The sequence below is a fragment of the Lampetra fluviatilis genome, chromosome 47 (genome assembly GCF_964198595.1).
Source record: "Lampetra fluviatilis chromosome 47, kcLamFluv1.1, whole genome shotgun sequence".
NCBI lineage: Eukaryota > Metazoa > Chordata > Hyperoartia > Petromyzontiformes > Petromyzontidae > Lampetra > Lampetra fluviatilis.
In genome coordinates this window covers 10,017,388-10,089,476 of record NC_136321.1, presented here as the reverse complement: position 1 = coordinate 10,089,476, position 72,089 = coordinate 10,017,388, and the positions used below count along the sequence as shown (strand labels likewise).

The window sequence follows — 72,089 nt, the reverse complement described above, 5'->3', positions numbered from 1 at the left end:
GCTGCCTGGTGTCCACGCCCAACGGCAAGATAAGCGGAGCAGCCTCGAAGCGGCAGGAAAGCGTCGCCGTTCGTGTTGACGCTCGAGATGTGGCGGCGACAGGGCCAGGCGGTGCTGCGTCTCGCATTGTCCGCCTACTTGCAGCGGTTCGTGGCTCGGGGACACCGGCGGCAGCCCTGGTTAATACCGCGCGGTGTGTTAACCGTGAATGCCCCGCTCCTGAGATGAATCCAGTTCCCCAGGGAGGCTTCTCCCAGTAGCAGCAGCAGCAGCAGCCCGTGGAGTGAAACGACGGACGTCGTGCCGGAACGACCGTCGGCACAACCAGAACACACACGGCAGTCATCAATGCAGAATTCTCCGGCTTTAATATTGGTAGTATTATTTCCCTTCTACGTGACTACCGAAAGGACCAAGAAAATGCACCACTTGTGATAATGAAAGTAAGATTTTTCTCAAGTAACAAATTGCAAATCTTTCCAAGGGGGTGGGGGGGGCGAGCGTGGGGGAGCTTAGTTTGAAAAAAGTTACCGATTTGTTGTCCTTCTGGGAAATAAGCATCGTCTGGGTGTCAAGCGTGTAACGGAGGTGGGGTGGGGGGTCCCGCCCGCGCCACCACCTGCCCGCTCACCCTTCGGTTCTGCCACTGACGTGGAACAAAAACAACCTCGTGGTCAGTTGCGCTAAAGAACACGCCGAGGAGGATGCGCGTCGCCAGGTCGCCAGTGTCGCCACAGCGGGGGAGATGGGGGGAGGGTGCGCGGCTTCGTGGGGGGGCGCACACGACGGGGGTTGTTGCGCCACTCCGCTGTGGACAACACGCGCTGGGTGAAGCGGCCCGGACTCGTCTCGCTGACGGCTCCCCCCACTCCCCACGCGGCCACGCTCGTGTCTCACGGGGAGGTTACCGTCCGCCGCCACCACTTCTGTTCGTTAGCCAATATACACAAACAGTTATCAGAAATTGATTTGTTTATATCATGCGCGTCAGGCCCCATGGTGTCAAAGTGCAGTCTCCAACTCGTATTATTGTTATTATTCGCTCCGTCTCTCTGCCCTCTCTGTGCTCCGAACAAGAACCGTTGTCCGAAATGTCACCAAATAGATATCACTTTATTTTAGGCCAGATACGCACACAGTTATTATTGACGAACGTGCTGAGGTTTATATATATATCACTGCACTTTGCCTTGTTATTTATCTTCTGGTTGTCTTCCCATCACACAGAGGGCATCTCTTGCCGAGCGGGCAGAGTGACCTCATCCCGTGTCGGTGTCACACACATCCGGTGAATATTTAACGTCACTACTTCTGAATTCTTTTCAAGGGCTTATCGCGTCTCATGAACGCCCCGCAGAAAGAAATGTTCATTTGGTCACAATACCCAAAGCGATTCTACCAACTTATTTGTTGCCGATTGCGCAATTTGTGAGTTTGGAAATCATGTGACGGGTGTCTTTTTTTTGTCTGTCAGGTGGTGTGGCCGCTCCGATAATGAAGCCGGTGCCTTCTGGGTGGTGCTTGCAACACCTGCTTACCAGTCACGCAACTTGACTCCCAGGACAAGATCCAGGCATAAAATCCATGAAATCTGGCCCTTTTGCCAAGTAAAAAAACCTCGCATATATAATAGGTGGAAATTGGTCATGAGATTTGTTCTTCAACTTACCCACCGTGACCGTAAACGATGACAATCGGCGCGTTGCTAAATGCACACGTGACAATTGCACTAATTTGGCCACGTCGGCAGGTGGTGGGCCTTGAACGCCAAAAATTCGGCCAGATCATTATGGGGCCTCCCCCACCCCCCAAAAAAATCTAACGATGAATTATTGCCTCGTAAACATGCAATGTTGGACCAACGTTGGCTTGTGGTTGGAACCGTTGGACCAACGTTCCACGTTTACTGACAATATTTGCTGTGGAAACCTTCCCACGTGTTAAAATACATGACACATGTTTTCCACTGCCGGAATTGTGTTCGTATTTTGAATGACCTGGGGTCAATCTCGCAACCGGTGCTCAATCAGGTCCACACACTGTTTGGGGAAATTATCTTGGCAAGTCCATCCCACCGTATTCGTGTCCTCATGAGCACCGCGGTAAAATTGTAACGTTGAGGCCAACGTTGGGTCAACGTTCGTTCCAACCTTGGCCCGATGTTGGCACGTTGACTGGGACTGCGGCGGTGTGTGCTCGTGCTGTGAAGACTGCACGTGCGATCAGTGCCGTAAGGGCCTTACTCGGATTCACGTTTCTTGTCCTTGAGATTGCGAAAAAGCGATTTCCTGATGAAAGGAGCATTGCTGCGGTGCTCATCTCCTGTTTCTAAGCTCCGCTGAGCCAGCGCTGGAAACTCCACATTACTATGGCGATACTGCCTATTCTATCAACTCCGAAGGGGACGAGTGACTGAGTCAACCCTCCCAACTCGCATTTGAATTCACAACCTTCCGAATGGATCGCTCGATTCAAGAGCAATCTGATTACAAACTAAACACACGGGATTCCAGGGATTCCAGGGATTCCACACGGGATTACAGATACGCTCCCTGGTTTAGGTATCCAATCAGAGGAACACAGAAAGTGTGCTACGTGTGTGCTGTCGAGTATTTGGGGGCCTGTATGTGGGTTTCGGTACTAGTGTTGTGTGTGCATGTTGGGGAGCGGTAGTCCAGTGGTTAGTGCACTGTGCTACGAAACTAACGACCCGAGTTCGATTTCCACTCACGATCATATTACAGTGCTGAATATTTGACCCAGTCATGGGCCTCCCCTAGGTTGACTCAGCCTCAAACGAGCACCTGGTGGCATGTGTAAACATCAGCACTCGAGAGACAAAGGCGGCCGGGCATGGTGTTGGCCACATCAGGGCCTCGTGTGCTTGCTAACAGCACTTGCCCGAACAGTCTGCTCAAGGCTATATGGGGGATCTTTATATTTGTGTGTGCACGTGTAATTGCAGCGGCCTTATCGCTGAGCACACATGAACAGTGCTTAGATTCCATTTAGGAAATTGCTTAACTTGAAAATTATCTTGCCATTCAGACAAACGTCGAGAAGACAATTTATTTGGTGAAACTGCTGCTGCAGTGTCGCAGAAGCACAATAAACTAACTCGAAACATTTAGCCAAGAACGCCGTGGCCTTAAACGGAACGGCATACAAAGGATTCTGTCTGTTACTCCCTAGCTACTAATGGTGTAACTATTCATGCCGATTTAAAGAGTGCCCCACGGTGTCAGGTGCAGTCTCAAACTCTGATTAGCAGTGGTAGTAGGATCCACTCTTTTGCTCTGGCATCCCTCTCGGTGTGTTCTGAAGAAGCAAGGACATTTCCGCAGCCACGTTTCAAACTAAAGACCTTTGTCAACAAACACCGGTGCCTTGAACTTCGTACCCTACGTAGCCAACCGCGCTAAACGGAGGCGGACAACAGACAAATTAAGCACAAAAAGCGGTTTAAAAAGAAATGAGTTTTCAATCTAGATTTAAATGTGCACAGCTCCAGTGACTTCCTATATATCTGAAGGAAGAGCGGTCCAGACGGCCGCAGAAGCGTATCAATATATAACTGGTGTGAGGTTTTGAATTGGCCCTTCTTTATATGTCGCCAACCCCACTAATCGGAGGTGCGTGGGAAGGACAACAAACTGCACGCAACCTACTTTACAAGTTGCACATCTCCGGTGGCTTCCTATATCGGAAGGAAGACGGCCGCCGAAGCGTGTAAATTACTACATCAACATGTAGGTGTGGCGTGCCGGGAATGGGGCCCTTCTTTATATAGCGCGTGTCATCTGCAATGAAAAACAACGGCACGAAATGTCGGCGAGGATCAAATCGTGATACCGTCACCCGCGTCCGACATTGAAACCCCCGTGACCCACAGCTTGGGGGGGGGGCGTTTTGCTGTCCCCCGCGGTTGAGAGCGAGCTGTGGCGTTGGCTGTCTGCAGGGATTTGGTGACGATCGCGGTCACAAGCCGACACGTCACAAGCACACGTCGCACACCGCCACCTGATTGCAAAACGCGAGTTCGCAAAGTGTACAAAGAGAAAGATCCCCGTGTAGCCTGAACAGACTGTAGGGGCAAGTGCTGTTAGCGAGCACCTATGAAAGCCGGCACGGCACACGAGGGGGTGGGTGGCCAGCACCACGCCCGGCCGCCTTTGTCTCCCCTCATTTGAGGCTGAGTCGACCTAGAGGAGGACTAGGACCGGTTCAGATAATCGTCACCGGTGTTGGCCGTGAGCGGGAATCGAACCCGGGTCGCCAGGTTCGTAGCGCAGCGTAGCGCTAACCGCTACACGACCGCTAGTGTACGCGCGCACACACAGACAGCTCTGGCTGTCCGCCTGATGATGATGGTTGTTGTTTGTAATTAACGGCGAAACGTCGCGGTGTCCGAATTGTAAGTGGTGTGGTGGGTTTACTCTGCAGCACAAAAACCGGTGTGCTGCACTGGTAACGAATTGCCACGTTTTGTTTACCTGACGAACATTTGCCAATTGGCTGTGTTGGGTGGGTGCGTGTTTAACGACACATTTATATTGACGCGATCTAACCGCAAAAACCTCGATTATGAAATATTGGTCGCGAAAGCCTACGTGTTAAACCGACATACACACACCTTTCCACTGGTTGCCTTTGCCTTAGTGACGCAACTCATGGTTATAAACGTCTCCGACATCTGCAAGAGCATTCTATTTTCAACACGAGCACGTACACACAGAGAGAGAGAGAGAAACTAAATATTTACCGTTCACATCCACGACGATTGCATAATACGCCCGTCACTGAGAATGCGTGATGGTGCAAGTGGCCAGAGCCGTACCTCGGGTACGGCCAATGGGAGGGGGGGCGACGTCCCCACGCCCCTCCCCTGTGGACAGCCCTGCATGTGGCCAAGGACAATCCTACTCGTAGGGGGCTAATATAACAACAATTAAATTGTGTCATGCGGCATCACATCCTAGGATTCCAAATGCGCAGTGCCCTGAGAAGCAGGAAAGAGAACCACAGAACCAGGGGCAACCGACCACGCGGAAGAGGGAAGGCCACTTTAACGAGACGGGGTCTCCAGCGCCGACTTGGCTAATGCTGCACGTGGCCTGTGCTCCAGCAATGCGGAGGGAGCAGCAACAGCAGCAGCAACAGCAGCAGCAGCAACGAGGGATCGCGCACAGAAGTTGCCAAGACTCCTTTCTTCCCTTGCACGACGACGAGGAGGAGGAGGAGCGCTCGCACCCGCCTCGCGCGCCCGAGGGGGTTGATCTTCTTCTCGTCAGTCGATGTCGAGGGTCGTACAGCGCGGCCCAGTGGCTTGGCGCCCGGTCGACCGCGTGCGCCCGCGGCTGCCTCGAGCTGCCCCCCCCCCGGGGCCCGTGGCTCCGTCTCTCCGAGGCGTTGTCCTCGCTCCCCCAGAGCCGCAGGGTGAAGTCATCGCGTGTCAAGTTGAACACGTGGCAGGCTTTCGCGACCAATACTATTCATAATAAAGGTTGTGGGGTTAGATCGGGTAAGTATAAATGCGTCGTGACCCTCCACCACTCGACACAGCCAGGAAGGTTTGTCATGTATACAACGCGCCAATTAGTTTACTACTTCAGCCCAGCGGTGTGTTGGAGAGTAAATCCACAACATTTACAATTTGAGTAGTACGACGTTTCGCTGGTAATCACAACCAGCATCATCGGGCGATTTGCCAGAATAGTGAAGCGACACGCGATCGGACGCAAAACCCTTTATTACGAATGACGTGTATAGTGATCACGGGCTGTGGAGGTGCGGGCGGTCAGCCTGCTTGCTGTACCTCTATCTGCTGGTCAACTCATGACCAATTGATTGCTACTTATGACCAATTGATCTGGGGTCATGGGGTCAATGGCCCCCCACCCCGACCCCATTCCCTACCCTCAACTTGAGAACCCACAAACAGCATTTTGTTGCTATTTATATATTTATATTTTGATGAACGCCGGGCCCTATTCTCGAAGTTTGAAATTTCCTCACCGCCCTTCATAGAACAAACAAATCAACAAAACACAAACCAAAAAACATTCCGCACGTATTTATCAATTTGTTTCGGTTTACGCATTTTAGCGATGCGTCAATTTATTTGTCACCTCAATCACACAATATGTTACTATATTATTAAAACAATCGATATTATTAAAACAAAAAAGAACAGCTATCGGCTTACGTGAGCCGACGGGTCCAATAAAGTTCACAAAAAGCGCAACGACTTTAGGCGCGTCCACTCAGCCCGCCTGGACACCACCGACTCACAGCACCAGCAGCTAACAACAAGGCGCGTAGGGACAGCGACTCACAAGCACCAGCACCACCCAACAAGGCGCGTGGTGACAGCGACTCACACAGCACCAGCACCAACAAGGCGCGTGGTGACAGCGACTCACACAGCACCACCCAACAAGGCGCGTGGGGACAGCGACTCACACAGCACCAGCACCACCCAACAAGGCGCGTAGGGACAGCGACTCACAAGCACCAGCACCAACAAGGCGCGTGGGGACAGCGACTCACACAGCACCAGCACCACCCAACAAGGCGCGTGGTGACAGTGACTCACACAGCACCAGCACCAACAAGGCGCGTGGTGACAGCGACTCACAAGCACCAGCACCAACAAGGCGCGTGGTGACAGCGACTCACAAGCACCAGCACCACCCAACAAGGCGCGTGGTGACAGCGACTCACAAGCACCAGCACCACCCAACAAGGCGCGTGGTGACAGTGACTCACAAGCACCAGCACCACCCAACAAGGCGCGTGGTGACAGCGACTCACAAGCACCAGCACCAACAAGGCGCGTGGTGACAGCGACTCACAAGCACCAGCACCAACAAGGCGCGTGATGACAGCGACTCACAAGCACCAGCACCAACAAGGCGCGTGGTGACAGCGACTCACAAGCACCAGCACCAACAAGGCGCGTGGTGACAGCGACTCACAAGCACCAACAAGGCGCGTGGTGACAGCGACTCACAAGCACCAGCACCAACAAGGCGCGTGGTGACAGCGACTCACAAGCACCAGCACCAACAAGGCGCGTGGTGACAGCGACTCACAAGCACCAGCACCAACAAGGCGCGTGGTGACAGTGACTCACAAGCACCAGCACCAACAAGGCGCGTGGTGACAGCGACTCACAAGCACCAGCACCAACAAGGCGCGTGGTGACAGCGACTCACAAGCACCAACAAGGCGCGTGGTGACAGCGACTCACAAGCACCAGCACCAACAAGGCGCGTGGTGACAGCGACTCACAAGCACCAGCACCAACAAGGCGCGTGGTGACAGCGACTCACAAGCACCAGCACCAACAAGGCGCGTGGTGACAGTGACTCACAAGCACCAGCACCAACAAGGCGCGTGATGACAGCGACTCACAAGCACCAGCACCAACAAGGCGCGTGGTGACAGCGACTCACAAGCACCAGCACCAACAAGGCGCGTGGTGACAGCGACTCACAAGCACCAGCACCAACAAGGCGCGTGATGACAGCGACTCACAAGCACCAGCACCAACAAGGCGCGTGGTGACAGCGACTCACAAGCACCAGCACCAACAAGGCGCGTGGTGACAGCGACTCACACAGCACCAGCACCAACAAGGCGCGTGGTGACAGTGACTCACAAGCACCAGCACCAACAAGGCGCGTGGTGACAGCGACTCACAAGCACCAGCACCAACAAGGCGCGTGGTGACAGTGACTCACACAGCGCCAGCACCAACAAGGCGCGTGATGACAGCGACTCACACAGCACCAGCACCAACAAGGCGCGTGATGACAGCGACTCACACAGCACCAGCACCAACAAGGCGCGTGGTGACAGTGACTCACACAGCACCAGCACCAACAAGGCGCGTGATGACAGCGACTCACACAGCACCAGCACCAACAAGGCGCGTGATGACAGCGACTCACACAGCACCAGCACCAACAAGGCGCGTGGTGACAGTGACTCACACAGCACCACCCAACAAGGCGCGTGGTGACAGTGACTCACACAGCACCACCCAACAAGGCGCATGGGGACAGCGACTCACAGCACCGAGAGGCGTCGCTCGCTCCCCCAGGGTGTGCACGTGTCCGCTGGGGGTGCGAGACGTGGCCAGATTTGCATTTTAAGGTAAATCATCGAAAGCACAAATTAAGCAGGGGCACGTACGTACAACTTACTTTGTCATCCAGCCTTGTTATTTATTAACATTGCACATTTTTGTAACGCTTGAGAAGCGAAGGGGTGCGAGGCTGCAGCCAAGGTGAAGCACGGCTCGTCTCGAGCCATTTCTGGCCAAAAAAGCGTGGACTGCGGCGTCGTGAGAAGACGAGCAGCTGCGATGGCGCACTCGGACCACGAGTGCCATCCATCGCTGACACGCACCAATCACGCGGGAGTACGCTCGTGCAAACAAGTTAGACACGCCGGCTTTCGCGATCAGTATTATTCATAATAAAGGGTCTTTGGGGTAGCTTGCGTTATTTATGTGTGGCAACCCTCCTCCACCCGACACGGACAATCAGTAAAAAATGTGTCACGTTGACAAAAGATAAATTGTTCACGACTTCAGCCCACCGGTATGTTGAAGAGTGGAGCCACAACATTTACAATTTGAGTAGTACGACGTTTCGCTGGCAATTACATCCAGCATCTTCGGGCGATTTGCCAGACTAATGAAGCTCCGAGTCTTAAATCGTGCAGGATGGCGTCATCGTCAATGAACCGTATCAGGATTCGAGATCAGAGGCGGTTGTGTGGGGGTGGTCGTTTATGCAATTATGTAATAGATCAGTAAACAGCCACTTAGCATGTGACTCACCTGTAAGGAATTGGAATATGTGTTGTGTATTACTTAATAATACGCTTCCAGGCTGCGCTAACTAATCAATTGAAATTGAGAAGAATTCAAATAATTTCAATCTCTGTGATAGCTAGAGATTCAGCGCAGCCTGCAAGTGCATCATTAAGTAACAATGTGCTGCCTTCGGCCAGGAAAGTCACAAAGGAGTTGCACACGAACGACGCATTCACGCAAGCACCCGATGCTCCGTTTTGAAGTTTTAAAATGAAACATCTTTGAATTGTATTATGTTTTGAATTAGATTATTGTATTTCTTCATTATAAGCTCATATCATTTTACATCTGGAAGACTTAATTGAAAACGACATTTCGTGTGAATTTTCTCTCGTCCTTGCTGGGGATTCGGTTCGATGCGGACGTTCACCTGTTTGGGATCGCGGGATTGAGATGAGGCGACACAGAGCTGCTGGCCGTGCCAGAAGACCGCCGTCTGCAGATCGATTCCAACGTGATCGAACGTCTGTCCCTGCGCCTCCGTCGTCCATGCAGGGGGCCCGTGGGTTTGCAGCGCCCCCTGCATGAAAACGACGGAAAATGCAGCGTTCATCACAGATAGATAAAGATGTGCGCTTATATAAGAGTACACACAACACATATTGCAATTCATTACAGGTGAGTCACATGCTAAGTGGCTGATTAGTGATCTATTACATAATTGATGGGGTTCAACAATGATGACGCCATCTTGCGCGATTTAAGACCGGGAGCTGGTGAATGGCTTCACTATTCTGCTAAAGTGCTTTAAGATGCTGGATGTAATTGCCAGCGAAACGTCGTAGTACTCAAATTGTAAATGTTGTGGATCCACTCTTCAACATACCGGTGGTGGGCTAAAGTAGTGAACTATTTGTCTTTGTCAACGTGACACTTGTTTTACTGATTGGCCGTGTTGGGTGGAGGAGGGTTGCGACACATTGATAAACAACGCGATCTACCTTCTTGGTTCTTTTGGTAAAGTCACGTAGAAGGGAAGTAATAAAATAATAAAATAAAACATAATAAAATTATTCTCACGACGTTTCGGCCACAACGCAAGCAGCCGTCCTCAGGTGAAAACCAGGTCCGTCGAGGCGACAGAGTCTGAATGAAACAGCACACGAGCTTGGAGCATCTATATAAGCTGGGCGCCTTGACAAAGGAATTTGCATATCAAGAGGAATTTAGCATATTTATGGGAAATGCAGGAATGTGATTAGTACTACATATGCATGTGCATTATGCAGGATTAACAGCATCAAAGGGAGCTGCAGTTGCTGCTGCTGCTGCAGTTGCTGCTGCTGCTGCAGTTGCTGCTGCTGCTGCAGTTGCTGCTGCTGCTGCAGTTGCTGCTGCTGCTGCAGTTGCTGCTGCTGCTGCAGTTGCTGCTGCTGCTGCAGTTGCTGCTGCTGCTGCAGTTGCTGCTGCTGCTGCAGTTGCTGCTGCTGCTGCAGTTGCTGCTGCTGCTGCAGTTGCTGCTGCTGCTGCAGTTGCTGCTGCTGCTGCAGTTGCTGCTGCTGCTGCAGTTGCTGCTGCTGCTGCAGTTGCTGCTGCTGCTGCAGTTGCTGCTGCTGCTGCAGTTGCTGCTGCTGCTGCAGTTGCTGCTGCTGCTGCAGTTGCTGCTGCTGCTGCAGTTGCTGCTGCTGCTGCAGTTGCTGCTGCTGCTGCAGTTGCTGCTGCTGCTGCAGTTGCTGCTGCTGCTGCAGTTGCTGCTGCTGCTGCAGTTGCTGCTGCTGCTGCAGTTGCTGCTGCTGCTGCAGTTGCTGCTGCTGCTGCAGTTGCTGCTGCTGCTGCAGTTGCTGCTGCTGCTGCAGTTGCTGCTGCTGCTGCAGTTGCTGCTGCTGCTGCAGTTGCTGCTGCTGCTGCAGTTGCTGCTGCTGCTGCTGCAGTTGCTGCTGCTGCTGCTGCAGTTGCTGCTGCTGCTGCTGCAGTTGCTGCTGCTGCTGCTGCAGTTGCTGCTGCTGCTGCTGCAGTTGCTGCTGCTGCTGCTGCAGTTGCTGCTGCTGCTGCTGCAGTTGCTGCTGCTGCTGCTGCAGTTGCTGCTGCTGCTGCTGCAGTTGCTGCTGCTGCTGCTGCAGTTGCTGCTGCTGCTGCTGCAGTTGCTGCTGCTGCTGCTGCAGTTGCTGCTGCTGCTGCTGCAGTTGCTGCTGCTGCTGCTGCAGTTGCTGCTGCTGCTGCAGTTGCTGCTGCTGCTGCAGTTGCTGCTGCTGCTGCAGTTGCTGCTGCTGCTGCAGTTGCTGCTGCTGCTGCAGTTGCTGCTGCTGCTGCAGTTGCTGCTGCTGCTGCAGTTGCTGCTGCTGCTGCAGTTGCTGCTGCTGCTGCAGTTGCTGCTGCTGCTGCTGCAGTTGCTGCTGCTGCAGTTGCTGCTGCTGCTGCTGCTGCAGTTGCTGCTGCTGCTGCTGCAGTTGCTGCTGCTGCTGCAGTTGCTGCTGCTGCAGTTGCTGCTGCTGCTGCAGTTGCTGCTGCTGCTGCAGTTGCTGCTGCTGCAGTTGCTGCTGCTGCTGCAGTTGCTGCTGCTGCAGTTGCTGCTGCTGCTGCAGTTGCTGCTGCTGCTGCAGTTGCTGCTGCTGCTGCTGCAGTTGCTGCTGCTGCTGCAGTTGCTGCCTTATCCATTTTAATATAACACTATGTATTATTCTACCCACCCTAATGTGTATCACACTGCTATATATTTACTATACAATTACGACACCATACATTACTCTGCACACTGCACCATGCCAGTGAGTGGAACGCGGTCTGAAAGTCACCGTAAACGTGAACACAATCAGTTAAGATCCGAAATGGTTTATTACGTCCTTCCAATGATTGCTAAGCCAGAATCCATCTTCTCGGTTGAAATTTTCTCTGTGTTTGTATATGTGGATCGCCTCATGAACGAATCTCTCATGATAGCCAGATGGCTTGCAGAGAACCTCTGTCTTGGAGAAGTCAATGTCATGTGAGCCCACTGAATTGTAACAGTGATCTGCCACGGCTGAGGTGTTTGTCCTACCGTGTTTCAGGTCTGCTTTATGTTCACGGATGCGGTCCGAGACATGTCGTTTGGTTTCTCCAATGTAACTGCTACCACAGAGGCAACTTAGTTTGTAGACGCCAGGGTACTGTATGTCTGGAACCACATCTTTTACAGACAGGACCAGATCACGGATTTTATGTACTGTGTTGAATCGGACCTGGATCTTGTGATTAATCAGGATTTTTGAGATCTGTTTTTGTGACCCCAGCAATGTAGGGTAAGGTGATGGTCTTGAAAGGCTCCTCAACAGGATCCTTCTTGATGGTTGGAGTGATGGCCTTGCGGATTGTGTAGTCGGAGTAACCATTAGCCTTAAGAGCTTGGCGTACGTGTTTGAGTTCACTGCCAATGTGTTCCTGGTCGGAAATGCATTGGGCTCTGTGGTATAGAGTCTTGATGAGGGAATTCTTCTGGGATGGATGGTGGTGGGAATCCGGTTTTAGGTAAGCATCCGTATGGGTGGCTTTCCTGTAGACAGAGTGGCTCATTGAACCATCAGGTCTCCTTTTAATTAGGGCATCCAAAAAGGGTAGCTTGCCATCTTTTTCGACTACCATGGTGAATCTGATGGCTGGGTGTATGGAATTGATGTGGTCGAGAAATTGGTCTAGAGCAGGCCGGCCATGTGGCCAGATGACAAAAGTGTCATCTACGTACCTCTTCCATAAGGTCGGGCGTAGAGTGGCAGTCTTGATGGCGTCAGTCTCAAATTTCTCCATGAAGATGTTGGCTACAACCGGAGATAGGGGGGAGCCCATTGGGGTGCCCTCAGTTTGCTTGTAGAAAGTTCCATTCCAGGTGAAGTATGTATTGGTTAAGCAGTGTCTCACCAGGGGGGGTACCCCAGCATTCAGTCCTTGATGAACCAAGTCTTCAATGATTGCGATGGTGTCAGGTACAGGATCTTTGGTGAATAAGGAAACCACATCAAAACTGACAAGCAGGTCGTCTGGGGACAGGGCAATCTCCTTGATTGTCGATACCAGGTCAGTAAGGTTTAGTACCGCAGAGGTGGTTTTTCCAGTGAAAGGCCGTAGGATTTCAGACAAAAAACGAGCCAGTTTATAGGTGGGGGACAATTTCAACCGAGAAGATGGATTCTGGCTTAGCAATCATTGGAAGGACGTAATAAACCATTTCAGATCTTAACTGATTTTGTTCACGTTTACGGTGACTTTCAGACCGCGTTCCACTCACTGGCATGGTGCAGTGTGCAGAGTAATGTATGGTGTCGTAATTGTATAGTAAATATATAGCAGTGTGATACACATTAGGGTGGGTAGAATAATACATAGTGTTATATTAAAATGGATAAGGCAGCAACTGCAGCAGCAGCAGCAACTGCAGCAGCAGCAGCAGCAGCAGCAGCAACTGCAGCAGCAGCAACTGCAGCAGCAGCAGCAACTGCAGCAGCAGCAGCAGCAACTGCAGCAGCAGCAGCAACTGCAGCAGCAGCAGCAACTGCAGCAGCAGCAGCAACTGCAGCAGCAGCAGCAACTGCAGCAGCAGCAGCAACTGCAGCAGCAGCAGCAGCAGCAACTGCAGCTCCCTTTGATGCTGTTAATTCTGCATAATGCACATGCATATGTAGTACTAATCACATTCCTGCATTTCCCATAAATATGCTAAATTCCTCTTGATATGCAAATTCCTTTGTCAAGGCGCCCAGCTTATATAGATGCTCCAAGCTCGTGTGCTGTTTCATTCAGACTCTGTCGCCTCGACGGACCTGGTTTTCACCTGAGGACGGCTGCTTGCGTTGTGACCGAAACGTCGTGAGAATAATTTTATTATGTTTTATTTGTATTATTTTATTACTTCCCTTCTACGTGATTTTACCGAAAGAACCAAGAAGATGAATCCCTGCAGTCACGAAAGCTTTAAACGCGATCTACCCCAAAAACCTTTATCGTGGAAACATCGCTGCTGTTGTAAAGCTCCTTGCAAAAACAACATTAGTCTCGGACTCGAGGGGAGATCCCGAACGCCCGCCACCCATCAACTGGAAGGGAACCCCACAGAGAGTGCGCTGGCCCCGTATGGGGTCAGGTTCAGCAGCAGCAGCAGATCGCCAAGATGCCGTGAATCGTCGATCGATGCAATCGAGGCTGGTGCCGCACGCCAGCAACACGCCAGCAACACCGCTCGGCGAGATGGGACGGGGAAGGGATTCCGTGCAGCCTCCTGTGTGCGTGCGCAGGCCGTGAGCCACCCTCCTGTAGTTCATCGGCAGCCAGTGTGACCTGTCTCGTGTTGAGGTCGCGCTCGGACCAAATTTCCGCTGCAATTCAACGCCGAATGGGGTCGGACGAAGGTGCCAGGGCGCTACCAGGGCGCTACCAGGGCGCTACCAGGGCGCTACCAGGGCGCTACCAGGGCGCTACCAGGGCGCTACCAGGGCGCTACCAGGGCGCTACCAGGGCGCTACCAGGGCGCTACCAGGGCGCTACCAGGGCGCTACCAGGGCACAGATGCCGATGATGTCGTTGCGCAGCCTCGAGCCGCTCGCTCGCTTCCAAAGGAGACGCGCGGTGGTGGTGAGCGGCTCGACCGCGGCTCGGCTCTCGCTCATCTCGTCGGGAGTCTTGAGCGATGGCTGGCACCGCGCTCAAGAGGCGCAGCGCTCAAGTTTGAGCGCGGAGCTTTGAGCCGTCCCCTGCACTGGAGCCAGATGCCGCCACGAAGCACAATGGGCCGTGGTCTCCTTGACGACATCCCGTGGAGATCCGTTTGCGTGCTAGTAAAAAGGGCCATTGCCCCGAAACGTAGCCCCCATTTTATGTATTTTATTTTTCACATGGCATTATTCATTTATATGTTGAGCTTTTCCGTGTGTGTTTGTGAAGTTTGAGTCGAGTCCTACCTCTCGAGATCACGTTAGCGCATTCCCATAGTGCGGTCGGTCAAAGCGGCCAAGCATTCTCGATAAACACCCTTTCTTGAACATACTGAATCTGAACGTGGATTTTATCTGGTGTAGGTTCAGTAGGCACACGCTGTTAGTAATTGACACCACATATCAAATCGGCATGTTTATATGTTTAATAATTTAACGTGTTTAATACCTGTTGATTTAATGTATCATCAGTTATCTCCATATATATAAAAGGCTAAGTTGTGAATATGTGTCTGTTCAAAATGTTTAGCGTACTTCCCGACATGCAACAAACTGTAAATTTGCCATGTGGGTACTTTCCAGACTGTACACCATGCAACAATTATAAAAATACACTTTTTTTGGGGGGGAGGGAGCTCAATAATGCATATATTTTTTGCACGGCAAGTGAGCTGTGACGTCAAATCTGTCACGTGACCCGCGCATGTGGAAGCGTAACGCATTGTAGTGTAGCGGGTAGCGCTACGCTGCGCTACGAACCCGGCGACCCGAGTTCGATTCCCGCTCACGGCCACCACCGGTGACGATTATTTCAACCGCTCCTGGGCCTCCCCTAGGTCGACTCAGCCTCAAACGAGTAACTGATGTGGTGTGTGAACATCGCCACTGGGGAGACAAAGGCGGCCGGGCGTGGTGGATCCAAGTCCCGGGCGAAGCCGGGTAGTACAGCTAGTCAAACATATACATTATCTTATATTGTCAGTAATCAAAACGTCATGTATTGATTATATTAATATGCGCAACAAACGTGATATATTTAATTATTTAAAGTGATTTACGGTCGATCATTAGGGACACATCAGTTATTAAAATAAGTTGTTTCGTATGTTGTCGATATTTGACGATATTAAATACGTTTAAACGTGATCGATTTTTGAACGTATATATTTGAAAACAACATTTCAGCAACGAATATCATGCCGTAGTATGTACATTTTAATATCTGCCTCCTGTAGGGTATGATTGTAAACTTTAAACAAAGGAGCTGACGGGTTCACGCGGGGACAGCCAGCGATGTCAGAGCACATACTGTGTGTGCGCTTGCTCTGAGATCACGACGACTCAACTCTGTTTTGTTTCACCAGGTGAGGCCCCACTGAACTGTAGAGTTATTTTTTCCAGAAGCGACCTGGCTATCACAAGTGAGAGCTCACCCAAGTGGCTTATCTTCACGCGGGGATTCACAGCAGCCAGATACTCTGGATGCGTGACGTTGACTCTAAATGTGGAGGGAAAACCCAGAGAACCCGGAGAAAAATCCACGCGACCACGGGGAGAGCACGCAAACTCCAAATATACAGCAGGCGTCAGGGTCGCTATCGGGATCGAACCCGCAACCTCCTCCATACCAGTCGAGGGAGTTAACATCTCGCCTCCATGGACGCTATCAAATCACACAGCTCCACAATCAACTAGAGTCACTGTTCAATCTCAATTATTTAAAATGAGTTAACTTCTTCTTGGTTCTTTCGGTAAAGTCACGTAGAAGGTGAAGACGGCTGCTTGCGTTGTAGCCGAAACGTCGTGAGAATTATTTTATTATGTTTTATTTTTATGATGTTATTACTTCCCTTCTGTGTGACTTTACCGAAAGAACCAAGAAGATGAATCCCTGCAGTCACGAAAGCTTTAAATCGAAATGAGTTAACTTGTCGACTTTGGACACATCTATTACAACAACAACAACAAAATCAAACGTAACAACAAATATGACGCCTTAAACAAGTCTCGACTCTCCTCTCTCGCTGTACACGTCGTCATTTCCTTTCGGAACCTCACGCTTCCCGTCGATTGATGTGCAGACGGCCTGCGCCCGCCACCTCGTGGCGAGTCTGGGGCAAGAGCAGCGTTCTCGTGACGATATCCCGAAGCAGACGGATCCCTGGAGGTTTGATCTTCCACGACAGCTCAATGCACGGGCCACCCGAAGCCGCACCCACTGCACAAGCCACGGCTGTAGATGCGGATTGCCGGTGCGCAAATGGAAACATGGAAAACTCCCAAGTCACTGTGTGACTTCGGTCATCCAGAACAGCACGTACAACGGAGTAACGAGGCAATGCCCCGATGCACAAATACGGAGACTAAACGATTGAAAGTAACGATTTAGTATGTTACCAGGTAAGGCCCACTGAGCGATGTAGCTCAATGATAGCTCAACGAAGTGGCTTATCATCATCACGTGGAACTGTACAGCTGCCAACTACCCTAAACGCATCATGTTCATTCTAAACGTGGAGGGAAAAAACGGGAGGACCCGGAGAAAAATATACGCGACCACGGGGGGAGAAAGAGAGACACGCAAACTCAAAATATACAGCAGCAGGCGTCAGAGTCAGGATCGAACCCCCGAACCTCCTGTACACCGGGCGAGGTAGTCAACATCTTGCCACTGCGATATATAATTCGGCCGCCTTCTGACGCGGTTGTCTGGCTTGACCACCTTTCTACCGTGGGCTTGTGAAGACTTCTTGTGCCCTGCATCTACACCGCGTCGAGCCCGTTCACCCGCCTGCCGCGTGCGGGGCGAGGGGAGGCTTCGGTTTCTCGAACGTCTGTCACGGCGCAATTAGCGGTCGCATATTGACGCTAAACGTCTACGTGGGACAATAAAGGGTTGTTAGCCTCCCGTGTCCGACTGGACGTAATGAGAGAACATAAAACATGTTTGCTGACACGAACCCTGCATTCACGCATAAACAGCATGCGTGTACTTAATAAAATTGTACAGCGATACGAATATTGGTAACACAATACGACGAAACTGAACTAAATATCAATAAATGATCTTGCGAATTCAGACGTTGTATTTACGCCAACAACAAAACACGTCGTGGCGCGCTTTGAACCTTCAACGGATCCGGAGTCGTCTGGACGTCTGCATGGCGCGTCTAGAAGACGGTGGTGGGGAGCGGTGGGGCAGCGGTTAGCGCGCCGCGCACACTAACCCGGCGACACGGCCAACATCAGTGACGATGATCTGAAACCGGTCCTGGGCACTGTCCTATGTGGACTCGGCCTTAAATGAGTACCTGGTATGGCGTGTAAACATCACCACTGTAGGGGGGGGAGACAAAGGCGGTCGGGCTTTACTGCACTCTATTTAAGATCCGCTTGTGAGTGATCTGTCAGGAAATCGATATTCGAGAGCGAGGGAGGAGGATTTATCCAACAACTCTGGACGTTGCCTGATGATGCTGGTTATTGTTGTTGTCCTAATTACCTGCGAATTGTAAATGTTGTAGTGGGTCAACTCTCCAACACACGACCGGCGAGTGCTGAACTAAGTAACGAATTGGGCACGTTCTGTTTCACGCGACAAGTCTTACTAATTGGCTGTGTCGGGTGGTGCCGGGTTTAACGACACATTTATATTTACGCGATCTAACCGCAAAACAAACTCTTATGGATTATATTGGTCGCGAAATCCGACTACACATAGCTGCCAACCCACACGGTTTCACCCCGTGTTCCTGTACAGGGAAATTGAGTTTTCAGGTCCAAACGGCGTACAGCCGTTTCAATACAGGCAACAACAAAACGAATATATTTGTGTTTCTCCCTTGTGATGGGACTTTGTAGGATGAACGCTGAGATTTATAAGTGGCACGGGGTGACCAATGAGGTCTGAATTGGTCTGTAATAAGGTAGGGCACTGATCAGGGGTTGACAGGTATGACCACGTGGCTCTGGCAGGTATGACTACAATATGGGGCATTTCTTGGCCGTATAGAGCAATAGGTTTTACCCTTTCTGCCAATAAAACAGTTGTGTCAAGATGTTAAAACACCAAACAGAATCCGTATTCAAGGAATCCTGTCTGCACTAACCACACGTACTTGTGGTGAACATGCAAACAAAAAACATGCTCTGATAAAAATATAATATGTGCATCGTCTTTGAAACTGATTGGTTCACACCAGAGACAGCCTTCTTTAGGGCCGAGTCTCAACCAGTGTTAGAGAATAAAGGGTAAAAGCTTTTGTGTAGGTATGACGACGTTGGCCATAGAATGTTTAAGCGATTAAAAGAGCGTTTGAGTAGCAAAATAAAAATGCGGCGACAACCTCTAAACGTCAACAACTTCCAGGATTCTTCGAAGTCCATTGCAGAGACGAAGTACCGATGGCATCGATTCTCATTCCGATGCCAAGAATGCATCGTTCCCCGAGAAAACAACAAAGTGTCCTTAACGACCCCTTTTGTTTTGTAACCTCATCGCTGGATCAGTACAGCACAAACTCGTCCAGGACTTGTTGATAAAAACAACTTTGTACGGACACAGAATAAACATTCACCGAAAGTTCTGAATATTTAGACGTACCTAAATGTTCATAAAATACATTGAAAAAATATAAAGTGTTCAAATGGTAGCCACAATTCACGCGATAACTATTTCCGTACTAACCGCCTCACACAAACAATGTATCCCTTCCACTACAATACTACTTGCTGCAGTCCAGGGAGAGAGAGAGAGAGACAGCCGCGTTGTACTCATGACTGTTCGTTCATAGGGTGTAGTTGTAGTTAACAGTCGCACACAGGCAGAGGGAGGTGGTTGTTGTTGTGTGGTCTCTAGGGTGTAGTTCACAGTCGCACCCAGACAGGCGGAGAGAGAGTGCCTCTGAGTGTGCCCAATCAACGAGGCGACCAACGTGTCGCTTTAAACGTCTACTCGTGTCTTGCTGATTGCTCACAGAGTGCCAAATCATGTCATGTATGTTCACCTGTGTTGGTTGAACTTCTTTCGCACCGTAATACCAATTTATTCAGGACAGCATTCTCTGAGTCTCAAGACCCCCCTTTTGGTGGTCTTGCCTGGGATGCATTAGTCAATTCCTGATATTGGGTATGTGATGTGTGTGTGTGTCTAAGGCTGTGACCGCTCGCTATGCGCCCGATTGTCAGATCTCGGAAGCTGCCCAGCTTGAGCCTGGGTCGCGCGCGTGGCCATGCGTGCCGCAGCCAAATGCCAATCGGTGTCGAGGTCTGGTAGCCACGAGAGGGCTTTAGCACAGAGAGGGAGAGTTCGTGTCGTTTGCCGCTCCTCCGCCTCCGTTGAACTAACACAGCCTGCCGCAGCCTACCGCAGTGGGTTTCACTTTGTGATTCATGGGTTGCATGGCCACAGTCGCACCGTGGCCACAGTCGGCCCGTTGATTTGTGGCTTGTTTATGATGCGGCTGTTCGTGGTTTCCACCGGAGTCTCTGAGTAGGAGATGTCGGGGGAGTCAGAGTCAAGCGGTGGCGATGTTTTTTGGGGCCTCGATTGGGAGGCGTCAATTCTGGACGCTCGCCTTCTCTCCGGGGGGTGTGAGAGTCCCAGGATTGTGACAAACAGCAGGAGCAGAGGGGGGTAGGGGGGGAGTGGGCGGCGAGGTGGCATCGCTGACGTCTCGAGATTCGCGATTCGGCCCTCGTGGTTGGGTGACCAAAGAAGTCCAACGAAGAGTTGGACACGTGGCAGCCTTTAGCGACCAATATTATTCATAACCGAGGTTTTTTTTTTTTGGGGGGGGGGGGTTAGATCGCGTAAATATAAATGTGCCGTTAAACCGGCCACCGCCCGCCATGGCCAAATCTTGCTAATTGGCTGCGTCGGGTGGTGGCGGGTTTAACGGCACATTTGTATGTACTGTACGCGATCTAAACCCCCCCCCATATTATGAGATTCAGCGTGTGTGCACCACGCGCGGGGTACGTGGTGGGCAGCAGGGGGCAGCAAAAGGCCCCCTGTGCTGGATTTACAGAGAAGAGCCACCGGATGTGCACGCAATGCATTTGTCTTCAGGTTTTCTAAATTCTGTATATCATGAGCCCATCGTTTCTCAGTGGCCGATAAAACGGGTACCGCGTTATTGGGAATGCTATGGATGGCAAGATCTTATCTCCCTCGCCTTGGACGCAGAATTGAGTGGGTTCGATCCCGACCCTGGTATAATGCCTGTTGAATATTTGGAGTTGGCGTGTTCTTCCCCCTGTTCTACAGAGTGTGAGCGAGTGTGTTGTGTGTGAGTGAGTGGAGTCTGCGTGTTCTCTCTGCCCGTGGTGGCTGCGTGGATTGTTCTCCGGGTTTCTCCGGGTTTCCCTCCACATTGAGAAACACGCGTTTAGGTGGCAGTACGTGGCTGTTCCTATAAATACCCAGGTGTGATGGTGATGATATCAGCCACTTTGATGAGCTTTATCATCACGTGCGGCCGGGTCGCCTTTAATCTGGAGCTAATAGCTCAGTAGTCTTTGCTCTGGTAAATAAAGTATTTTTCATGATACTGATGTAAGTTTTATGTGTCGTTTGATCGAGTGCCCTCCTCCCAGGCGTATCAGAGCGACTTACATAACATATCAATTGAACGCGTTCGCAAGGGCACCCTGTGTGTGTGTCATCAAAGTTGAGTCGTTTGCGTTGCGATGTTCGCACTTGGACCTTGACGCCACTGGCACACGCGATGGCCTACTCTTGCCAATTCACGTCACGGGATCTCGGACGCCAACTGTGAAGAAGACACCGCAGTATTAACCAGGATGGGCGCATGAATCGAACCGCGAACCAACGCAACAAAGCGACAAGGGCGCTACCCGCTGGGGCGTGTCACCGAACATAAAGAAGAGTGCGTCCTGCCATAGGAATGTGGAATTTCAAACAGCCTAGGGAGCCGCGATCTGAATTGAGCGCTGGCCAACCATCTTTCCAGGTGGTGGATAAACTTTGCAGCACTGTGTAGAATGTCAACATGGCTCCTCACGTTGCCTGTGCTGGCCCCTATCAGATGAATGTGGAATTTACGGCGCCGGCTCAGGACCACCAGGAGAAATTACTTCCTTTGTCAATCCACTGCTGGATAAAGGCCTCCCCTACATCGTGTCCGTCATTAGAGTTGTTTGACCATACTTCACCACGCTGGTCATTACGGGTTGGTGCTAAGATTGTCGCCCATCCAAGCACTGTCCAGGCTCAAACCTGCTTAGCTTCTGAGATCTGACGGGCCCCGGTGCAGTCTGGGCGATTCGGTAGGCCAGAACCACTCACGAAACTTCCACATTCCCATGCCGGGGACCAACGGCATCCGCAGGACGACCATCGCTCACGTGCCACGTTCTCTACTTGCTGTTATCGCACGCCACTGATGCTAGCCGTGGCCGGGTTTGGAAGCGTAGCACGCTAACCACTGCGCCACCGCTCCAAACCCCTGACAGTCGTATTACACTTTGGCCCCTCGGCTACGTCTCTCGTTTCAATGCAGCATGGACAGCAACGTTTGCTCAGTGGGGTGGAGATATTTAAGTTTCAGTGGTGCAGTCAACTCGGACAAAAGCGAGAGAGAGACCCCTGGGTTGATTCGACAGTCGAGACCCACCTTTGGAGCAAATCAACAAGGCGATGATCGGTAGCAGTTGAAAAATAAAAACTGTCAGTCCACTTGCTTCAGCCAACAGTGAGATGGGAGCGAATCGTCAAACGCAAATAGTTGTACAGAGAAAGTTGTGCAAACATTTCCTGGAGCAGATTCAATAACGATGCGTGTGTGTGTGTCTCTGTGTGCATTGGGAGCGGTGGCCCAGTGGTTAGAGATAAGCATCGAATGATATCTGAAACTCGTCCTGGCCCTCCCCCTAGGTTGACTTAACCCTAAATGAGCAAATGCTATGGTGTATAAACATCAGCACTGGGGGTATAAAGGCGGTCGGGTGTGGTCCTGGCCACATCACTCCCTGTTACGCCGTGCAGTCCATAATTACTGCTTCCCAACATCACTTTCCACAAAAGCCTGTACGGCTAAACGGAGCATCTTTGTAAAGTTTTTGTTTTGTGAACTCGTGACACCTGAATCATGTTACCTCCTCCACAGGGAGCGCTGACCACTTAACTTGGCTTTGAAGTGCACTTAGCCTGGCACAAGTGCCCTTATGCTTTGGCAGATATTGTTTGAAATTGATGATTCTGGTGATGATTGACAGACGATGATGATAATGGCAATAACACTACCCCCATTGAGCATCAATCATCATCAGCCAAGACCAATGCACTGCTGGATGAAGGCCTCCTCCGAGACGCCGTTGCCACCTCGCACGATCCCACGATGCAGCAATCCACCCGGCACCGACGTGCACACGAGAGGAACCGATTTGAATCGCTCCATCTCCTCTGTGGCGGGCTCCTCCGAGACTAGGTTCCGCTCGTGCGGACCGGGAGAGGTTCACCCGACAGAATGAGTCCGTCTCTTGACGGGGTGTTCACGTCAACGTCCCCCCACTGCCCCCCGTGCTCACGAGACGACACGGGCGAGGCACCAATGACCTCGGCTTAGGATACGTGGCAGTCGGCGCTGGGAGGAGGAGGATCACCGCGGCTCTGCTGGACAAAGAGTTCCCTGGAGCGTGTCACGCGGGAGGTAATGGACCGCACGGGACTGCCTCTGGTGTAGACAAATTAGTTTCAAAGACAATGCCCACATATTGTCGTGTGTGTCTGCATGGTCACCTCACGTACTGTGTGTGGTTAATGCTGAACTTGATTCCTTGCAAAAAAAGGTTTCTATTTGGTGTTTGAACATCTTAACACCTCCTGTTTTATTGCCAGAAAGGGTCACACATATTCTTCTTTGTTCACGCTTTCACGTTAAAATGTTGATTCGTTAAAAGTACATTTATATTGCTTCAGTGGGGATGGAGGTGATTAAAATGGATGACTCTGTAACTCGGCTGTTCAGACTCCCAATGACCACATTAAATCGACTCACCTTTGCCTAATATAAAATGTCATGAACTCAGAAACCGAGCGATGACATGTACAAATTCAGCGGGGAGCGCGTCTCATTGACACGCCTGTCCCGCTTCACGCGGCACAGAAGCCACGTGGATGTTCACGCGCCTCGTCAGCCACGTGACACAGAAGCCACGTGGGTGTTCACGCGCCTCGTCAGCCACGCGGAACCTCTGGGAGTTGCCTCGTCCCAGCAGCATGGACACGGGGTCGGTTCCGACACGCCGCGTCTCGCCGGCGGACGGGTGTTGCTTGAATCGGCGCCGATGAACTTGCCGATCTTACCGGTAGGGGTGGGGGGTCTCTCTACGACGGACCCTCCCAGGTCGACGCAAATTAACACAATAAATAACTCGAGGTAATAATTGACTAGGACCCACGGTATCGAATTGTAGGCCACGTTCCCTCTTTGCGACTGCCACTGACATTTCTGCATTTTAATAATTCTGCCCCAAGATACGAAAAACGTGTTTAATGTGTGTCGTTAATTGCACCAGTGGGTGTAGCGGTCGAGTCTGAACAGGAGTGTTCTTGTCTTGAGTGATGTATTGCTTTACTCGGGATCTCGAGGTGGCCGCCTGCCAGGGACACCGCCTGAGACCTCCTCGTCATGAGAGACACACTCGCACGGCACGCGACAACAATAAGCCAGCCCGCCACGGTGGCATCAGCCTGCGGCTGCCTGCTAAGCCAGCCCGCCACGGTGGCATCAGCCTGCGGCTGCCTGCTAAGCCAGCCCGCCACGGTGGCATCAGCCTGCGGCTGCCTGCTAAGCCAGCCCGCCACGGTGGCATCAGCCTGCGGCTGCCTGCTAAGCCAGCCCGCCACGGTGGCATCAGCCTGCGGCTGCCTGCTAAGCCAGCCCGCCACGGTGGCATCAGCCTGCGGCTGCCTGCTAAGCCAGCCCGCCACGGTGGCATCAGCCTGCGGCTGCCTGCTAAGCCAGCCCGCCACGGTGGCATCAGCCTGCGGCTACTTGCTAAGCCAGCCCGCCACGGTGGCATCAGCCTGCGGCTGCCTGCTAAGCCAGCCCGCCACGGTGGCATCAGCCTGCGGCTGCCTGCTAAGCCAGCCCGCCACGGTGGCATCAGCCTGCGGCTGCCTGGCCGAGCCGTGAAGTCGGCTGCGTCTCGTGGGCGTCCTGCTACGGAACAGGACCCTCACCGCACGGCAGGGCGCCGCGGTGGCTGTGAGATGTTGACTACCTCGCCTGGTACGCAGGAGGTCGTCGCTTCGATCGCGACCCTGGCGCCTGCTGCTGTATATTTGGTGTTGGCATGTTTCTCTCCCCGTGGCAGCGTGGATTTGTTTTCTGTGTCATCCCCCCCTCCTCCACATTGAACAACGCGCGTTTAGAGTGCTTGGCTGCTGCCATCCATTGCCACGTGATAGACCACGAAATTAGCGATCATTTGTGGCCAGGTCGCCTCTGAAAAAGAGCTGTAGAGCTCAGTGGGTCTTACGTGGTATCATCAAAAACACAACAACAACAGCAGCAGCAGTAACATAGGAGATCGAAGTCACAATCGGGTTGCACGGTTCACGGCAAACACAGCGGGCCTCGGCACGGGCTGTGCATGTGGCAGGAACAGCGAACATAAACACCCAACAACAACAACAAGGCTACACTAAAACCATGTTGTACGGCGCGATGTCTGACGTTTCGCTCCACGTGCCTGGGAGCTTTATCGGAAACTGAAATAATTTGCCAAAAACATAAATCTTTAATCTCAGCGAGGCTCCTGTGGAGAGTCGAATGACATCATACGTAATTACATTCTTCACCGAATGCCTCGAATTGCTTCTTGAGGAGGAGGTATTCTGCTGTAAAATTTGATTGATATTTTGAGCACAGCCTGAAGATATTTTTGACTATGAGGTGGCCGAGTGTCTGAGATGATTAATACCGTGTCTGAGGTGATTAATACAGTGTCTGACGTGATTAAATACCGTGTCTGAGACAAACCTGGCACCACTGACCTTCTGAGTTCGAAACCAGGTCTCAGCTTTCCGCCACTTGAGACATTAACTTGGCTCGCAATTGCAGTGATCCGATGGTGTCAGCTCAGACGCCACCAAAACAAAGACAAACACCCCCCGTGTAGCCTTAACATGCTGTTGGGGCAAGTGCTGCTCGCGACCAATACCAACCCAGACACGCCTCTAATCCCACGCTGTGGAGGCAGCGGCGAGGGCTGGTGGATCACACGCGCAGGGTGTCGAGGAGGAGCCCTGCCCTGGCTCGCCAGGAGAAGACGGTGCAGCACACGTGCACTCCATCCGCTCCGCCTGTATGGGATCGAGTGTCCCCCCCTCCTCACACGCGTGGGTCTTCTCCGGGCGCTCCGGTTTTTCTCGCACACGTAAACTACTCAAACCACTCATTCATTGGCCGACTACATCTCAACACGTATGGAGGATCGCAGAGCTTGGGGAGTACATGGCACCGGCTCACCCGCGTGGCTCCTCCTGCTTCCCTGTTTTTCTGGGGACCATACTCGCGTCTCCGAGTCGACCTCTCTCTGTTCGAGAGCGAGGAGCAAATGCAGCGCAGCGGCGGCGCATTGCACGTGACATTAGAGATATCCATGACGACTGGACCAACATATCAACATCATCAGCCGTGGTCGACACACTGCTGGATGAAGGCCTCCCCAAGCCGCCACCACCTCCCGCGATCCAGCGATCTACCAATCCGCCCAGCACTTGCGCACGCCCATACCATTGGGTCCACCACCACCACCATCTCTCTCGTCCGTGGACGCCTCGAGGAAACATTCCATTCCTTGGCAGCCGCCCCCCGTCATCATTCTTGACCATCGGTCATCGCCCTGTCCAAGTCAACTCGCTTTTCTCCACAGTTTGGGCGGCGTCTTCACAAAAGTAAATTTCTTGCTCAAATGAGCACCGAGGCAGCGCTCGTCTCCTGGTTACAGCCCTGAGCCAGCGGTGGAAGTTCCACATCACCCCGGGGCGGGCGTGAGTCTCTCTGGCCACTGAAGACTTCCCCACGGCACGACTGCAGAGAGAGAGAGAGAGTCCGCGCAGTGTTGCCGCTCCTACTCCTCCGTTGAAGGAGCGCAGCCGAATGTGGCTTCCCGATGTGTTCCAAAGGTTTGGTTCGCATAATGCTCCACGGCAGCTCGTACAATGTAGACGGGGCCTCTATGGCTCTGGGGGGGGGGGGGTCATGTCGGAGCCACTGAGCCAGCATCACTGAGACCCTGGGTTTGAATTTAGAGTTGCCGCCTGTGATCAAACCGGGTTCTCAGGTTTAGCGCATTGGTGGTCTCTGCCAGGTCACCAATGACTGCACTAAAATACCTGTTAATTTTTTAAGATGTAAAATGTTTAATTAACTTCTGCTTAATCCAGTCATACATGAATGTCCGTGTTTATGATTCACTGAGACTGACAACAACAAAAAAGTGCACGACAACAGCGTGCAGTGATGCACGATTCGTTATGACCGTAACCCCGTCACACCGAGAGGGAGACAAAGGCGACACGCGGGTATCAGGGAACGACACCTCGTCATCAGCGACCTCCTGTTGACAATCCGTAAGAGTTGAATGGGCTCGAAGGAGAAGCATCGACAGAAGAAAGAGGGACGATCGCCCATGGGCACAGGCGCGGCGATGGAGTGCCGGCCACTCCGAAGGGCCGACCGCCGCGGAGACGGAGCGATGGGATCTGCTCGCGTGCAGGAATGAGACGGACGGCGGCAGCGCCGGAGCGTGAGGGTTTCGCGTGGGGGGGAGATCTCCATCCAGCAGTGGATAGATACATGGCCGCCGATGGTGACTCCAGGTCGAATGGATTTTTCGCTTTTCCATCGGGACGGCGGACGGGCGGCGAGGCGCTCCCCAAGAGCGTCAAGCAGCGCCCTCTCGCGGTGGGGGCGGGTGGCCCATTGGAGCGGCCCCTATAGGAGCGGCCCTATTGGAGTGGTCCCATGTTGGAGTGCCCCTATTGGAACGACCCCTTATTGGAGCGGCCCCCTATTGAATTGGTTCTGTGGCGTCATATTTACAGAGCCGTCCCCTGCCTGGAAAGGAGCTCTGGCGACTGTAGGAGTTGATAGAGAGACGGGTCTTGTAGGCTCACGACAGCGAGATGACTCCCATAACAACACAACTGGCACATCGATAAAAACCCACACAACGCACGAAATCAAATCTCTCGACCATGTAACCCTCCACGCCGTGTGCCTACCAAGGTGCCGTCTGTGACAGATTTAAGGGCATGTTTTGAGCGCATAGCAACGGCAAGATAGGTCACTGACTACACCCAGGAATTGGATAAATGGACCCTGGGCTTCAATGAATCACACACGCCTTAGAGCCAATGATAAAGCAAAGCCTTTCCCATGAAATCTTATTGACATTGCGCCACGTGATAGCACATTTTACAATTCTGGCAATCAAGCATGCAGCAGCAGCAGGAAGTTGTTTTTTTAGCTCTTGCATTTTCTTTTTTATCTCACTCTGGACCATATTGTAAAGCCACTGTCGGTCTCCGCTGCTTCAATAGAGGAGGAACAGGAACAGAAAGACACGAACTCTCTCTCTCTCTGTGTGTCGAAGCAGCAGAGACCAGTCAGTAGCACAGAGACGCGACATTCTTGGTGGATCGCAAACGAGCGTACGCACCTGACAGCTTAAATTAAACAAAACGTGTTTTTAGATCCACACACACAACAAAACGCCCAGTTATTTATATATTTACGTTAAAGGGTGTGGTGTTGGTGCCGGTTTTTTGACAAACCGGATTTTTGTTGCTCCTGAGACCCCCCCCCCCCGTGGAAGAGGGTGGGTTGGCGCTACCCGGGGATATATTTGCAGCTGACAGCCCGTGACTGCCTCGCTGCCGGCCCCTGCCTCGCTGTGGCGACTGCCTCGCTGTGGCCCCTGCCTCGCTGTGGCCCCTGCCTCGCTGCCGGCCCCTGCCTCGCTGCCGGCGACTGCCTCGCTGTGGCCCCTGCCTCGCTGTGGCGACTGAACCAGCAACCGCCCGGCGCCGCGCCACTTGCGAAGCGCATGAGTTCGATCGCGAGCTGAGGTCGCGGTTATCCGCAGCGCTGCGCGCCCCCCCCCCCCGCCGCGATGGCTGCTCGCCGCACTTCTTATTTCGAGTTCGTGACGAAGACCCGGGGAGCCAAGGAGCAGGGAGCGAAGGAGCAGGGAGCGAAGGCCGAGGAGCTCCGCGCGTTCAAGGTGAGGGGGGGAGGGGGCTAAGTCGTGTTTGTTCCAAGTGCCGCTGCCTGTACATCTGCTCCTGCCCGCTGCACCCTCTCGCTCTGCGTCTGTGTGCGAGTGGGGGGAGCGGTGGTGTCGCGGTTCGCGCGCCGCGCTACGGACCCCGGCTACCCGAGTTCGATTCCCGCTCACGGCGAACACCCAGTGACGATTATCTGAACCGGTCCTGGGCCTCCCCTAGGTCGACTCAGCCTCAAATGAGTACCTGGTGAGGTGTGTAAACATCGCCACTGGGGAGACAAAGGCGGGCGGGCGTGGTGCTGACCACCCACCCCCCTCGTGTGCCATGCCGGCTTCATAGGTGTGCTACTCGCTAACAGCGTTTGCCCCAACAGTCTGTACAGGCTATACGGGGCATCTTTGTGTGCACAGCAAGGCCACTGCTGGTGGAAGAGCTGCACCATCGAAGCGGCTCTTAAGAGAGCCAGCCCCTCTCTAGCTTTTGCCCTCCTAAAATCAAGGTTGCCCGACTCTTCTTGGGGAAAAAAGAGGTCTGCGTACCCACATTTTACCCCACCCACTCGAGCCTCCCGATCGCCGTCACCTGCGCTGGTTTGCCGTGGCAATGTTGTTGTCACGCTGCCGTGGCCAGGGCGGACAATGTGGGCTGGGGGACTTAATGACGTCTAATTGTTTCAGCTGCCGCGCCCGGAGATCGACTCGTTAATGACGTCCACGGGACTAGTGCCGGATTATCCTGTAGCAAAAGTAGCTACACATGTAGCTACGGGCCCCGCACTTTCAAGTGCCCCGCGCTGAATGTTCAGTGATTCTGCACTTGCTCTATTACTATAGTACTATACCGCCTTCAACTTTTATGAACGACCGGGTGTTTAATGTTAGCTATTTGTCGTATTATCTGGCTGCATAGCAAATAAAAAATACAATTACTTTACTATTCAAGTTAAACATTTATGCGTTTCAATATTTACGTTTTGAAAAATATATTTAGGGCCCCTTTATAACAACATGTGCTACAGGCCCCGCACGAGCTTAGTCCGGCACTGCTACAGACGATCGCCAGGGTACGAGACGGGGGGGGGGGGTCCGGGTTCCTTGTGTAGGCGCCACGTTAAGTCGAGCAATGTTGACAAGTTGAGCAAGAGCTGTGTTGCAGTGCGGCCACACCAAGGGGGGGGGGGGGGGACATGCGTGGAGGCGTGTTCGCTGTGGACGGTTAGCAACATTCCAGCAGACGACGCCGACCTCCCAATTGTTGCAAAGCAATGCGACCGTCACATATCCGCCCTGACCAATTAACCGCCCGGCGTGGAAGAGCAGGTCAAATACCCTCCAGAGGGGATCTCTAAAGGGCTCCCTTCAGTGCAGACCCTTCTGCCAGCAGTGGCGTGAGCAAGACATTGCAGGGCTGCACCTTAACCCCTTTTTTTATACAGGAAATCCTCACTAAAGTCTAAAGATGTATTTTCAGGAGCGTCCTGCATTGAGATGATTGTCCAAATCCTTATTGAGAGCTTAACAATGCTTGTATATTCGTCAAAATGCATGATGTGTATGCACACAGGCATGCAGCGCGTGCGATTATTTCAACCCCACCATGGCTACCGAAGGGCGATTGGTAACTTTATCACTGCACTGTGGCAAGTCTACAGCAGTTGTTCTTCATAATGAAGGGTGTGGGATTAGATCGTGTAAGTGTTAATGTGTCGTAACCCTCCACCACCCGACACAGCCATTAGGGTTTGTCACGTGAGCAACACGCGCCAATTAGTTTACTACTTCAGCCCACGGGTGTGTTGGAGAGTGAATCCACAACAATTACAATTTGAGTAGTGCGACGTTTCGCTGGTAATTAATTACATCAACCAGTATTTTCGGGCGAAGTTCCAGTTGTTCTACGTGAAGAGTGGCGACCGCCATAGGAATGAGGAATTTCCACCACTGTCAATGGAGATGAGCACAGCGCCACCCTTGTTTGAAGAGGGATATGTTTGCGTAATTAATGTAAATGTTACCCATTTATGACTACTCGCGTAGGCGCATGCATTTGCCTTAATGATATTATATGGTGATGTTAAACAAGTAAAATATTTAAAAATACTTAAAAAAAAAACACGCTTTAATGAAATGTACTGTCCGAGCTGCCCCTCCCCCTGCCCCCTTCCCCCATCGCCCCTCCCCTCCTTCCACATCCCCCGCCCCTCGGCGTGGCTCCCCGAGGCTGGTCGTGACGTCAGGGACCACGTGGTGATTGACAGGCAACGTGAGTTGAGCGTCTACAATTAAGAGCCGTAAAAAAGATCGTTAATTTTTTTTTCAATGATAGATTATAGTCTTGTCATCAGTATGACATACCTATACCAAGTTTGCAGTCGATACGACATTGGGAATACGGTTGAAATTGAGTTATAAGATTTTAGGATACGACAACACACAGTAAGTTAAATAAAAGCGTGTAAAATGTTAAACAACATGTTTTGGATTTTTTTATGATAGAATATCGTGTTGTCATCAGTATGACATCGGTATTTCAAGTTAGCAGTCGATAGCACATTGGAAAGTGGGTAAAAATAGAGTTACAAGATTTCTTTTTTGCGGATACAACAGACGGAGTGAGTTAAATAAAAGCGTGTAATAAAAATAATAGTAGTAATTGGTTTGTACTGCGTGGGCAGTGGGGCGTTATCGCAGGGCCATTGCCACAAAACGTGACACATGAATGTCTAATATTTATGGGAGCCACGCAGGCGAGATGTTACCTACCTCGTCTGGTACACAGGAGGTCGCGGGTTCAATCCCGACCCTGACGCGATGGTGACCCACCTCGTTGAGCTATCATTTGTGATCGCCAGGTCGCTTCTGAAAAGGAGCTAGATATGTCCGTGAGCCTTACCTGGTAAAATAAAACATAATTTAGTTTAGGAAAATATATATATTCCGTTTCAAGGCTACAGTGTTTTTGGGGAATGTGCTGAGTTTGATGATTTAAAGTGTAATTAAAAGTGTTCGGACTGGAAGTGATGAATAATAATTGACGGGGAGACAGCCAAGAGAGTGGAACGCGTTCCAGAGGAGATGGAGCGGTGAAATCGGTTCGCTAGCCAGTGTCAGTTGGTTTTATTAAATCCCACAAATTATTCTGGTGATGCCGCTGCTGCTGCGTTGAGATCGGTGCACAAATGTTGTGGCGCAATTCACGACTCCGGGGCAGGTTGCGGTTAGGGGCTCACGCCACGTTGTTAAGGGCTTACGCCGAACCCCCCTCCCCCCCTAGCCGATAACTCCCCAAGGGACAGGGGACTGTGATCCCTCAACCCGGACTAACTCGGTTCTCTCCTCCCTGCCCCGGGCCGGTACTACCCCAACCTCGGCCGGTCGGGCGGAGTAGCCTCCCCTAGCCTCGTGTGAGGATCAACTACCCGAGTCTCCACTCCCACCCCCGACCAACCCCGGTTACATCCCGGGTCGCCCTTTAAATCCCCCCCCCCCGGGGGCATGACGTCACCGTCCCCCAAGGACGTCACGTTCTGACGCCACTCTCCGAGGACGAGCGTGACGTGACGTCACCCACTACACCCCTACGCAATTAACAACACTGCCTTAAAACAATAAGTATATATAATTAGTGACGTTTTGAGAAATAGAGGGCCATTGCCCGAAACGTCGCTGGTTATATATATATTTATTGTAAGTCCGCAGTGTTGACCATTGTGGGAGGTGGCAGCTGCTTCGGGTCAGTCCTTCATCCAACAGTGGATAGATGATGGCCGATGGTGATGGTGGTGATCATGAGAACATTGCATCAAAGTAACTCCCCATTCAACCGTGCAATGGGGCAGTGCTGATCTGCGTAGGGGAGAAAATTACACATTACCACGGCAGGGGTCAGTACATGCAGAAGAAAAGCAATGTTGATTTCCCACAAAATACTACTACTGTTCATTCCATTAGCTCTGGAGTGGTGATGATGGTGGTGGCGATGGGGTTGGCAATGGCGATGATGATGGTGGCAGTGGTTGTGGTGGTGGCGGCGGTCTTGGTGGTGGCGGTGGTGGTGACGATGGTAGTGATTGTGGTTGTGGTGTTGGTGGTGGTGACGATGGTGGTGGTGATTATGGTTGTGGTGTTGATGGTGGTGAAGATGGTTTTGATGGTAACAGTGGTTGTGGTGGTGGTGACGATGGTTGGGGTGGTGGTTGTTGATGGTGGTGATGGTGTTGATGGTGTTTGTGGTGGTGGTGTTGATGTGGTTGTGGTGTTGATGGTGGACTGGCAAGATGAATCCGATGACTCCTCACTGAAATTCCATTGAAGTGATCTGGGAGAGGGTGGGGGAGGTGTCACAATGGCCGTGTCGGAGCCACCAATCAAGTAACGCCGAGAGTCGCCTTTGGTCGGTCCCAGGAAGTTGGACACCAGCTTCGTTTCCCCCGTGGAGTCGGCGAATGTGGATGCTCTTAGCCCAGTCGCCGGTGACATGGCCCATTATGAACAATCCTGACGCCGAAATCCGAGGCATATAATTAAATGTTAATGTTGTTAAATGTCACCGGACCTGTATTTAAGTGGGCTGCCACGGTAACCTGTTGAAACAGACCTTCGTAAGGAAAACCGACGGCGACCTGTTGGGCCGCCGATGCGCGTGACGAGCTGCCGTGGGTATTGCTGCGAGCGACGTGCGAGGGATTCGCGCCGCTCACGGGGCCCGCGTCACTTTCTATAAACATTCAGCTGCCTCATCCGGGGGGCAGCTATTACAAGCCGAGCGATTTCGGTGCTGTGAAATGTGCACGTTACAGGAGTTCATAATGGCCATGTCAGGACGACTGAGACAGCATTGCTGAGACGCTGGATTCAAGCCCTGGGTCTGGGTGTCCAATATAAATATAGTAGCTCGTGTATGGCTATGTATGGTGCGAAAGAAGTCCAACATACAACATTAACAACTGCACTCGCACCATACATAGAATGCAGACAAAGCGCGATAAAAGCCAACGGTGATGACAATGATGATGACGATGACGATGGTGACGATGATGATGGTGATGATGATGATGACAATGATGATGACGATGACGATGGTGACGATGATGATGGTGACGATGATGATGATGACAATGATGATGACGATGACGATGGGGCGCCTGCAGCAATGGCTTCTGTGCGACTAATCGCGCGACAAACGCGGACAGCGGGATGAGCTCAGCGGAGATGCGGGACGCTCCGTCGATCGACTGCGGTGCTTTGTGGGCTTCAAATATATTGCAAGGCCCCCTTTTAAAATAGGCGGCGGGCACAAACGTGATCGTGCCAAAGGGAAGGCGTCGGGTCCTCGACGATCTGTGCGTTATCCGTGTGCGTGTGCGAGTGAGTGGTAGGTGCATGAAATCAGCTCTATCGGCGATCGTGTTTTGGTTTATGGCATGCGCCATGATTTAAGGGGTCCGTTGTTCCATGTTTGCCGAGTAAACAGCAGCAGAGAGAGAGACACGAACAGCCCTAGAGTGAGAAATGGCCGTGTGTGATTTATGATCTCCAAACACACTTGAACCCGGCCACACATGAGCAATACAACTGTAAATCGTGATAACCGTGGGCATTTAAAAATAAGATCAGCTCCTCCTGCAATCAGAAATGAGCGAGTGCTCATGATTTTGCATATAAATGACTTAATCTCTGGTTTGTTTGCTTTTTTCTCGTGAGCCAAAGATAAAGGTCCCGGTCCGCAATCGCTGACTCACGCGCCCAACTGCAGAGCGGCACCATCCTCACCGTCGTTATGAACTAAGATCCCCCGTGTAGCCTCAACAGACCTTCGGCGAGAGTGCTGTTGGCGAGTAGCACCTGTGAAGGGTGGCACGGCATGCACGAGGGGGGTGGGTGGCCTGCACCACGCCCGGCCGCGATGTTTACACACCGCACCAGCTACTCATTTGAGGCTCGGTCGACACAGGGGACTGTCAATGTGTGGGAGAGAGTGTCGTCCCCTCGCACGTGTGGGAATTCTCTCGGTGCTCGGCTTTCCTCCCACATGTGAACACTCATTAAGTGGCTGAAAACCATCTTAATATATTGAGGACCGCAGAGCTCGGGAAATTGTTGGCGGCGGCTCACCAACTGGCTGCTGCTACCACCTTTCCCGCTCGTCCGTGGTTCCTCGTCGTAACTCCCTTGCACCAACAGTCGCCATGACACTGTGAGCACCACCACCACCACGATCGTCGCGATCGCCGGCGCCGCCGCGCTCACGGTTTTTGCCATGGCTCCCCACAGACGCTGCGCAGCGGCTTCCCATGCCACCCGTCGTGCATGGCGTACGACCCGGTGCAGCGGCTGCTCGCGGTGGGCACTCGCTCCGGCTCGCTCTGCGTGTATCCTCGCACGCGCCACCACGGCGCAAACACCAGGGACCGCACATGCACCGCGGGTCGCGTGACCCCACCCCTGCCCACGGCACCCACACCGCGGGTCGCGTGACCCCACCCTGCCCACGGCACCCACACTGCTGGTCGCGTGACCCCACCCTGCCCACCGCACTACCGATTCGTCGGCAATTTCACGGACGTCCACCCAGCCTCCACAGAGGCTACCAAATGCCTGGGTATCCTCGATATCCACACAGATAACGTTGCAAATGTCACCGTGCATTACGAAAGAAGAATGACCAACATTTACCACAGGCAGGGTGGCTACCTGACTCCGCGGTTGAGGTGAGGGGGGAGGGGTGGGGTGCGTGTGAGACGGGGTCACGGCGCAAAGCAGAGGCGTCCATGAGATTTCTTGCTCAATTGAGCAAATTCCAAATTCTTGTGGTTGGTTGGCCAGCTTATAGCCCGACTACCGCTGTTGACTTTCCCACAAAGTGGTACTATGTTTATTGACCCCGGGAGGTATGATGGGCTTAGTTAACCCCCGCAACTGGGACTTTATCTCGTGACCTTCCGATTGCGAGCTGCTCGCTCTACCAAAGAGCCGCGTGGCTGGCGGGGGGCGGTGACGCCGGAGGCGGCAGCCCGAGTCGCTCCGCACTTGGGAGGCCGGAGCCTCGAGTCCCATTCCGGCCGCGGCCGACGTCGGTCGCGAGCGGTCTCCCAACGGGCCCTGGGCGCCCCGCGTTGACCCGCGTGGCGGAGCGTGGCGGAACGACCCTCGTGAGCGACGCGGCATGTGGAAGATCCTCGTCCCGGCGGTGGATTGGCAGGAGGCCTCGCGGTGCGCACGGAGCGGCACGGGCGCCAGGTGGCCGCGCCGCCCTGGCCTGCGAGCGGGCGTTCGCCGTCTGCCGGTCGGGGCCCGTGTTGCCGTTGGTTCTCGCGATACGTAGACCCAAAGATTGAATTCGGTTTGTTTCGGCGGGAAGGTGCCCGAAGAGCTGCCCGTCTCTGCTATTCCACGGGCGTCCACGACGGCTCTTCGCTACGATCACAGTCGCGCCGTGCGCGAGGCGTTCCACGAGTGTCGGTACCGTGTGCGTCGCCCACTACTGGAATCGGGGAGCCGGTCGGCAACGCGCGAAACACCCACGGCCACATCGCTTGACGAACAGACTGAAAATAGATGAAGGGATGAACAAAACCGATGTCGCCCAACAAAGCGAACGCAGCCAGAAAACTGGGAACCCTGGGAGCGACCCACACGGACTCGGGAGAGGAGGAGGAAGGCTGCAGACGTGAGATGTGCAGAAGTCGTCAACTCTGCCCTTCGACAGAGGGATACAATGGGGGAAGAAGCCTCCCGGACCAGACGGGATGATTCCGGACACCATCAAAGGAAGCGGGGACCAGCTGTTGCGACAACATTCACTCAACTTTTATTAGTTCGTTGGTGAATCCTATTCATCCTCTATGGCATGTAAAGCCACAATGAGTTCCTCTCCACTTCTTCCTGTCCTTGGCAACTTGTTGAGCATCGTCGCGAGAGAGGTCGATCACCGCCACAAGCTCGTCCTTCATGTCTCGCGCCAGGTGCATGAACGAAATCCCTCGAGCGTGGAATCAAGAGCCGTCCATGGTTCTTCTGTTCACAAAGGGAGATCAGCGCTGTTCTGAACAAAAACGACAAACCCGTCCGCCTCTTGGTCGCTCATTTCATTCGGAGGCTTTCACCAACGAAACGCTTCACAACGGGTCTCTGTGAGGGTGAGAGGTTTATTGCGAGGGGCAGGGTTGGGGTGGGAGGCAGGCCGCGTGGGTGTAATGTTAGCCAGAGCTGGAAGCAATCCACCACCGAGTGGTGGAGAAAAAGAAAATCAGTTGACCCTGACGCCGTCATACGACGGCCGACTCTCGCCATTCATCCTTCACACCCACTGGGACGCTCTGCAACCTTTAGGCCGCATCACCGCCATACCCATTATGATGATGATGCTGATGGTGCTGATGATGGTGATGCTGCTTCTTATGATGATGCTGCTGATCATGATGATGCTGCTGCTGATCATGATGCTTGCCGCCTTGACCGCTTACTCAGCTTCGGCCAGCCAGGCGTGGAGAGGTTCTGCGAGCACGAGTCGCAGGCCGGGGTCCTTCAGCTGCACTTCCTCGTCAACGAGGTGAGCCCCTCTGCCGCATGCGAGCCGAGCCGTGGCGGCCACCTCGCACACGCGCCCCTTCCCCACCGCCGCGTCCGAGCCGTGCCGAGCCGTGCCCGCGCGGCACCCTCGCCCTACTCCCAGTGGCGGATGAAGCTAGTGCGGGGCCTGTTGCATATGTAGCTACTTTTGCTACTAGGATAATCCGGTACTGCCTACTACGGGTCGGGTGTTTATTTTTTTCCACCGACCTGTTCTTTTTGCCGTGCCGAGCCAGAAAACCAAACCGTCGAGTGCCGGCCTCGCTCGGCGCATCAGGATCCGGCTCGGACCGGCGGTTCATGAACGGTGCGACCATTCGCAGGGCGCAAGGTTAAACTTCTGGTCCCGCGGGTACACCATGTGTCTGTGTTTGTATCTGTGTGTATACATCATGTGACTGTGTGTGTACATCATGTGGCTGTGTTTGTATCTGTGTGTGTACACCATGTGGCTGTGTTTGTATCTGTGTGTGTACACCATGTGACTGTGTTTGTATCTGTGTGTGTACATCATGTGGCTTTGTTTGTATCTGTGTGTGTACATCATGTGGCTATGTTTGTATCTGTGTGTGTACATCATGTGGCTGTGTTTGTATCTCTGTGTGCAGTTGCTGTGTTTGTGTGGCCACCCACCCCGTCTTGTGCCGTGCTGGCCTTCATAGGTGCTGCTCGCTAACAGCACTTGCCCCAACAGTCTCTTGAGGGTATACGGGGGATCTGTGTTGTGTGTCTCAGGGAGTGCTGGTTAGCGTGTGTTCCGATGACAAGCTGCACATGTGGAGTCTGCGACAACACAATCCGGTCCTGGTCCACTCGCTCACGCTGGAGCCCAAGGCAAGGTGAGGCTCAGCACCGACGGGTAACACGGACAACGATACCCCAGGTAGCCTCTAAACAGACTATCGGGACAAGTCCTGTTGGCGGGCACCTATGAAGGCCGGGGCATGGCACGTGCTGTGGTGTCCTCAGAGCAACTTACATCGCATCTCAAACGGTGGTGAGACGTTGACTACCTCGCCTGGTGTACAGGGGATCGTGGGTTTGATCCCGACCCTGACGCCTGCTGTATATTTGCCCGTGGTCGCGAGGACTTTTTCTCTGGGTCCTCCGGTTTTTCCCCTCCACAATTGGAATCAACGTGACGCGTTTAGAACATTTGGCTGCTATAAATGTCCACGCGATGGTGAGCCACCTCATTGAGCTGTCATTTGTGAGAGCCCGGTCGCTTCTGAAACAGAGCTACATAGATCAGTAGGGCCTTACCGGGTAAAATAAAGAACAGATTATAGTTTTTTTTAATAGTTTTTATAGTTTAAACATTTCTAAGGGTACCCCCCAGTGGCAGCACATGATGACTTGGCACCAGGCCCTACAATCGGGAATTATTCTGCCAGTTCGGAGGCAATGATTGCTGCTGCTAATGTGTGTCGTGGAGTGGTTAGCGCGCTGTGCTACGAACCTGGCGACCAGAGTTTGATTCCCGCTCATGGCCAACACCGGTGACGATTATTTGAACCAGTCCTGGGCCTCCCCCAGGTCGACTCGGCCCTTAAATGAGTACCTGGTACGGTCGGGAATGGTGTTGGCCACCCACACCCCCTCGTGCGCCATGCCGGCCTTCATAGGTGGTTACTAACAGCACTCGCCCCAACAGTCTGTTAAGGCTATATGGGGGAATCTTTATCTAAATCACAACTGAGTAATTTGTGGTGTCATTTTCTAATTCGTAAAAATACCTGGACCCTGACGCCCCGACAAGCAATGGCCTACTCTTCTCAGAACGACGGTCACGGGATCTTTGTAACGTCCACTGCGAATTGAAGATGGCCGTCGGGCACTTTAACAGGCAGCATTAACCGGGGCAGCCTGCCAGAGTCGCACCGCATACCCTCTGCAACGAGCGGCGAACGCGCTCCCGCTGGACCCACCGCGTCACACGCGGCTCGTCCCCTCGTGTCCGGGAGAGAGCCTACCCGAGACCATTCCAGAGATTTATTTTCAACGACCATGGATTCACTTGGAAGCTCGTCCGCACGACCCTGACAGCGGCCGCGTCCGTCTCGTTGCGTTTCAGCATCACGAGCAGCCACCTGCCGTTCCGGAGCAAGTGGCTGTACGTGGGCACAGCCAAGGGCAACGTGCACGTGGTCGCCGTGGAGAGCTTCGCGCAGTCCCAGTACAGCATCATGTGGAACGACGCCGCGGGGTGAGTGCGACGTCCGCTCGCGGGCTCGTCGTCGTTTGCCCGAAGTGGTTGTGGCGGAGTGATGCGCGCGTCGCTCGGCATACAGCCACAGGGTGGTGGTGGTGGTGGTGGCATCGTGGGACTGTGAGAGATGGTGATGGCGATGGTGTGGGGTGGGCGGGGAGATCTTCATCCAGCAGTGGGTAGATGATGGCTGTTGTTGACAATAACATCTTAATAAGATCGTCTTTAATTTCAGGCCTTCCCATCCTGGAGACGTGATTCACATCAGCGAGAATCCTCTCGATGAAGACAAGGTAATCGTCGTTACGCATGGATGACATCGAGTAATCGAGTGTCAGGTTAGGGCCAGGTAATGATCCGACCAGATTTGTGTTGTAAGGCCCTCCGCCACCCTACACAGCCAGAGGAACGAAATTGTCACGCGGTGCACAAGCATTTAACAACGTGCCAATCATCATTTTACTTCCTGGATTTTATTCCGACTTTCCTGGATCCCCCCTCTAAAGTGGCTCAGCGTAGCTTCCAGCGAAACGCCGTGCCGTGTGATTCGTGAAACTGGTTTGCGACAACTCAACGGCTCTGGCCGTGTCGGGTGGTGGAGGGTCTCCCAGATCATCGTGCGCAGCCTCACCCCACACGACGAGTCGCGATCTTTAGCGTTGAGTTCACGTTGGACATTGAACGGGTTTGCATTTGAATCGGAGTGCCGTTGCTCCCTCCGGCTCCTCGCTTGCTTCACTCCGCTTGGTTACCCAGAAAGGTCTCGACGAGTCCCACGGCTCTTTTTCAGGAGGTGCGTGCACAGCAGGGGGCCGATGATCGCTGTGGTTATTGCCACTGAATATCTTTTCGCGGGTGACATTTTCGAAACTTGACGAATTTAGGCCGTGACGCCGGCGACAGAATGGCCTACGCGCGTAACTCTACACTGAGAGATGTTAGTTACGTTACACACGTAAGTTGTCGTTGTTACTGGACATACAGCTACTTGTTGACCCGAATGTGGAGTCGCCACCCTCAATAGCGCTCCGTTGCATTTTCCTGTCGTACTGCGCTGGCTCTTCGGCACGGTGTCCCGACGTTTTGCCGGCACGTGCTGGGGGCTCCTTCCAGGAATCGAACGGGGCAGAACGGCCACTCTCGCTTCCAGAAGAAACTGCCACAAAAGCGGCACGCGGAGCGAAACGTCGGGCATCGCCGTGCCGAGCGACGCGCGTGGGAGGCAAACACCAGAGCGGCGGTGGCGGCCGTGAGAAGTCGCAGCAGCAAAGGCGGCCGCGTTGCTAACCTCAGTGCGTGTTCAGCTTCTCGTAGGCTATGAGACCGGGATCATTGTGCTGTGGGATATCAAGTCACGGAAGCCTCACTACAGATACGACTGTGACCAGGTACCCTCTACAGCGCCGGTTATACACAAGGTGGTGGGGCAGAGGCGCAGAGAGCATCTCGCGACCCCAGGGGGTGCACGCATCCCAGGTTCAGAAGCACTGAGTTAGAGGATCTATCTGGCGTGTCGCCTGGCCCTGGAGGGGACCGTTGTGGTGGCTTCTTAAGTTGTTGTTGTGAGTCCGTGTGAAGGCTGCCAATTTAGTTTTATTGATTACCTTTCTGTATGTCTCGTACCCCCAGAAAGGGCATCTCACGTTATCCAGGGGGTGCGTGCACCCCAGGTTAACAACCATTGATTTGAAAGGTTGGCTCCAAAACGTGGAGATGGAAACCAGCGTGGAGTGGACTCGAGATGCCTTCTACGAGTGAGTGCGGCTCGTCCTGCGTGCGGTTCGTTCCACCTGCGTGTGTTCACCTGTACCACAGGACCTGCACTCGATGGCTTGGCAGAGCAATGGGGAGCAGGTGGTGTGCGGGTTGGAGGATGGCACCGTTGGCACCTGGAGCTTGCGGAATCCCAGAAAACTCGGCTGCCTAACCATGCCACATGGTACATGCCCCCGGTGTCGTTGCGTGCATGCATGTGGGTGCATGTGCATGTGTGTGTGTTCATAATAATGCCCAGCCACCGCATGCCTAAACAGCTTTTGTTCGGCCGGATCGAGGGGGCTAAACGGGCGCGGCACGGGCTAGAGAAGAGATGGAGTGATGTGGTACAGGAGGATGTGGAGCTGAGTGGACTTGCCGATGACTGGTACCAGCGGTGTCAAGATCGGCCTCAGTGGAGGAGGCTCGTGAAGGACGCTACTGGGCAGTTGGAGGCAGTCGCCCTCCAGCAACAACAGAGGGCGGAGGAGCAACGCTCACAACAACGAGCGGAGCGCCGGGTGGCTAAAGCACAGCAAGTTGGTACAGTAGGGGGCACAGGTGGTGCATCAGCCAGTCATCTCGGTCATCTCGGTCAGTCGACCCGTGGCACCTGGGTCTGCCCCGTGACCTCCTGCCAGCGGGCGTTCGACACTTCACGTGGCCTCAAGGTGCACATGGCCTGGCACAAGCGTCGTGGTGACGTCACCGCCACTTAGTGGCGAATGGCGGTTGTTGTTGTTGTTGTTCATAATAAGTAGTGGGGAGCGGTAGTGTAGCGGTTAGCGCACTGCGCTACGCTGCGCTATGAACCCGGCGACCTGGGATCGATTCCTGCTCATGGCCAACACCAGTGACGATTATCTGAACTGCTCATGGGCCTCCTCTAGGTCGATTCAGCCTCAAATTAGTACCTGGTGTGGTGTGTAGTGAACATCGCTACTGAGGAGACAAAGGCGGACGGACGTGGTGCTGGCCACCCACCCCCTCGTGTGCCGTGCCGGCCTTCATAGGTGCTCGCTAACAGCACTTGCCCCAACAGTCTGTTAAGGCTACACGGGGGATCTTTGTGCATGATACAGGTTGTGGGGTTAGATCGCGTAAGTATAAATGTGTCGTAACCCTCCACCACCCAACACAGCCAGTAAGGTTTGTCATGTAAACAATGCGCCAATTAGTTTACTGCTTCAGCCCACCGGTGTGTCGCGAAAGCCCACGTGTTAGACTGTGCATGTGTGTGTTAAATCACGGTGTGTTAAATCACGGTGTGTTAAATCACGGTGTGTTAAATCACGGTGTGTTAAATCACTGCGTGTTGTGCGTCTGTCTAAGTCGCTACAGGGGAGTGAGTGAACTGGCCGTTGCTTCGTTTGTCTCCCTTCCGTCAAGATGCCGAGTGGAGCGGCCCTATCATGAAGGTTGACCACAGGAGCTGTGCGTCTGGGTGAGTCACCACACCCGGAGTCTCTCATTGTAGCCGCGGCTCGGCTCGGGCTTGGCTCCAGCTCAGGTGCGCCGGCTCAATACCGCGCGCGTAACTCCCTCCGTGGACGTGGCTGCTTCATCAACAAATCATCGGCAGAGGAGCACTTCGAGGCCGAGTCTCCGTGTGTGGATCGCACTTGGGGTTCCATGGCTGCCGGCCGCGGCCGCTTTGCCTAACGAGCGTTCGGGAGGCGAACGTTCGTGTTCGCCGGGAGTCTGTGATTGTGTTCACAAGGGAGTCTGGTCGTGTTCACCGGGGAGTTGATGGTCGTGTTCACAGGGAGTCGGTGGTCGTGTTCACGGGGAGTTCGGCAGAGACCAGCGGTGCCCAGAGGAGCATCTTCATCGTCTGCGGCAGCAACGTCCACACCACCGACATGGATTCGGACATCGTGGACTTTGTGATGCTCAGCAACTCCCCGTACGCTGGCGGTGAGGTCGCCACGTGTGTGTGCACGTGTGTGTGCACGTGTGTGTGTGCGCGTGTGTGTGTGCGCGCGTGTGTGTGCATGTGTGTGTGTGTAACCGGGCGGCTAAAACGCAGCGAGTTGGCACAGTGGGGAGCACAGGTGGTGCATATGCCAGTCATCTCGGTCAGTCGACCCATGGCACCTGGGTCCGTTCTGTGACCTCCTTCAACACTTCACGTGTCCTCAGAGTGCACCTTGCACGGCGCAAGCGCTGTGGTGACATCACCGCCGCTCCATGGTGAACAGTGGTTGTTGTTGTTGTTTGTGTGTGTGTGGGTGCACGTGTGTGAGCACGCCGCGCTGTGAACCCGGCGACCCGGGTTTCTGTTACCGCTCGCGGTCAACACCAGTGACGATTATCTGAACCAGTCTTGGGCCTCACCGCTAGGTCGACTCAGCCTAAAAATGAGTACCCGGTGCGGCGTGTAGTGAACGTCGCCACTCGGGAGAGACAAAATGCGGCCGAGCGTGGTGCTGGCCAAGGCCCACCCCCTGTGCGTGCCGTGCCGCGTCTTCACGGGGTGCCGCTCTCGCGAACCGTGCCACGTCTTCACGGGGTGCCGCTCTCACGGACCCCACTTGCCCACTTGCCCACTTGCCCACTTGCTCCAACAGTCCGCTGGAGGCTGCGCTGGGGGTTGTTCGTCTTTGCGTTGCAGATTTGCAGAAACCCTTTGCGGTGGCGGTTCTCCTGGAGGAGGAGCTGCTGATGATCGATCTCGAGAAGGAAAGGTGAACCCCCCCCCCCCCCCCGTGCGCTACGCTGATCAGCTCTCGCTGATGGGGAATGCGCAGCTCGGGACAGAGACACAATCCGTTTTCAAAACAATTGGCAGAAACGTGCGCTGTGCCGACAAAAAAAAATCCATCAACAGTAGTCGTGGTCCGTCTTCTCTTAGGTCTTTGTCTGCCGAGTAGCGATGTTTACACACCGCACCATGTACTCAATTGAGGCCGAGTCGACCCAGGGGAGGCCCAGGACCTGTTCCGATAATCGTCACTGGTGTTGGCCGTGAGCGGGAATCAAATTCAGTTCACCGGGTTGGTCGCGCAGTGGGCCACCACTCCCCACACATGCACGTGAACGCACTTCCAGATATGTACAGTTGTGCACAGATAACTATTAACACACGTACGTACGCACGCACATTCATACACATGCCCGCGCACGCACAGCTATACCACTAAGGCAAACACACATTTGTATAACCGACACACAATGTTACGTAATCATACACACCTGGCCAGCAATGATGAATGGACTAAAAACCAATGCTACATGCGCCGATGTGGCTGTGGAGACTCGGGTCATCGGGCTGAAATCCTGGGTTCGATTCCCAAGTGCAGCGTTTGACACTTTTGATTTGGCAAAAATTTCAGCTTTGAGAACAAAAAGAAAAATCTGTTTATAATTGTTGTGCGTCACGTGATGAACGCTCCTGCTGTTGATGGCGGGGGCCGGGGTGGTGAAGTGCCGCCCCTCCACGATGTCGACCAAAGGTCACTCGGAAAGGGATTCCCGAGGCAGCTCTGTGATATCCACTTCTGTGGAGCGTTCCCTGAACGCGAGGGATCGCGACCGCCGCGCGAGAGAGCTTTTTCAATGGACTCCTCTTGGGCCGGTGACGACGCCGTGGCGACGTTGACGAGGTTCAGGGAAGAGACGAAAATGAAGAAATAACTCCAGCTGTAAATGTCAACTGTGGTCAGCACCCCAGCGGGTCGGTTCAACCTCCCGGCGTGGCAGTTAACTCCCCCCCCTCCCCCCTCGCCCGCCCCCCCGGTGCGGCTGCCTCCATCCACCCCGCACACACACACACGCACACACACGCACACATGCACACACACGCGCACACATGCACACACACACACGCGCACACATGCACACGCAGTGTTGTTGACGGATGTGTTGAGTACGTCGCTAATCGCAAGCGCTGCCTCCTCCCACCCCGCTGCCCACAGATGCCCCGTGTTGGAGAGCCCGGCTTCCCTGAGGCTGCAGCGGCCGGACGTCACCTCCTGCCTGTACTGCTGCCCCTGCTCCCCGGACTTCCTCGCCGCCCTTAGCGGTGCCAGTGGGTCCAAGGCTCGGCAGAGGAGCGTCGGCAGGCAGGTGAGCCGCCGCGGCGATGGGGCTGGCCAGACGCCCCAACCCGGCGAGCGTGCCAACGGCGTGCCCAGCGTTGGGCCCAGGGCTCCAAGATTACTGGGGGGGGGGGGGGGGGGGGGACATAGGACCCCAGAGCTTGGGGCAATCGTCGGTTGCGACGCTTCTGGCTGCCTTCCTCCCCTCCCGCTCGTCCGTGGTTTTGGCCGCTTCCGTGCGGCGGCTGCGAACGTCACAGACCCAACCGCGATGTGCGTAAGAGTTTAAATGTGAAGTGGAAAGTTTTTATTTAAATTTTTTGCCCCCGTTGAGAACTCAAGGGATCGGGGTGCAGTCTCGTTTGCAAGAGTGGTGGTGGTGGAACGCTGTCGTTAAAAAAACAAAAACCAAACTGGACGTGACGCAAGATGCGACCGATCTCGTGAAAGGCCTCCGAATGAAACGGGCGCCGTTCTTTTCGCTTGCAGTGGCCGCTACGAGGGGGCAAGCCCAGCCTGGAGAAGCCGGACTCTGCGGAGGCCATCCTCACCGGGTGAGAAGAGACATCGGGTCTCCTTCACCCCGTTTGTTCGAGATAAAGATCACCTCCCCCCCCACCGCCCAACATAGCCTTAACCGACTGTTGGGGCAAGTGGCGTTATCGAGCGCACGAGGGGGGTGGGGTGGCCAGCAATCCTCCCAACCAGGTACTCGTTTGAGGCTGAGTCGACCTAGGGGAGGCGCGGGGCCGATTCAGATAATCTTCAATGGGTGGTGGCCGTGAGCGGGAATGAAACTCGGGTCGCCGGGTTCATAGCGCAGCGTGCTTACCGCTACACTACCGCTCGCCTAGTACAACACGCTCGCACACACACGCATGTAGGTACGTACGTACGGACTGTTGCCACTCCACTGCTGGACGAGGGGCCTGCCCCCCCCCCGGACTGTGCAGGTCGTAGGGGTCAGCTTGACCCCACGTGACAAGCGTTTGTCTGGTGTGGGTCGGTTGAGGGCGGAGGGTGTGGCACAGACGGCTAGACCGTAGAAGTGCAGCACAACGTTTGATTTATTTTGCTGCACTCTCACCTGCTGTAGAGACCGCATTAACCGCACCTCGACTGGGAGCGTGACGGCACTCGCTGCGTGGGTCGTTGGCGCTCGTGACGAGGGTAGCCGGCAGTGGGACCGGTGGTCGGCGTAGCTATGGGGACAGCATCGCGCCTGTCTGGATATTTTTTTGCTTCACCTTGGGGGCTTCATTTCGACCCGTGAAAATGTTTCCGTGCACGGCACGCCACACGTGGTATGCTGCCAGGGTGTGGCTCCCGGAAGAAGCTCCCAGCGGTGCGTGGAGTGAAACGTCAGACTTCGCTCCGAGCAACGCGGGTCAACCTCGCGAGAAACGCACCGGAGTAGCCTCCCGTGTAGTTGTGCATCGGTGCATGGTGATAACAACACTCGCAAGAACAATAACACTGCACGCCTGTCTCTGTCCCACATGTCTCACGAAGCCACTCCGATGGAACTTTGAAGATTTGGGACGGATCGGGAGGTAAGTGGGGGGATGATCTCTGACCGTGCACTCTCATCCGCGTGGATCGCGTTCAACCGCCGTTCCCCTTGATTTGTAAAGCCGCGTTCCCGACGGTGCCGCTGTAGCCTTCCTTCCGCGGGTGTCGTCCGCGCCGGGGAGCAGGCACGCTGGCGCTGCTGGCGGAGGTGGATGCGGGGGCTGTGTTCGAGCGAGAGGACTCGACGCTCTCCGATACCGGCGGGGGCGGCGGCGACGGTGGCCTCGCGATCCGGCACCTGTGTCTGTGCCGCCGGAGCCACGTGGTGTGCGTGGCGCTCGCCTGCGCCCACGTGCTCCTCTACGCGCTCCGCGACCGCGAGGCGCACGGCGCCATCGGCGTGAGTGCTGCTCCGCAAAACATCTTCGTGCTCCCCTCCCTCCCTCCCATGGTGCTCGCGAGAACGGAGGCGTCGCTCGCCACGTCGCTTCTACAGCTGGCGGCCCGCCCCCGCTTGCACGTGTTGACCGCCGATCGGTCTGTGGCCACCCACGCAGGTTGTAGACGTCGGAAGGCCCGGCCGCAACGACTCCCCGGACGTGCCGGCCTCCGATCCCGCGCCGCCGCCGCGGCCGAACGGCACGCCGTGCGGCGACTCCAACGAGGGGCCGAGCTCCGAAGTCGACGGTCTCAGGTCGGCAACAAACGCCGCCGGTGGCACCAACACGGAGAGCGGGGAGCGCGTCGCTCGCGGGGACGTCACCGTCACGGGCTTCACGCTAGGGGGAGTCCGGAGCGGCGCCGTGTGCGTGACGCTGTGGGTGTCTCTCTGTGGGTGTCTCTGTGGGTGTCTCTGTGGGTGTCTCTCTGTGTCTGTCTCTGTGGGTGTCTCTGTGGGTGTCTCTGTGGGTGTCTCTGTGGGTGACTCTGTGGGTGACTCTGTGGGTGTCTCTGTGGGGAGCGGTAATGTAGCGGTTAGCGCGCTGCGCTATAAACCTGGCGACCCGGGTTCGATTCCCGCTCACGGCTAACACCAGTGACGATTATCTGAACCGGTCCTGGGCCTCCCCTAGGTCGACTCAGCCTTAAATGAGTACCTGGTGCGGTGTGTAAACATCGCCACTGGGGAGACAAAGGCGGTCGGGCGTGGTGCTGGCCACCCACCCCCTCGTGTACCGTTCCGGCCTTCATAGCACTTGCCCCTATAGTCTGTTAAGGCTATACGGGGGATCTTTGTCTTTTTTTTGTCTCTGTGGGTGACGCTGTTGGTGACTCTGTTGGTGTCTCTCTGTGGGTGGCTCTGTGGGTGTCTCTGTGGGTGACGCTGTTGGTGTCTCTCTGTGTGTGTCTCTGTGGGTGTCTCTCTGTGAGTGACTCTGCAGGCTCTGCAGGGGTGCACTGCGCCAGGCCGCTGGCTACCAGCTGGAGGCCATGGTTCGAGTCGTTGGGGCCGGCAGCGCCGCTTTTGTGTCCAGCGTGGGACTGTGCTCCGAGCACAACCTGTGGGTGGACCACCACCATCACCACAACCACCATCACCACAACCACCATCACTACCATAACCACCACCACCATCACCACCATCACCACAACCACCATCACCACAACCACCATCACTACCACTACCACCATCACCACAACCACCATCACCACAACCACCATCACCACAACCACCATCACTACCATAACCACCACCACCATCACCACCATCACCACCATCACCACAACCACCATCACTACCATAACCACCACCACCATCACCACCATCACCACCATCACCACAACCACCATCACCACAACCACCATCACTACCACTACCACCATCACCATCACCACAACCACCATCACCACCATCACCACCACCACTGCCATTACCACCACCATCACCATCACCACCATCACTACCATTACCACCATCACTACCATTACCACTATCACCACCACCATCACTACCATTACCACCATCACCACCACCATCACCATTACCACCATCACCACCACCATCACCACAACCACCATCACCACAACCACCATCACCACCATCACCACCACCACTGCCATTACCACCACCATCACTACCATTACCACCATCACTACCATTACCACTATCACCACCACCATCACCACCATAACCACCACCACCACCACCATCAGTATCATCAGCTTCGGCATGAATAGATCATCGTCCTCATGCATTGAGATGTATCATCTTCACAACCGCCTTGAAGATCATCAGCCTCTACGGATAGCTGACATCAGTGTGACTGAATCATTATGATCATCAATCTCTTATTATGACTAAATCTTCAACATCATCCTCATATATTTGAGATTCCTCATCATCATCATCATCTTTGAACCGTATCATCATTCATGAGTTGCATCATTATTAGAAGCATCATCATCATCATCGTAAATGTCACGTGTGCACTCAGGTTAGACTTGTGTGTATTCACTCACTCAATTATTGCCAGTGTAATTTGACATTAATGACCTGGGGTTGTGTGTTTTCACAGTGTGGCAATAGGCCACAACTTCGGAGTGACGGTGGTGGACTTCAAACAGAAGAGTGTGCTGGCCAGCTTCAGCATGTCTGTTGTGCTGGGAGGCACAGATGCCCCGATCAATACCAACAGAGGTAATTAACCATCACACGCACAGCCGCGAGTTCCAATCACATGCAGTGCCAACTCAATACCTCATCACCATCCATCTTGAGTCGATAAATACAAAGTCGGAGTAATTTTCCGCTCATGAGCGTCGAGCTGTAGGCGCTCATCTCTCGTCTGGAGCCCTGCAGAGCCAGTGGTGGAAATTTCACCTTCCTATGGCGAGGGCGAGTCTCTGCATAGGAAAAAACTGTTGGCTTCCCCACAAAATGGTACTTATTTTATCAACCCCCGCATGGTTGGATGAAGGGCTGAGTCAACGTCCAAACCAGGAATTTTACTTTGAAACCTTCCGATTGCGAGCTGATCGCATCTGCTCCCGAGCCACCCGGCCGATTTAAAATAAATGATCAGCTTATTATGCACAATCCACTGCCGGATGAAGGCTTCTCCACGCCGCGTCGGCCATGGGGATTGTTGTGCCATACTTCACCACGCTGGTCCGCGTGGGGCGGAGGGAACCCAGGCCCGGTTCAGAAATCGCTCACCACCGGTGAAATGAAAGCGGTAAAGTTAAAAACCTTAAAATACATTTGGAGATAACAGCACGAGAAAATGCAAATGTGCCCGTGTACTTAATTGCGGAAACAATATTACACTTGCACTATGATGACCACTGAAGCATGCAAGAAGAAGCAGTGGCGACTTGCCAACGACATTTGCAACAGCAGCAGAAATTTGAGCGACACGAAAATTGGTGACTTCATGTGGTGCCACTCGTGATGGTGCGCCGTGATCGTCATGTTTTAGAGCTGTGGTTCTTAACCGTTTCTGCAGCCTTGCATCCCTTTGATTCTAAATCGTTAAACATATATATGTTACTAAATAAGTAGGGTTTGATGAAACAAAGTAGTTGTATTTACTTTGCCGTTGCTTAATTTTCGTTTCGATGATTTACCTTAAAAAAAACCCGGCCATGTCTTGCACCCCCAGGAAGGGCATCTCGCACCCCCCAGGTTAAGAAGAAGAAGACTAACCACCGTCTGAAAGGGAACATTATTAATACCGAGAATACCAGCACTGGAATAAAACGTGTCATGCAATATTGTTAAGAAAACAAACAATCACCGATGTTAGCCATGGCCGGGAATCAAACTCAGAATTCGGGGTTCATAGCACGGCACGCAATCACTGGTAGTTAAAATACGTTCTGTCCAATAGGAAGTCAACAGCAACTCTCCAGGTAACAGACTGGCTACCACTACTGCCATGGCAATGTGGAATGTCCACCAATGGTCATTTGAGGAGGGAGACACTTTAGCATTGAATGATGATGACGATGCATGTTATGGTTGTGACAATACTAGCCAGGGTGATGTTATTGATTCTCCTGCTGCTGCTGCTGATGATGCCGATACATTAACAATGATTGACATTTCCCTACAGAGAGCTCTGTAGAGAGCACCGATGGTTCACTGGAAGAAGACCATCCAAAATCTTCTCCAGGTCTGTGCCCAGAGACTCTATCGTCGTCACCATCGATGCATTGTAACCATTATCATCATCAATCATGCCATCATCACCGTGACATAGAATCATCATCATTGCATCATCGTGATTATAATCAATGAATCATCATTAATCAATCATGGCATCATCACCATGGTAATCATTGCACCATCATCATCATCATCGCCATCCCACCACGTGGCTGCACCACACCAGCCAGGGCAGGCCACGAGCCTTTTGCCGACCCCCCTCCGCCTTGCCAGAGTCGCGACCCGCCGCGTGACCCTCACGACCCGCAGTGTGACCCTCGCAACCCGCAGTGTGACCCTCGCGACCCGCAGTGTGAGCCTCACGACCCGCAGTGTGACCCTCGCGACCCGCAGTGTGACCCTCGCGACCTGCAGTGTGACCCTCGCGACCCGCAGTGTGACCCTCGCGACCTGCAGTGTGACCCTCGTGACCCGCAGTGTGACCCTCGCGACCTGCAGTGTGACCCTCGCGACCTGCAGTGTGACCCTCGCGACCTGCAGTGTGACCCTCGCGACCCGCAGTGTGACCCTTGCGACGCGCAGTGTGACCCTCGCGACCCGCAGTGTGACCCTCGCGACCCGCAGTGTGACCCTCGCGACCCGCAGTGTGACCCTCGCGACCCGCAGTGTGACCCTCGCGACCCGCAGTGTGATCCTCGCGAACCGCAGCGTGACCCTCGCGACCCGCAGCGTGACCCTCGCGACCCGCAGTGTGACCCTCGCGACCCGCAGTGTGACCCTCGCGACCCGCAGTGTGACCCTCGCGACCCGCAGTGTGATCCTCGCGAACCGCAGCGTGACCCTCGTGACCCGCAGTGTGACCCTCGCGACCCGCAGTGTGACCCTCGCGACCCGCAGTGTGACCCTCGCGACCCGCAGTGTGACCCTCGCGACCCGCAGTGTGACCCTCGCGACCCGCAGTGTGACCCTCGCGACCCGCAGTGTGATCCTCGCGAACCGCAGCGTGACCCTCGTGACCCGCAGTGTGACCCTCGCGACCCGCAGCGTGACCCTCGCGACCCGCAGTGTGACCCTCGCGACCCGCAGTGTGACCCTCGCGACCCGCAGTGTGACCCTCGCGACCCGCAGTGTGACCCTCGCGACCCGCAGTGTGATCCTCGCGAACCGCAGCGTGACCCTCGCGACCCGCAGTGTGACCCTCGCGACCCGCAGTGTGACCCTCGCGACCCGCAGTGTGACCCTCGCGACCCGCAGTGTGACCCTCGCGACCCGCAGTGTGATCCTCGCGAACCGCAGCGTGACCCTCGTGACCCGCAGCGTGACCCTCGCGACCCGCAGTGTGACCCTCGCGACCCGCAGTGTGACCCTCGCGACCCGCAGTGTGATCCTCGCGACCCGCAGCGTGACCCTCGTGACCCTGCGTGTCTTTCCAGTGTACTCCCCGCGGCGTCTGAGCGTGATGATGGAGAAAGGTACAACCCGTTACACGCAGGGTGGGCCAAAACAATCGGGATGCGTGGGGTCATTTAATTTGTATTAACACGCATTTGAAGTGGTTCCCATTAATTCACTTTTTAAATGATTGGGACGTTTTTGTTTCAAAGTTTACAGCTCCCCTTCTCTTGCCTACATAACAACTTTAGTGTACATAACAACTTTAGCGTATATAAAATGTTATCTTACATAACTTCAGATTACATACAAACGTTAGCTTACATACAAACGTTAGCGTACATAAAGTGCCGCGGATCCTCTCTCCCCCCCCCGCCGCCCACTGTGCTGATGGTTTGCAGTCATGAAGGGGAGGAGAAAAAGTACTTCTGCAGACCAGGAGTCCCCTAAAGGTACGCCCACTCTACCCCTATCGGATAACATTGCCGCTCTCCGTGACTCTGAAGCAAGTGAAGCCTCGGACTCGATGGCACAAACGCGCGAGACGTGGCGCTGCTCGTGCGCCTTGCTCCTCGTCCCCCCCCCGCAAGCTGTCGCAGCGATAGCCTCTCGCTCGACGTCTCTCGCACGCTTTCTCGAATCACGACTTCGGGAGCGTCGATTGTAGCTGGCGTCTGGGCCAGCGCTTGCCCAAATGCTTTCGGCTATACACGTGCGCGTCGGGGGTGGGAAGGGGCGACTGCCTTGTCTTATCCCGCAAAATTATAGTTTCTCTTTCCGCACAATAACGTTGCCACGCTTTTTACTTAGTACTTCTGAAAATCAGAATCGCGTAACGCGCGCACAGCTTCTTCACGCACCCCCCGGTCTCCACAGCGGAGGGCCCCGCCGCTGCCGCCGTGGAGGAGCGCCCGCCGCCGTCGTCGGAGGCCACGGCCGACCGCGAGCCGCTGGCCGTGAGCCGCCTTTGCTTCGGCGAGTCCAACGGCGCCGCCCGCCCCGGCCACGTGTGGGCGGCGACCGGCAGGGGCACGGTCACCAGCCTCGCGCTGAAGTCGCCGCGGGGGGATCGGCGTTCCAGCCAGCCGGCCGTCCTCGGCCTAAACCGTGAGTTGGCTGTCGTTTGTTTTTGTCGTCTCGTCGGACGGCGGTGCGAGCAGATTTTTTAGTTTCAAGCCCACGGTCCACCACTGCCACGCACGACGGAACGTCAAGCGTCGTTCGCCACTGCTCGGTGCCGCACTCGTAAGCGGCAGACCGAGTATTTGCAATAACATTGTTTTTTTAATTCCATTGCCAAGCGAGTGACCGACGGCAGTCTGAAGTTCAGTATCAACTCGGTGTTCACAGCTGCGTCACCCAGGCTTACCAAACCAACTGCTACGTGAAGCCCGCTCGCTGGTGAATTCTTTCACAACCTTCATTTTTCCCTCTGAATCCTAAATTTATAAAGTATATATATAAAAATTGCGTGAATGAATATAAAATGCTACGTACATCGTGTATCAAGCCGATGGGAACCGGCGCATGTGTATAGGATTTCCTCCGTTTTCACACTTTTTATTTGTTATAGAAGTCACAGAAAAGTGTGACGGTTGTGAAGGGCATTGACAACTGGTCAGCTTCACATCGCAGCAGCAGCAGAAGCAGAAGCCGGCTTGGGCCGTCGAGGCCGATGCGCTTCCGAACGTCGTTTGAACATCGACGCTCCGCAGACTGACTCCGCCGCAGTGAGAGAGTGTGACGCAGGAGCTCCTCATCCTCGTCCTCCTCCTCCTCCCCCCCTCCTCCTCATCGTCACCTTCCCACCGCCGCTGCAGGGAAGGTGAAGACCCTGGGTGGCCCCGTGCTGTGCCTCGCTCTCCTGGACCGCGACGCCCGGCTACTGGAGCCCGGCGGCTCATCGTGGCAGGGTCCCGCCAGGGCCTTCACCGCGCAGCGTCGCTCCGGCTCCACCGGATCCTTCGCCGAGTTTGCTGGCGCGGCGGCGGAGGCCGTGGGCGCGCCGGGCGGCGCCGGGCTGGTGCTGGCATGCGCCGAGCGGCAGGCGCGCGTGTGGGGCGCCAAGGCGTCGTACAAACGCTCGCTGTGCGACGCGGGCGCGCCGGTGGCGATAAGGGCCAGCGCGGTGGACGTGGATGGGGAGACGCGCCTCGCCTGCCTGCGCGTGGACGGCAACGTCGCCGTGTTCCAGTGAGTGGTGGCGGCGGCGGTGACGGTGGCGGTAGTGGAGGCTGACGGCGGCGGCGGTGACGGTAGCGATGATGTCGGTAGTGATGATGTCCGTAGCGATGGCACGGATTGTGATGACGTTGGTAAATCCCCCCCCCGCCCCCCGGTCTCCTTGCTCTCGGTGTTTCCGCTGCCCACGATGATGGACGTGGCGGTGACGACGCGGACGGTACCGGCGAAGTTGGTGACGGCATGACCCCCCCCCCCCCCCCCCCCCCGGCAGGCTGCCGGCGCTGGCGCAGCTGCTCTGCGTGTCCCTGCTGCCCGTGCTGGGCCTGAGGGCCGCTCGCACCGCCTGCTTCGCCGACGGCGGGCACGTGCTCTACATGGACGGCCCCGGGGAGATGTGCAGGGCGGCGCTGGTGGGCGCGGAGCAAGGCGCTATTGATGCGGTGCGGCGGCAGCGTCACGCGGGGACGCAGAGACACGCGTGGAGACAGACACAGATACGCACACATACGCACACATATACATGCACAGGTACACGTGGGCCTTTTGCCGAATGGTTCTTTCATTGTTCTTATTGTCTCAGGAGTACAGAGGAGACCTTTTCATTTCCGTGCCGCATCCCGAGCCCACGAATAACCAGTTCTTCAAGAAGCTCTTCAAATCCTGGGGCTTCTCACTGGACAAGAGGGAGCTCTGTAAGTGGTTTAAACATATTCGTAAATAATCATCATCATCATTGCTCCAGTTGAGAGTTTTCAGCGTTCACGCCATCCTCGTAGCGCGAGGCTCTGTCGTCGTGAAGGAGGGCGCCGTGGTGTTTCACAGACGCAGTCCACGGCAGTCTGCGGTGGCCTCCTCTCACGAATTGCGTCACGGGATCAATGCTCTGATAGTGCCGTTGTCTTTGTACTGTTCGCATTTTGGCGTTCTCTGGTCTGACACTGGTGAGACGAGGCCATGAAGAAGGCTGTCTTCAGTGTAGACTAATCAGTTCCAAAGACAATGCACACATATTATCAGAGCATGTTTTTTGCATGTTCACCACAGGTACGTGTGGTTAGTGCAGACAGGATTCCTTGGATAAGGATTCTGTTTGGTGTTTTAACATCTTGACACAGCTGTTTTATTAATGCTGGCAAAAAAATGTCCTATTTTGCGTCACGGGATCTTTGACGTCGTTCGCGAAGTGGACGTCACGTCGCAGGGCCACGGTTTAGTGCGCGCCGCAGTATTGACCGGGGCGGCCGCTGAATTCGAACGGCAGATCTCTGCAGCAATCGGCGAGCCCTCGCGACTTGCTGGGCCGCGTCACCGCCCTGTGCCGTGTGGGAGTTTCCTCCGGCTCCTCCGGTTTCCCTCCCTAAAAAGACAACACACCCACCGAGCGTCACCGGTATTGGCCAAATCTTCCCACTGCTGAAAAGTGACCTGCAAATTAACACAAATTGGGATTCCGCAGCAGCAGCAGTAGCAGCAGCAACAACATGGTACCCCCACCCTTACTCCTTCTCTCTTGGCCTTTCTTTACCATTTTTCTTACAAGGCGCCTTGAGACATTAGTTAAAGTCGCCTTACAAGCAAATGTTAATTATTCTTATAGCGGAAACTTATTAGGACCCTCCTGAAAATAACTCGCGAGGCTCGGTTGAAGCTTTCATGGGAAAGCAAGCAATCCAATAATGATATAGGATTATAAGGATGCCCTGGTGGTCCCTATTAGACATGTCGTTTTGGTGATCTGTGCCTAACGCCTGACACTCGACGCTGTGTGTAATGCTGCTCGGCAGGCTACATGGATTTTTAATGCAATTTAAAAAAAAAATTCATGAAGGGCTTATTAAAATCGTAACTAATTATTAATTTGTTGCTTTGTCAAGATGCAAAAATCCAACCAACATCAAAGTGCCGATTCAACAAAATTAATCTCAAGGAAATATTTTGGGAGATGATGATCAATTTTACACCAAATGTGATCGAGACATTTTAGATTAAATAAATTCAAAATAATCTTAAAATTTTAGACGTTATCATTAAATGTTATTTTTATGAACCCATCATATGACGGGCAATTACACGAGTCATAATAATAATAGTACGGTGGTCCCTCGGTTTGCGATGCCATCGAATTAACAATATCTAGAAGCAATGATCCGCCTCCCATAGGGTCCCCATTGTTTATATTCACGATACATTTGCGATTAACGATGTTTAACGATACCACGTGGCCGCCAATTTCGGCCAATCGGAGGGCTCCTAAGTCAACTTGACAGCAGACCTCCGCTCCTGAACCTGCCAGAGGTTCGAATTGAAGAGGAGATTCCTTCAAAAAATCTATTTTCTCCCAATCCCAACTTCTCCCCTAGCCCCTTAAGCCATCCTTATTCTTAGCCTAAGGTAAGAATTACAATTGTATGCTCAATTTATTCATTATTTATCCATGTTTCTATTAATATGTTCGTATAACGTTTACTTACTAAAATTGCGTGTTTAAGTGTTAGAAACTATGTTTGTAGGGTGAAAAAGGTCAACTTCCGATCGCCTTGTAACGAATGAAGCCCCTTTAAACGTGCATGTCCTCTATCCGATTGACGATCATTTCAATGAACGGCGTTGGTTTTCGCGGAACCAACGAATAGCGCTCGCCGAGGGGCCAACCGTAACGTCCGCCGCGTGTCTCTGTCTCTGGCGCGCCTCCCCAGTCGGCGACACGATACCCAGCCACCCCGCCCCGTCGCGCCCGAGCCCTGGCAGCCAGCCTCGGCGCCCCCTCTGCTCCGACGGGGGATCCCGGAATACCGCCCGGGATCTCGGGCCGGGGCCTGGGTCGCCGCCGCTCATCAAGGGCGAGACGTCGCCCTTTGAACGTCTGTGCAAGAGCATCGCGGAACGCGGGGATGTGCTGCAAGACACGGTGATCAAAACCGCGGAGATGGAGAGCAGTGCTGGAAAACTGCTGCAGCTAAGCGAGCAGGTGAGGAGGTTGTTGCTGACCAGATACACAGGTGTGCAGGGGGGCCCTGTTTCACCGCACGAGAGTGAAATAATGATTTTGTTTCATCAAGGAGTGGGACTCCTCTCCACCTACCTGTCCAACGAGCCTTTTGCCTTGTGTCTGCTTTACCTGTGAGTTTTCCCACCTGCTCACCTGTTCATCTGCCTGCCCACCTATCCACCTGCCCGCCCACCCAGACGTCCACCCACATATCCACCCACATATCCACCCACCCACCTGTCTTTGGATCTGTCGCTCTTTGTGCGTTTGTCTGTCTACCTGCCTGTGTTTCTACCTGCCCGTTCGTGTCTCCATGTCTGCCCATCTTGTTTGTTTTCCTCTATTGCCTGTACGTCTGCCTACCACCTCCTCACCTGTACACCTGTCTTTAACAATCCCAAAAGCTCTGTAGGCTGATGGAATAAATTGCGATATTTTTCCGTGGTGAAAGAAACCCTTGTGTATTATTTGATTATTTCGTGACCCACAATGCATCACACCAACACAATGCATTGCGTGTGGGAAGGTATGTCGAATGAAAAATAAAAATAGGTTTTACCCTTTCTGGAAATAAAACAGGGGTTAAGATACTCTTTGGTTTTTTCGGTAAAGTCACTTAGGTAAAAAAAAAAAGAAAAAAAGAAATTAAATCAACAACAACAAGAACAGTAATTGTACCGCTGTGGTAAAACACAACACGGTTGCCTTCCTGTTGTTTTTTCTCCGCCAGCTTATGAGGGAGCGCCAGGGCAGGCGATTCTCCCACAAGTGAAGAAAGCTGGGCCACGACACAACCCGCGACGTGGGGCGCTCCGCCGCCGCCGTTGTGGTGGCCGCGGCGGCCACGGGGAGGGAGCCGGCCCAGCAGCGGTAGCAGCGTGTCCAGCAGACGTGCCGCCTGTGTGTGACCTGCGGGGCCCTCCCCCATCACCCCCTGCGTGTTGTTCGATGGACTGGCAGCGCAAGTGGTAAATCGGCTCTCGCGGCCAGGAGAGGCCACGCTGGGTTTGATTCCTCCGATTCGTGGGGCTTGTCCACGTGTCCAAGTCGAGTTCTCTCCCCGCTTGTTCCGCACGGGGCTTCCGCTGGGTCAGCTCGGTCTCCTCTCGTAGCAAACACAACAGCAGCAGCAACAAATGTAAGTGGTGTTGGCCAACAAGCCGTGCCTCAAATGCTGAACAATGTTCCTGGAAATGACTCAACTGGGTTCAACACAGCAGCGGCAGCAGTAACCACATTGCACCCCTTCTTCCCTTCCTGAAAAAAAGTTTTTGCTGGGTGAACAAGTGTCAACATAATCACAACAAATACAGAAAACGGTGGCGAGTGTAAATCGATTGGCTTTTCCCGTCTAGCAAGCGTGCGCACAGATCGCTGACAACGTTCGTTGCGAAAGCACTGCCCAGCCTGAATATACTGCACAGCACAGCACGCCACACAACACAGAACACGGCGATTTGCTGCTTGAGTGGCGTTGACGCCACCGCGGCGCTTTGTGCCAGGCTAGGTGCACCTCGACGCAAGTTTTTATTGCACGCACGTCAACTCCACGTCTCGTGAGGCGGGCAGCCGTACAAGACGAACAGACAACGTCAACTCCACGTGTCGTGAGGCGGGCAGCCGTACAAGACGAACAGACAACGTCAACTCCACGTGTCGTGAGGCGGGCAGCCGTACAAGACGAACAGACAACGTCAACTCCACGTGTCGTGAGGCGGGCAGCCGTACAAGACGAACAGACAACGTCAACTCCACGTGTCGTGAGGCGGGCAGCCGTACAAGACGACTGTGGAGGCGGGCGCTGTCCAGCGAGCGTCCTCCGAGGGACTCGGGGCAGTCGTGGCACTCTGGCCCCGAGTTCGTCACACAAAAATTGTTGTTAAAAAAGTGCCGAGTATTCGTGATTGCGTGCAATGTGAACGCAGGGTGTGTGGCTGCCTAATAAATCGATTGTAAAAGCTCGGCGTTATGTGTGTCTGCTTGTGCGTCAACTAAATGAGAGCCTTTTAGAAGGCTTGCATCTAAAAAGTTTTATAGAAAGTGGATCCCCCCCCCCCTCCCCAGAGGTGTCGCCTTGCTGCTGCAGGGCGCACGCGCTGTTGGGTTTGCGTGTGCACACTCGCACTGCCGCGCTAGGTGTCACTACAGGACAATCCTCACGCCGCTCGTGAGCTGCAATGGGCAGGGCCTGGCGACCACGGCTGGGCACTGAGCCCAGCGCTGTTCGAATCCTGGCGTCTAAGCCTCGGCTTGAAGGTGTTATGATTACGGTGGGCACAATTGCATTGATGACATTCCTCCACACTTAATCTCTTCGCGTTTCGACCAGCGTGCGACTCGATAGGGGCGAATGGGGGCGTGGGAAGGGGTGGGTGTTTGGGATATCCCTTGGCTCGGCTTCTTTTATCCCTGGCTCTGGAGTGGAAGACAGCAAGCAACTCCCACACGACCCCCCCCCCCCCACCCTCTCTGTGAAAGTGAGAAATCAAGCGACTAATGCCACCATCAACGCAACGAACTTCGCGGCCCTCCAGAGGAGGAACAACGCCGGGCTCGCCAGAAGGCGGCGGTGCAGCAGGCGTGTGGAGCCCCACCTTGTGCCAACGGTATATGGGATAGAGACCGATAGAGTGTTGCTTCCTCGCATGAAAGGGGGTTTTCTCCAGCTGCTCCGGTTTTTTTCATCCCACGTGTAAGAACTCATTAATTGGCCGGTAACACCTTAACACGTAGAGGAGCGCAAAGCTCGGGCAATTGGTGGTAGCGCCGGCTCCCCGCCGCGTGGCTGCTCCTCCTCCTCTGAGTCGTTGTTGCGTCTCGCGTTGTGCCGGACAGGGGGACAGCGGTCACCAGGGGGGGGGGGGGGGGTGCCGCCCTCGGCTGAGAACAAAACAAACATCTACAGTTGGGCATTGTAATGGTTGACACGAGGTGGAGATGTTAAGGTGTTTAGAGATGCCGCACTATGCGTGCAGAACCTCACTGCGGGTCCCGCTCATGGAGGTTGGTGAGTGTTGGGTGTTTTAAGCGATCTCGAGTCGACTACTTGAGTGGGAACCTCATCTGTATGTCGCACCATGGATTGCACGCTCTGTCGGTTTCTTAGGGAATAAGAGGATAGCTCTGGGTGGTTGGGTGGCTGAGTGGTTGGGTGGCTGGGTGGTTGCGTGGTTGGGTGGCTGGGTGGTTGCGTGGTTGGGTGGCTGGGTGGTTGGGTGGCTGGGTGGCTGAGTGGTTGGGTGGTTGGGTGGCTGGGTGGCTGAGTGGTTGGGTGGCTGGGTGGCTGAGTGGTTGCGTGGTTGGGTGGCTGGGTGGTTGGGTGGCTGGGTGGTTGGTTGGGTGGTTGGGTGGCTGGGTGGTTGGGTGGCTGGGTGGTTGGTTGGGTGGTTGGGTGGCTGGGTGGTTGGGTGGCTGGGTGGTTGGGTGGTTGGGTGGCTGGGTGGTTGGGTGGCTGGGTGGCTAAGTGGCTGGGTGGTTGGGTGGCTGGGTGGTTGGGTGGCTGGGTGGTTGGGTGGTTGGGTGGTTGGGTGGCTGGGTGGTTGGGTGGTTGGGTGGCTGGGTGGCTAAGTGGTTGAGTGGTTGGGTGGCTGAGTGGTTGAGTGGCTGAGTGGCTGGGTGGCTGGAGGAGGGTGAGGACTTCCCTGTCTCGGTATGCAAGGGGGTCGTGTCAGGCGAGTGCTTGTGCACACTCTGCATTTTCATAATTCCACATGCATGCCTCTGTGTGTACGTGTGTGTGTACGTGAGTTCGATTCCCGCTCATGTTCTACACAAATGAAGATTATTTGAACCGATCCTGGGCCTCCCCTAAGTCGACTCGGGATCAAATTAGTACCTGTTGCGGTGTGTAATACCGTCGCCACTAGGGAGACAAAGGCGGCCTGGCGTAGTGGTGGTCACTTACAGCACATAGGTGCTCACAGCACTTACCCCAAAGGTCTGTTCAGGCTATACGGGGGATCTTTGTCTTTGTGTAGAAACATCCATACAGTAGTTGCATCATAGCTATTATATTCATGTTAAAGTGAACCTGTCCCAGCTCAAATGTGCAATGTTCGTCTGCACTTGTGCTTCTGAACCAGTGGTGGAAATTCCATATTCCTACGACAGGGATCATCCTCTTCATAGAGACCAACCCTCTTGATGCGGCGGCGGCTCTCCTGGGGAAACCCTGAGATCACGGGGGGCAGTTTTCTCGAGGAGAACTCCACCCCGAGTCGCACAACTTCGCACAACTACACACCCAAGTTTCGCTCGTGCCGGATGGTGCCGTCGCTTCGCTTTACACCGACGGACGGAGGCAACGCATCGATGCGTTCAGCCTCAATTGGAGAGCGTAAGAAATGCATCGTGAATTGGCCGATTTTTTTTAATGCAGGACCCTTCTGAAAATGATGCTTGAGAAGCATAGCCCCATGAGCACAGAGCAGACGTCTCAACATGTCGGTACCAACCAGAAGTGGAGTAACTTTACTGGTACCAATGATTTTCCGTGGCCAGTAACCTCACCCATGACCATGTGACATGCGTGGGGTTATCGGGTAACTCACACTTATTGACAATGTTCAAGTCTTGGTACTTTAAGTGGTGCCAGTTGATGCCCAGGGAGTTTCGTGTATACATTCCTTTTTCACCAAATATGCCCAATTACCAGCGTGCAGCCGAAATAAAACATGTTACTCAATCGCCACTCTTGAAAACATTTGACTCCTTATTCTATTCTGTTCCTGCGTGTGGCAGCGAGATGTGCAGGAGCTCATTGCCAACGTGTGAGGTCCGCTGGTTACGACGAGAGGGCTGCAGGAGACACTTCGAGTGGTTTTGCGTTTTCTCCGTTGAAGGAGCCCAAACTGCAGTGGCCTTATTGGGTCGCATGGTCACAGTCACATCACTGTGGCTTTTCTTTCTCGAATCTCTCTGGATCTCCCTGGATCTCCCTGGATCTCTCTGAGTTCACGATGTGGTCCGTAGTTTTCGGTTGCGTGGCCACGATAGCACGAACGGCGGCGTGTCTTTAATTTTCCATTTACGAATGAGATGTGCGCGTGCGCCTATGACTCGTTATGTGGCACCAGGTGAATGCTCTAACGCTCAGGGGGAGCGGCGGCGCAACGGTTAGCGCGCTGGGCTACAGACATAGCCAACAGTCCACGGCTTCCTCCTTTCGACTATTCACAAGCGCTACAATTCAAATTCGCCGAACAGTCCTCCAGCCTGCACGCTGATATTTCTCTCATAGTGCATGGATAACGAGTGCTGTAGGCGAAGCATCGTTCCAGATGCACTTCGTGTGGATACGTCTCTCTCTCTGTCACTCGTCCATTCCTCCCTTCGCAAACATCGCTTAGTTTCAAAAAGTTTACTTTTCCAATCGCGGGTTTGCAATCGTTACGAGTTCAGCGAAGCAAATCATTGTAATCCTCTCTCTGTGTGTCTCTGGCGCGCTCTCTCTCTCTATCGTCCGTTCCCTTTCTCGGGTAGAAAGAGATCAGAGTGGAACTGCTCTCGATTTGTCATGTTAATGCTAATCCCTCTGAGCCATGAGGCGCCCTATGCCTAGGATCCGCCGCCGGTCCCGTTTGCATCCCAATGAGGGCTGTGTACCATAGGGCTTAGCCTGGATTGGCGCTGTGTGCGCGTGTCCACGGCCCACACGGTGGAGGCCACACGCAGCTCACCCCCCCCCCCCCCCACACTCTAATCCCTCATTCGAAGGCCCTGCTCAAGATAAATCGGCTGATAAATCCCTAAATCGGTATGCGCACTCATAGCGCCATTGACTGTCGCCCATTCAGGACTAAAATGTCGCAACTTGTCCTGAATGGTGTGCGGGGTGGGGTGGGGGAGGTTTCCTCGCACAGATGGGGAGCACGGTGGAGAGCGAACACAATGTTGCCGGGTTCCGGAGTGAAATTTGTCCGCAGGAGTTAAGAAAAAAAAGGAATGCTAATGCCATCACGAGGTAATGGGAATGCAGTGGGAATTATGTATTGGAGGTGCCTGGTTGGATCGGGGAAGTTCACAAGGGAGTCAGTGCCCCTAACAACATATGTTCAAGCCCATTGCCTGGGTCTCCCTCTGTCGTGAGGCTCATATTGGCCGCGGCGTCAGACACACTGAGCTGGCATTGCTGAACTGTTGCGTTGAAATCTGAGTGTCAGCCGCCCGCTGATGAACCTGTCGGTGCAGCGCGTTGGGCGTCTCAGCCTGGTTGCCCAATCATTGCACGGACAAACCCCCCCCCCCCCCCATGATTAAATCTCGTCTTCAATTTAACATGGTCTCGCCCAGCACTGAGGCTAATCTGTTTATAAATATATTTAGAATACCGGGTACACGGCAAGCCACCGCGCAGAGAGTATGAAGGACCGCCCGCTAGTCTTGGGTTAGAGAGTTCTATTGAAGCGGCCTCTAATGGGGCGGCCCCTACTATAGACGCGGCCCCTGTTGGAGTGGTTCCTCTTGGAGCGGCGGTCCCTCTTTGTGGAAGACCATACTTCCCCGTCCTGCCGCAAGCCTGGAAAACAGCAGGACGGGTGGTAACTGACTTTGGGCAGAGCACGCGGCCCCGGGTGCATCGCGGGGCACGCTTGGCGCGGGAGACGCGCGCGGCGACAGCGGCCGACGACGCCGCTGCTGCTGCCGCTGCCGCCGCCGCCGCTTTGTCCGCGAGCGCGTTGAGCCGCACCGCCCGCCCCCCCCCCCTCGGGCGTGCGACGCAGAGCGCTCGTCACAATAGCCGCATGCCCGCCTTGCGAATCCCCTCCGTCAATGCACATCGAGCACAATCGCAGGCAGCTCCCCCTCGCCCGCCCCTAATCCTTAAAAAAAAGAATAGTAATCAGATTATGCATATAAATAAACTTAAACGTCCCTGAAAGCGGCGAATCTTTGAAACGTGCTTTAGATTGCCAGCGTAAGAGCCAATGACTTGTGGTGAATGATAGACCTCCACATTGTATAGGTGCCTTGGGAGGTGCATAATGGCCGTGTCGGACCTACAGCAATGATGAGTGGAGGGCCGGGCAGCTTTAACGCGCCCGCGGTGGCAGTGGGGATCAGAGGCGATGCATCTGGGAGTCGTCTCAGTCTGTGAAGCCAGAGCACCTGGGTCCAGCGAGGCTTCGACACTTCACGTGGTAGCCTCAAAGTGCACCGAGCCTCGAAGAGATTCTCAGAATTCTGGCCACTGCCTGATGATGCCGGCGGTCGCTCCCAGCGAGACGTCCACGTCCAGCTTGCCAAGCGGTGTGCGGATCGCTCCCCCGACTCCACACGACGCCGGTGACGCTGCCGCAGTGCTCATGCATTGTTGTTCACGTGACAACCAGTCATTGGCTGCGTCGGGTGGAGGAGGGTACACGGCACACATGTTACTCACGCGATCTGACCCAAAAAAAGTTGAATTATGAATCTCATTCTGCTGTGTTTTCAAGTTGTGGCTCTTCAACTATTATGTTATTTTGTTCTGCAAACTAAACGTATTTGTAGAATATTGAATTAAATTATTTTACATTTTCACGTGCTCCGAATAATTGCCATTGCCCGCAACGTTGCCTATTATATTTGCTTTATTTTAAAGGCCCTAAAAGTATAATTGGCGAACGTGTGTTGGGTTATTGTTGTTGATTGTGTTTGTGCGCCGCTGCCAACGCAACAGGAGCAGCAGCGTCACCGGATAATGGTTATTAGTGTGGTGTGGGGGATAGTGACTGCTGCTTACGCAGTCACGTGACGCACGTGGTACAGCGTCGTTCTTCGGGACGCATCTTGAGACACGGTCGCATGTCCATGACCTTTCACACGCAGATCGACGGAAGATTTTCAGTGACACAACAGTGCCAGTCGAATATAGACGTATGACAAGATGAACCGTCAGAACGATGACTGTTTTTATTAACCGTATCAGTAGAGTATAATGATATTGATATAGAATCTTCCGCAAGGCTCATTGACACAACCCTCTGTGCTGCGTCCGCACACGACGCAAGGCAGTCGCGGCAGCGTGCGGAGACCGTGGCCACCAACCCAGGCACGGAGGCACGGAACTCAGAAGCGAGGAGCCCTTGCCCGAGACACAAACACGGAGGCGGGGATGGCGGTCATCGATAGCGGCGATTGAACAACTGGAGCAGCTCGGTTTAAACATCACAGCAGGTGCCCTACAACAGCGGGGTTGTCTCGCCGTTTACTGCAACAATGTCTTGTGTTCATAACTCCACACGTTTGATGGGACACGGTGGTTGTTGTACTTACGTGACCGTGCTTAATTTGTGTTTTCAATGATTTACCTTCTCGAAATATCTGGCCTTGTCTCGCACCCCCAGGTGAAGAAGCCGCTCTCTACAGCAACACGCACGAAGAAGGAGAGAGAGACACATCCACAATCATAGCCCGCAGCGAACATCTCGCGGCTCAGCGCGAGCATTGGACAGCGACGCCTTCCTGCAGCGTCTCCGAGCGAGCGGTGGCAAGACACTCCACGTTCCCATGGCAGGAGGCGGTGTGAGCGAGCGAGTGAGTCTCCACAGTCGGGGCAATGACAGGACTCGGGGGGGGGGGGGGCGTCTGCCTGCAGTGACCCCTTTCAAAGGGTCACTGTTTACTTTGTAGTTGAGCAGGGACCCCACCTCTTCAAAGCCCTTCGCCGGGTTAATAATTGTCTCCTTTTGTGTCGCCGATTGTTCTTGTGCGAAACCGCGCGGCTCATTGCTACCCACGGGTTTAAAAAAAGTGCAGGGAGCGCGCGGCGCGCACGGATCATCGTCGAGGGAGGGAGGAGGGCGGCAGCATCAGCAGCAGCATCAGCAGCAGCACGCGCAAAGGCACCGCCCCTCTGGGAGAAGCAGCCAGAACCCCATCGGCCGGGCGCGTTAACGCGGGGGCGGTGTTTATGGCCAGGAGACAATGCCGCCCCCCGTGAAGACGAGTGCTGTGTGAATGCATTGAGCTGTCAGGCACGCCGACCCAACTCTGCCTTTGTCTCGCTACTTCGCCACCACCACCCACCCATGTCTGACCACCACCCCCACCACCTCCACGCCCCCCCCTCCTGCCCCCACCCCGGCTCCCTCCACTCCGGACTGATGCTGATGCGAGGAGTCCAGCGGAGTTGTGACGCTGTTCTGGTCTCGGTGTCGTGTTGAGAGTGACCGCCAGGTGGGTGGTTGGGTGAGTGGGTAGTTGCGTGGGTGGGTAGGTGGGTGGGTAGCTGGTTGGTTGAGTGAGTAGGTGGGTGACTAGGTAGAAGGGTGGGTGGGTAGGTAAGTGGGTGGATAGATGGTTGGGTGAGCGAGTAGGTGGGTGAGTATGTGGGTAGGTAGGTGGGTGGGTAGGTGGTTGGGTGAGTGAGTAGGTGGGTGAGTATATGGGTGAGTAGGTGGGTAGGTAAATATGTGGGTGGGTAGGTAGGTGGATGGGTAGGTGGGGAGGTGGTTGAGTAGGTGGGTGTGTAGGTGAATAGGTAGGTGGGTGGGTAGGTGATTGGTTGTAGGAATATGCAAAAACCCTGTGATGCTAGTTTGGGATGGATCACCAAGAGGTGGAGCTAAAGCAGTGTCCTTCGCACCTCGGTGTTATCTCGAGAGTGGGTGTGCGCGCCTGTGGGTGAACGGGGTTATAGGTGGGTAGGCGATTGGTTGAAGGTGGGGGCGGGTGAGTAGGTGGGTTCGTTGGTAGGTCAGTGAAGTTGTGGTTAGTTGGTTGTAGGAAGTGACATCATAGTTTCCGCGTGAAGTATGGTCAAAATATTCCTCAAGGTCCAGAAAACGGCAGGAGGCCCTCATCCAGCAGTGGATTTACTCAAACGGCCTCTATATATAAATGCTCATGTACCAAGACTCTCTGTCTTCATGATAAAATCACATTTAGACTGCATCTGTTAATGATGACAATATCTGTCTATAAGATCGTGTATTGTATTCATGATGACAATAACTTTCCTTACCAGGTCGTATGCAGCCTTAGTCTGCCTCTACGAGCCCGGAGTAGTCAACGCTGAAGCCCAAGGGGAACCTCGGAGTGGCCGTGTGAGCGGCGTGAACGATGATTGGTGGATCGGGTGACACGGTGGTTAGCGCGCCGCACTCTGAACCACCGGCCACCTGAGTTCGATTCCCGGCCACGGCTAACATCAGTGGCGAGTGATACCCGAACCTTCTCTGGCCTCTCACCTGTCGGTCACTAACCTGCGTTGACCAGCGTGGTGAAGTATGGGGAAAAAAAACATGACCAACATCCCAGTAGATATGCCAACGTTGCGCGCCAACGTTGGCAGTTGGAACCAGTGGACCAATGTTGGCCCGCCGTTCCACGTGGACCACGATAGCGCGGGGAAGCATTTGTTTTTTTTTACATTAATATTACAATAACTTCCCTTTCATAAGACGACTGTGTGTTAACAATAACATTTATGTTCGTGCATCTCCGCATTCATAACGACAGCGGCTTTCTTTCTTGTTTATAGCACTCGGAATGAATGACGATGACCCTAAAGTATATTTCCCCCCCTCTTGTTGCCACCGAATCGCTCCTTTCCTGCCCATTAATTACCATTTGTATCGCCCCTGTTACCCGCTTTCACCCGCCGACAATGACACCAATCGACTCCTAAATTATTGCTGTGGTTAATGAACAGATGTCTCTACTTTCTCTCTCCGTTGAACCGGCCATTATGAACATTGTGCCCGGGGAAAGTTGAACCCCGGTTAATGAATGCCGACATTCGGCTGCTAACAAGACCTGCCCTGGCCAACCGCTGGGCAGGACAATTCAAGACCGCCACAATGAGGCTGGGAGCAATAAAGTCATAAAATCGGGAATAGAGTGAATGCGTTCTGGATTCACCGGTGGTGTTTGACTGGCCGGTCGGGACAAGGGACACACGCCAACGCCGTCGTCTGAATGCCACCATCTGCCCCATCATTGCCCCATGCATCTTGTCTATTTATTCAGAGATGCGCGCGCTCGCCTCCGCTCGCGTCTGCACGCTAACGAGCGGCGGCGGCGCAATGCGTCTGGGAACCCGGAGGGACGCGCCTTGACGAGTTCGATCCCCGCGCGCGGCCCAACGTTAGTGGGGAATATCTGAAACCCGTTCTGGGCCTCCCCTAGGTCGACTCACAATGAAGCCCAGGGGCTGCCTGTAACAAGCAGCCAGTCGGATCGCTCGCCAGGCTCCAGCCTGCTTAACTTCCGAGATATGACAAGATCAGTTGCATTCTGGGTGATCTGGTTACAGGCTGTGGTAATAGCGGTAATTGTATGGTTGTGCTTGACACCGCCAAAGGAATGTGGAATTTCCACCACTGGCTTGGGGCCACCGGTAATGAGCGTCACCCCAATGATTCGTTGAGCCGGGAAGCATTTTTATTCAATATGTTTTTTCATTCGTATTATTTTTTCCCCAGCCCATCATTACCATTGACTTTCGAGGTTCAATAAAAGAAAACGAGCACCACATTGTGGGGAAATCAGCATCGATTGACTGGGCCCTGTCACGGGAACGTGGAATTGGCGGCTATTCGCTCAGGGGCGCCACCAATGGATGCGTGAGTACCGTCTCGCGCTCGTTAAAGCAGAGACACGCGGTCTGTTGTACCTGTTCACAAATCAACAATGATAGCATCCACGACCGAATGAAGTCATTCCAAACGTGTCTCTTTCCAAGTTCTAACGAGAAGAACTTTGCTAGATTCACGAAACGCGTAGCACCCTCGTCGTTTACAACTTTGATAATAGAGCTGCCTGTTGCTGGCCGCTTAACTTTTGGAGCTTTTGAGCTCTGTGCTCAGCGGCTGTTTGAAAGTACACACGCATCTATATGTATAGGCACATATTTTCATATATCCCCCACTTCCCCCCAGGCAATGAAATAAATACATTACTTCAATTAATATTTTGGAGAGAGAATTGGTCGAGAGAGACAGGGGGTGGGGGGGGGGCATCTGCTGGGTCGGTTTGTTTGGCGGGTGCAGTCGCCAGCAGAGGGCATCGTTCGTGGTCGGCGTCAACGCCCCCGTCTCGCCCCGCAGCTCGCTGACACGGAGGGCAGCGCGGCCCAGGGCGCACGGGACGCTGAGTCCAGACCGCCGCAGTCCTTCGGCTGTCGTTCCCTAAGCCACCTCGATCCCACCGAGCGCCAACAGCGTCGTCAGTGTTTACACACGGGGGAGACACTCGCTGATCCGCACCGATGGCGGGGAGGGCAACAGCAGCAACAAAACAACAAAGATCCCCCGTGGGTGTTTCACTTTGTGGTCGTGGTGGTGCTGCTGCTGTCGCTGCGTTGGCAGTGATGCACAAGCACAATGAACAACAACAACAACAACAAGCACAATGAACAACAACAAGCACAATGAACAACAACAACAAGCACAATGAACAACAACAACAAGCACAATGAACAACAACAAGCACAATGAACAACAACAACAAGCACAATGAACAACAACAACAACACAATGAACAACAACAACAAGCACAATGAACAACAACAACAACACAATGAACAACAACAACAAGCACAATGAACAACAACAACAAGCACAATGAACAACAACAACAACAACACAATGAACAACAACAACAAGCACAATGAACAACAACAACAAGCACAATGAACAACAACAACACAATGAACAACAACAACAAGCACAATGAATAACAACAACAAGCACAATGAACAACAACAACACAATGAACAACAACAACAAGCACAATGAACAACAACAACACAATGAACAACAACAACAAGCACAATGAACAACAACAACAAGCACAATGAACAACAACAACAAGCACAATGAACAACAACAACAACAAGCACAATGAACAACAACAACAACGGGACTCACTGTGGTGGTACCGATTGCTTTTATGTGACCACAACGACAGCGAAATGTGCGATGGCCACTGCACATGAGTGGCGGTGGTCAGGTGAGTCGCTCCCACACGCGCCGTCTCAATACACCGCTCGGACTGATGCTGTCGCTGCCTTGCCGCGGTGCCAGCACCAGTTGCTGCTGCGGCGCACGCGCCTATAGACGGTCACGTGGCTCTCTCCCTCTTGCCCGATTGCCTGCTCAACGTCCCCAACACCCGAGCTTGCCATCTCTACAATAGGTGGCCTTTGTGTTCATCCACTGCTGGATGATGGGGGGGGGGGGGGCAGGGGGCCTTCCCCCCATGCCGTTGCGGGTCATGGTTGCAACTCGCCACTCTATGGGACGCCTGCCAAACACAAACATGACCAAGCTGCAGGGTGCACACAATGATTTGGCCACGTGTCGTGACGGGGAATTGCAAGATCCGACCGCGTGCGTCCGCTGCTCGCTCAGCTGCATTGACTTCGGGTTGCTGAACGAATACAGCAAAGGTCGCAACTCGTTGCACACAAAGCGCTTGTCGCAAATGAGCCACAACACCTCTGCTGCTCTCGTCGAGGAGGATAAAATCATCACGCCAACTCAGATCATCCTCGCAGCAGCCGTCAAACAAAGACGCTCACCGCATCGCGCGCTTTAAGATGCGCTTCTACGATTGCCCGGAACGCCCTTCCTTCTGATATTAGGAAGCCACTGGAGCGATGCACTTTAAAATCAACTCGATTGACAAACTCAATTTCTTTAGAACCGCTTTTTGTGTGTTAGTTTGTTCTCCTTCCCCCGCACCTCCTATTAGCGCGGTTGGCTTCGTACGGCGCGAAAGAAGTTCAACGCACACACGGCATCGGAGCCTTGCAATGCTCCGATGCCGATTCAAAAACTGTTCTTCAGGAAAAAAAACATGGACGTTGTTCTTATGTCGAGTTTGCTGTTAGCGACTTCAATCCATCGAGAGCCCAACGTTTCTCACGAATTCAATTGTGCCCTGTAATAAACAACATCTACAGGACACGAAATAAAGAATTGATTGATGGATTAATTTCCCCACCGGTTGTAATCATCATGTGTGCAAGGCAATTGCAAGCGCTCACAACACCAATACCCGAAACAATGCTAACTGCTGCATTCATATAAAATAGTAACAAGCACAAAAGGGCTTCACAAGTATATAATAATAAGGGCTACGTTGAGATTGCAAGGTGCCATGAAATTGCCAGCAGAAGGCGAGGAAGACGGAGGAGGCATTGCTCCTCAGGCATTCGTGTCTTGCGAATTAAAACTGTAAACGTGAAATGGATACAATTTGTATCCATCCACGTAGACACTCGCTCAACACAGACAAAGATCCCCCGTACAGCCTGCAATGGCCTGTAATAGACTGTGGGGGCAAGTGCTGTTTAGCGAGCGTCTATGAAGGCCGGCACGGCACACGAAGGGGTGGGTGGCCGGCATTACGCCCGACCGCCTTTGTCTCCCCAGTGCCGATATTTGTAAACCGCACCAGGTAGTCATTTAAGGCTGAGTCAATCTAGGGGACGCCCATGATCGGTTCAGATAATCGTCATTGATGTTGTTCGTGAGCGGAAATCCAACTCGACACTACTGCTCCCCATATGCACACACACATCCAGTGGCAAGCACGTCGGGGTATAGTGGGAGCGGTGGTGCAGTGGTTAGC

General features: G+C 53.8%; 1 protein-coding gene across 1 annotated transcript; it reads left to right on the top strand.

The window, feature by feature from the left end:
- The first annotated feature begins 24,158 nt into the window (after positions 1–24,158).
- Positions 24,159–58,428, top strand: LOC144947806 (syntaxin-binding protein 5-like). Its single transcript, XM_078877159.1, is given in 32 exon segments — positions 24,159–24,661; positions 24,704–24,737; positions 25,735–25,817; positions 27,133–27,285; positions 28,418–28,636; positions 28,638–28,764; positions 35,041–35,138; positions 37,237–37,318; positions 38,074–38,177; positions 39,413–39,544; positions 39,783–39,840; positions 40,852–40,935; positions 41,363–41,486; positions 42,692–42,746; positions 43,068–43,219; positions 43,917–43,989; positions 45,220–45,370; positions 45,832–45,896; positions 46,855–46,895; positions 47,040–47,254; positions 47,412–47,548; positions 48,237–48,356; positions 49,371–49,492; positions 50,910–50,969; positions 52,396–52,434; positions 52,756–52,806; positions 53,231–53,461; positions 54,175–54,547; positions 54,810–54,978; positions 55,119–55,230; positions 57,235–57,506; positions 58,258–58,428. Coding segments are annotated over 32 exon segments (4,281 nt in total). The 3' UTR covers positions 58,300–58,428.
- The last annotated feature ends 13,661 nt before the right edge of the window (positions 58,429–72,089 follow it).